The sequence below is a fragment of the Ailuropoda melanoleuca genome, chromosome 7 (assembly GCF_002007445.2).
Source record: "Ailuropoda melanoleuca isolate Jingjing chromosome 7, ASM200744v2, whole genome shotgun sequence".
NCBI classification, from domain to species: domain Eukaryota; kingdom Metazoa; phylum Chordata; class Mammalia; order Carnivora; family Ursidae; genus Ailuropoda; species Ailuropoda melanoleuca.
This window is the reverse complement of record NC_048224.1, coordinates 62,878,855-62,946,536: the sequence shown is the minus strand read 5'-3', so window position 1 is coordinate 62,946,536 and position 67,682 is coordinate 62,878,855. Positions and strand designations below refer to the sequence as shown.

General features: G+C 39.7%; 3 protein-coding genes across 11 annotated transcripts; 1 reads left to right on the top strand and 2 right to left on the bottom strand.

Annotated features, from left to right (window-relative positions):
- Positions 1-7,346: 7,346 nt before the first annotated feature.
- MRPL57 (mitochondrial ribosomal protein L57) lies at positions 7,347-8,503 on the bottom strand. Of its 2 annotated transcripts, none has more exons than XM_002925265.4 (2): positions 8,364-8,503; positions 7,347-8,154 (listed from the first exon to the last, which is right to left on the bottom strand). In XM_002925265.4, the coding sequence occupies exon 2, from the start codon at positions 8,144-8,146 to the stop codon at positions 7,838-7,840; it is 309 nt and encodes a 102-aa protein (XP_002925311.1). In that variant the 5' UTR covers positions 8,147-8,154; positions 8,364-8,503; the 3' UTR covers positions 7,347-7,837. The 2 variants fall into 2 exon arrangements, with proteins under 2 accessions (XP_002925311.1, XP_019661547.1); XM_019805988.2 differs by having other exon boundaries at positions 7,347-8,151; positions 8,364-8,458.
- A 71-nt stretch (positions 8,504-8,574) lies between these two features.
- Positions 8,575-31,005, top strand: SKA3 (spindle and kinetochore associated complex subunit 3). Of its 6 annotated transcripts, none has more exons than XM_019805984.2 (10): positions 8,575-8,710; positions 11,641-11,702; positions 11,814-11,979; positions 14,896-15,307; positions 18,513-18,592; positions 20,942-21,043; positions 23,146-23,231; positions 24,611-24,814; positions 26,140-26,270; positions 29,042-31,005. In XM_019805984.2, exons 1-9 carry the CDS (start codon positions 8,608-8,610, stop codon positions 26,266-26,268), a joined length of 1,344 nt encoding a protein of 447 aa, XP_019661543.1. In that variant the 5' UTR covers positions 8,575-8,607; the 3' UTR covers positions 26,269-26,270; positions 29,042-31,005. The 6 variants fall into 6 exon arrangements, with proteins under 6 accessions (XP_019661543.1, XP_019661544.1, XP_034520856.1 ...); XM_019805985.2 differs by lacking the exon at positions 29,042-31,005 and adding an exon at positions 26,831-28,132; XM_034664965.1 differs by lacking the exon at positions 29,042-31,005 and adding an exon at positions 26,584-26,626.
- Positions 31,006-31,535: 530 nt separating this feature from the next.
- On the bottom strand, positions 31,536-40,663 carry SAP18 (Sin3A associated protein 18). 3 transcript variants are annotated; one of them, XM_034664968.1, is made up of 4 exons: positions 40,403-40,663; positions 40,130-40,239; positions 34,144-34,266; positions 31,536-33,897 (listed from the first exon to the last, which is right to left on the bottom strand). In XM_034664968.1, the coding sequence occupies exons 1-4, from the start codon at positions 40,646-40,648 to the stop codon at positions 33,741-33,743; spliced, it is 636 nt and encodes a 211-aa protein (XP_034520859.1). In that variant the 5' UTR covers positions 40,649-40,663; the 3' UTR covers positions 31,536-33,740. The 3 variants fall into 3 exon arrangements, with proteins under 3 accessions (XP_034520859.1, XP_034520860.1, XP_002925313.1); XM_034664969.1 differs by having other exon boundaries at positions 40,409-40,663; XM_002925267.4 differs by having other exon boundaries at positions 40,428-40,585.
- Between the last annotated feature and the right edge of the window lie 27,019 nt (positions 40,664-67,682).

Here is a 67,682-nt window from a genome sequence, read left to right as displayed (position 1 = left end):
GGGCAATTCTTGATCTCAGGGCTGTGAGGTCAAGCCCCACATTGGGTGTAGAGCCTACCTAAAAATAAAATCGAGGTTCGGTGGGGTGGAGTCCGGAGCCCGGAGCCGACGACCAAGAAAGAATTCTTGAGGCATCTTTGGTGCAAATTCACGGGGACAGGACCCATGGGCAGAAAGAGCTGCTGCCAGGAAGTTTCCTTCTAATCATAATTTTCTGAGAGTTTTTATCAGGATTGGATGTTTTGTCAAATGCTTTTGTCTATATATAAACATGATAATGTGTGTATGTTAATATGAATATGATAAATTAGAGTTATTTGCAAATGCTAAACCAACCTCACATTCAAGAGATAACTTCACTTGGTCATAATGTATTAATGTTTTCACACCCATAGGGTTTGATTTATTAAAATTTTGTTTGGAGGGGTTTTTTTTTTTGAATCTGTGTACATAGGGGATATTTCTGTTGATTTCTTAACTTATAAAGTCTTTATGGTTTTGATATCAGGGTAATTCTGGCTTCATACAGTGAGTCAAGAAGTATTCCCTCATTTGCAATTTCTTTATAAGTTTGTGTAGAATTGTATTTCTTCCAGAGATGTTTGGTAAAATTTACCAATGAAATTATCTGGGTCTGGATATTTCTTTGTGGGAAGGTTTTTCCCTACAAATTCAATGATCTAACAGATATAAGGCCATTAATGTTATCTCTTTCTTTGTGAGCTTGATAGTTTGCATCTTTTAAAGATTTGTACATTTTATCATTTGTACATTTTATCATTTTATCATTTGTACATTTATTAGCCCAGTTTGTTGGCTTAAAGTTGTTCATAATTATTTCCTTATTATCTTTTTAAAATCTGTAGAAACTCTACTGATGTCATCTTACTAATTTCTGATGATAGTAATTTGTGTTTTCTCTCTTTTTTCCTGATCAGTCTGGACAGAGTTTTATCAATTTTATTGGTTTTTATAAAAGATCCATATTCTCCACCATTTTTGTTTTCTATATCATTGGTTTTTGCTTACTTTAGGGCTGACAGCTTTTTATTTTTAAAGTTTCAGTACATTAAAAGTGACATTTCACTCTTTTCTAGATTGCATTGCTTCCAATGAGAAATCTGCTGTATTCTTTTTTTTTTTTTTTTTTTTTTTTTTTTTTTGTTAAGGAGATAGAAGTTTATTGAATGCCTTGCAAAGGACCAGCAGGCAGGACAGCAGAGGAGAAACTGTCTGCTCATGTCTGCTGTATTCTTTAATTCTCCATACATTTTCCTTTTTTCTGGATCCTTTTCAGATTTCCTCTTTGTGATTGATTTTAACCAATTTGATTAATGATGTGTTTAGCGTAGCTTTCTTCATGTTTCTTGAGTTTGTTGTATGTGTTTTATAGAATTCATCACATTTTTTTTACTATTATTTCTACAAATATTTTTTGTGTACCCTCTTCTTTCTCTCTTCCTCTGGGGTCTCCAATTAAATGTATAATAGGCCACTTGAAATTGTCCCACAGATCACTCATTCACTTTATTAATTTTCTAGTCTTTCTTTTTTCATTGTTTCACTTTTCATCTTGGTTAGTTTCTGATCCTGTGTCTTCAAGTTCACTACTCTTTTCTTCTATTGATTTTATGTAGTGTATTTTTCATCTCACACATTACCATTTTCATTTTTAAGCGTTCAACATATATTTGACAAAAGACTTGTAGCCATAATATATAAAGAACTTTTATCACTCAATAACAAAAAGACAAATGATCAAATATAGAGTGGGTAAAAGACTCTGACACTTGAGAAAAAATACAGAAATGGGGAATAAACATCTGAAAACATGCTCAACATCGATAGTTATCAGGGAAATGCAAATTAAAACAACAATCAAATACTATAACACAATCTTTTGAATGGCTCACCTTCAGGCAACAGACTGACAAAATATAAGTATTGGAGGGGAACGAAATTCTTTATATATTCTGGATACATTTTTGGTGGGAATGTAAAAAGGATAATACTTCTTTGGAAAACAGTTTGACAATTTCTTAAAAAGTAAAATATCCATTTACTTTACAATCCAGAAATTGAATTCCTGGGCTTTTACCAGAAACAAAACAAAACAAAACAAAAAACTGAATGCTTTATTCATAATAACAAAAAAGTGAAAGCAATCCAAATGTCCATCAATAGGACATTGTTAGATAGATTGTGGCTTATCCGTACATTGGATGACATCTTGGGAAAAAATTTTAAAAAAATAACTACTATACATAGAAGATGGGTGAATCTCAAAAATACTATACTGAGAAAAGCCAGATACAAAAATACATATATCTTATTATCCAATTTATATGAAAATCCAAAAATGACTACTTGGTAATGTATAGTGCCAGAAGGCAAATCAACGGTTGTTTAGGACCAAGACCAAGGGTTTTGTGTGTGTGTGTGTGTGTGTGTGTGTGTGTGTGTGTGTGTGTATTTTTCAAGAGTGGAATGGTGAGGTTGGGAAGAGATTGACTAAGACAAAGGCAAAAGGAACCTTCTTAAGTAATGGATATATTCTATACTTGGACTGTGGTAGTGGTTACATATAATATCATTAAACTACAATATTATAAGTGGATCTGATGACATATAAATTGTAGGTCAATAAAAAAGGTTGATTTAAAAAAATCAATAGATTTTTAGTTGTTTTCAGTAAGTAGGAATTGTCACCATTTCGGAAATGGAGTATCAGTTTTTCTTCATTTCTTTTACTATGTATGATACTATTTCCTGATTTAGCTATTTCAAACCTTATTTATGAATCTTACACCACAGTGAATGCTCCCATACAGCCAATCCCTTTACTTACCCTTCTTTATCTCAACATAACTACAATTTAAAAAATGAAATAAATTCCATTTACACTATTTATGACCATGCAAATACTGTTAAATGCTACAAAATAGTGTATTATAATCACCATTTCTTTATTACACAGTGTTTTTCCTTCTGTTAATTGCCTTTCACTTTCATTAGCCTGGCTTTCCATGTATCTAAGATTTTTTTTCCCTAAAAGCTCTATTATTTCTGCCACTTGTCTATCAATGATATTCTCCATAAAGTCAAATACATCATTTCTTGTACTTTCTGGAGACTACCCTTCCTGAATCTTCCAAACTCCTGCTCCAATCTGGACCGATTGACTTCTAGACAACTTCAAAGCAGTTATGTTGGTACTTCCCCTCCCGTCTCTCCTGTTCAATTCCATGCCTTTTTCATTTTTGTTTTATTCTCTAGTTTTGCTGGAGTTCATCATCCAGCTGCCTCCCACTTGAGTTTCTTGGGAGGCTATTTGTCTCTCTTCTACAGGTGTTTAGATTACAACTTTCTTCCCTTTGTTATGTCAACATCCCAGACATCCTTCTTATTTCTTCCAAAATATTCATTGAAATAGCTTGTCTATTGTTTTCTCTCCCTTTCTTCTCAAGGGTTAATAATTTTAAAAATGTCTTTACTGTCACCTCACCAAGGTTTTGGGAGAGAAGAGAGAAACCTATGTGTTTAATTAATCATCACAAAATTGGAACCCTGGCACTCCATTTGAAATAAGGGATATATCCTTGATTTTAACAAAGGAGAGAAAATTAGTATATATAGTCGATTTAGTGGTGTGAAGATGAAGGGATTCACATCCATGGGCTTTAGATTTATCAGTAAAATATGAGCCTAGGTCCCCAGCAGAGAGTGATGATGGAGGAAGGCCTGTAGGTAGAAGGTTATGAAGAGAAGAAAAGTTATCACACTCAGTAGGAATTACAGCAAACAGAGAAACATGTTACAGGCTTATCTGTGACCCCCGAATACAAATGTTGGAGTCCTAACACCAAGTACCTCAGAATGTTATCATATTTGGAGATGAGGTCTTTAAAACAGGTGATTAAAATTAGGCTATGAAGGTGGGCCCTAATCTAATATGGCTGTGTCCTTATATGAAGAGGAAATATAGACACACAGGCTGATACCAGACACGTGTAAGCACAGAGAGACAAATGTGAAGACACAGCGAGGCAGCCATTTGCAAGCAAAGGAAAGAGGGCTGAAACAGATCCTTCCGATGGCCTCAGAGAAAACCAACTTGCCAACACCTTGCTCTCAGACATCCAGCTTCCAAGTACTGTGAAAAAATTAATGTTCAAGCCACTGTGAATTTTGTTCTGGCAGCTCTAACAAACTAATACACGTGGTAAGGTTGCTGGGCGGTGTTGGGTTCCAGTACAGGGTTTGTGGTCATTCAAGCAGAACTTAGAGAGTTTTATAAACAGAAACTAATAATCCTAATTAAGTGATTTTATCCTGCTATTTTCAGCAGTTAAGTGGGTTCCCAACAAAGGCAAATGGTTGGGTTAATCTGGGGGATTCTCCAGGGAATACACTGGCGAGGCAAAGACGCTGAACGGGTATGGATTATCCTAATTAAATAATAAAGTACCCTCCACTTAGGGACCCAAGGCAGCAAATTACGGGTTGTACTAATGGTCACAAACTTCCGTTAATTCTCTTTACCTCTTTCCACTTCCACCATCCAAATTTCAATATGTAACTGGATTATTTTAATAGCCACCAGATCTTTCTATTCCTAGTCATTTCTTCTTTCAAGCTACTCTCCACAGTGCTTGCCATTATTTAACTAAACACTTTTGATGGCTCCCCATTACTTACAGGATAAAAGCCAAACTACTTGAAGTGTCATACGAGAACTTTCATGTTCTGGTCCCTGCTTACATCTTTAGCCTCATTGTCTATCACCTCTCTTCCCCACTCACAAATACCCTATATTGCAACTAAGCTACGGGCAATTCCATGACTAATCATTAGACTGTTACTTCTGCCTTTAGTTTCTGCCAGGAAAACTAAGAATTTGTTCAAAGATCTTTTTTTTTTTTTTAAGATTTTTATTTATTTATTTGACAGAGACAGCCAGCCAGCAAGAGAGGGAACACAAGCAGAGGGAGTGAGAGAGGAAGAAGCAGGCTCCCAGCGGAGGAGACTGATACGGGGCTCGATCCCAGAACACCAGGATCACGCCCTGAGCCGAAGGCAGATGTTTAACCACTGTGCCACCCAGGCACCCCCCAAAGATCACCTCCTCTGAAGTTTTTCCTGACTCTTCAGGTAAGGTTGACAAATGGCCCTTTCCCTGGACTCTTATTATACCTTATACTTATAGCCATGAAGTCAATCATCGTGCTGTATTACTTACACTGCACATTTTATCCAGTGGGATAGTAAAAACTCCTTGAGCTTAATGATCAATAGCACCAGGACGAGTCATCATAGATCTTCCACAAATATTTGCAAAGTGAACAATTAGATGACACACAGAGCCGAGGGGTTGTATTATAGATAGGAGTGACTGTTCATAATGCACAGATTGGCAGATATATTTTATTACAATGTAATTATAATCAGCAATGAACTCTGTTGACAAAAAAGATTAACTTTATGATGGCTACGGTGGTAACAGTTGTGGAGTTTCAAGGAGAAAAGCCAACTGTTTCAACAGTATTGCTTTGGCGAGAAAGTGATTAAAACAAAGCTACAATCTTTGATTTATAGCAGCTAGTGTACTATATTAAAATGAAAATGGTCTTTAGATAAACGTAGTCCTGAATTCTACCTTTGTTGTTTGCTAGCTGTGTGAACATGGGAATGTTGCTACCATTTCTGAGCTTCTTTCCAACCTGCATAGTGGGGATAAATACCTCTCTTCTCATGAACTGCCTTCTGTATGTTCAGAGTCAAGATTTTAGCATCTTTTCCTTCTCCAAGATTCAAGTTAACCATTACTTTTTCAAACTCCAAAGTCAAAGGAAGTATCTGAGTTACATGAAGATCAAAGCAACATGGTCATGGTTTTAAGCAGGTCCCAAGTCCCCTTCCTTCACCTTTCTTTTTTTTTTTAAAGACTTTATTTGACAAAGAGAGAGAGACAGCCAGCGAGAGAGGGAGGGGGGAGTGGGAGAGGAAGAAGCAGTCTTCTCAGCAGAGCAGGGAGCCTGATGCGGGGTTTGATCCCAGGACCCCGGGATCACGCCCTGAGCCGAAGGCAGATGCTTAGGGACTGAGCCATCCAGGAGCCCCACTTCACCTTTCTCCTAAACAGCATCAGCTGTCACCTGTTCCAGGTATGACAATAAAAGGTCAGAGGTATTAAACTGCTCATATGAATCACAGACAGTTCTGTAAATTATAAAAAGCATTCAACAAGTATTTACACACCATCAAGAATATGACACACTAATAACAGTTCAGCTTGGTTAAGCATTTCACTATCATGTGGCAGGCACTTTTCAGGTGCAATGAATCAAAAAAAAATTAATATGTGCACCTAAGCCTATACATCCCAATGGCAGATATTTAAATGTAAATCACGAATCATTTATTAATGAAGATAACAGTCAATGTTGGCAAATGAGACTGGCACTCTCATACATTGACCTTGCTGTTTTACAATCTTTCTGGAAAGCCACTGGCAATATGCATTACAATCTTTAAGCGTTAAGAGGGTTTTTTTTGTTTTTTTGGTTTTTTTGACAGAGACAGCCAGTGAGAGAGGGAACACAAGCAGGGGGAGTGGGAGAGGAAGAAGCAGGCTCCTAGCGGAGAAGCCTGATGTGGGGCTCGATACCAGAACGCTGGGATCACGCCCTGGGCCCAAGGCAGACGCTTAATGACTGTGCCACCCAGGCACCCCGCGTTACGAGTTTTTAGCTCTAAATTCTGTTTATCCATATAGACTCAATACATGTTTCATCTCTGGGTAATGTGATTGAATTATTTTTCTTCTATGTGATTTGAAAATATTCTATTAAATATATACATAGCAGTTACAATTTCTAGATTATACAGAAACTGAAATCCAAATCATTCATTATTAGGTATGATTTTGGAAAAGTTTCTTAAATATTTCCTCACGTGTAAAAAGCCCCAGGTGATAGGATTACTATTTGGTAACATCTGTAAAGCACTTGACTATTATATTCTGAAAAAGGTAATTTGAAAAAACAAACATCAACTGGTGGACTGTAAGGTTCATTAATTACATCCCAGAAAGGTTTTTATTTTTTGAAGTTTTTTTTGTTTTTAAAGATTTATTTATTTGAGGTGGGGGGAGGGGCAGAGGGACAGAGAATCTTAAGCAGAGTCCCACCTCCCCCACCTCGCCCCCAGCATGGAGCCCTGTGCAGGGCTGGATCTCACCACCCTGACATCACCACCTCAGGGGAAACCAAGAGTTAGACGCGTTAACAGACTGTGCCACCCAGGTACCTCAAAAGACGTTTTTAAAATACAACTTCATGTAGCAGTTCTGATGAATACCTTTACTTCACTTAAATGTCTTTTAGTTGCAATCCCTGAAGAAAACGCTATTTTTAGGCGTATGTTTAACCGAAAAAACTCAATTTTCACTTATGTTTAGGCAATTATTCTTTTGACAAAAGGTAAGCCCCCATCACGTATCTCATACTTAAGGACAGATTCCAAGCCATACTTTGTAGCTTTTTTTGAAGCTTTCATCCAAAATACATTTTATATCCTCTGTGACCTAGGAAATCTCTTGTACCTTCCCAACAGGGTAACAGAACAGGAAACAATATGGCAGAGACTGGACTATTAAGTATTAAAGAGTTTGGAGCCCCAAATATTCTATATGCAGGCCACTACACTCATGTTTGCTGTTCAATAAGATTGATCCAAAGGCTCATTTTTTCCCAGAGGTCACAGGTTTTCGGTTCCAGAATCGGGTCGAGAGGTAGCAGCCCTGTGATCCGTCCAGCAGAAAGGTGGTGGCTCCGGGTTAGGACCACTTCTTGGTGACATTGAGATGGTCGAGCTGGTCTACCACGAATCTGTTGGGGGGGAACTTGGACATGCTGGCCGCCTTGATGGCCTCGAAGGCCGCCGCCCTGCGCTCCGCCGCGTGGCCGTACTCTTGCTCCGCGGTGAGGTAAGGCATACTCAGCCAGTAATGGTTCTCTGCCTCTGTCTCCAGGCGGCGGATCATGTTCTGCTTCGCGTGGAAAGAAACTGTCCGCGGCCGCCGGTGCTTCCCGATCCACTGCCTGCCGGGAAGGCGATTGCGGCGGAGGAGGGCAGTCAGGAACATGGTACCTGCTGAGACAGGGCAGAAGACCGCAAGAACTGGCAACGCGTTCGGGCGCGGGAAGCAGCGACGCGCGCCTACGCGCGCGACACCGCCTCTTTCGCCACTCGGCCACCCACGAGAACTCACGCCGCACCCCAAATGAAGCGGGGAGCCCAATTAGCCGCGACAGGGAAAAGAAGGAGATTCGTGAAACAACGAAATAAGCCAATCAACTCACCGACCGCGTCCCGGAGAAGACCCCAGGCCCTCGGCCCGCCAGCGGACACAACCCCGGAAGTGCGCCCGTCACTCGGGAACCTCCTTGCCCCTTCGCGTGAGACTTCAGTTCTCGCGAGAGAGGACTTTTACGACGCCGCGGAGCCAGGGACGCTTCCGGTTCAAAGAGATTCAAACTACTGGCGGGCGTTACCGGAGCGGTGGACTCTCCTTGCGTCTAGTGTACTGCCGAGGAGTGCTTACCCATGGATCTGATCCGAAGCTTCCACGCGAAGCTACGGTCTCTGGCCATCACCCTAGACAGCGAGACGGCTCGGCTGCAGCGAGCGCTGAACGGAGAGGAGAGTGGTGAGTGAAGCGGACGGGCGTTTGGGGGGATCGTGGCTACTACTACGACCCGCACTGCCGCCCGCGGCCAGCCAGGAGTGCGGCATGTCAGAAGGGCCTTAAGTAAAAACACACACACCTGCAGAAAGGTTATTTATCTACAGCGGTGAAGAGTACTTCGAAAGAGATGCGGAATGGGGGTGATACACCCATCAAAATGCTCGGTGTTTGTCGTTAGCAGAGTCCCGAGGTGATAAGTGCCACCTTTTCGTTTATTCTTATGCCCCCTCAAGTATGTTGTGGCTGTTTTCAGTTCTTTGTACGACCACGTTTGCTCTCCTCAGATAATGAAATAGCGCTATTACTGTGTTGAGGAGAGAAACAGCGTAGAATAAGAGTGTAAATTGACAGATTGAGCTCATAATGCATACAATTTATACATAATATGCTTTCAAGTCACATCATGGGTATTTATCAATAAAATACAATATAATTAAAATTAAACAAAGTGCAGTTATTTAGCAGGGTTCTTTACATGCGTAGTAACTTTGTCTCACCCAACTGGTCCACAGTTGCAGGAAATGCCTTTGTTTTTCCCAGCAAAATGTGTTGCCGGCACAGACATTAGTACTCAGTGCTGCTTTTTTTTCTCTCCCCTCCCGTCCCATCTTCTTTTCTTTTTTCTTTTCTTTCTAAAGTAATCTCTACACCCAGTGTGGGGCTCAAACTCACGATCCAGAGATCGAGAGTCGCATGCTCTTGCCACTAAGCCAGCCAGGCACCCCAGCATACTGCTCTTTAAAAAAATAAACATAGCAGAATTCTTCACCACTAATCTTTAGATTAGAAAATTTTTAAAACATTAAGAGTAGTTCAGATTTTGAGATTATTTTATAAATGTCTTAATTGTAATTTGCCTTAAAATATTGTGCCCTGTAGACACAGACTCCTTTTACTTTAGTTATATTATGAGTTGTGTCCGAGCCACTTAAAAATGTTTATTCTTTTGACTGTAGAACAGTACATGTTGTAACTGGCAAAAATTTGAGATGTGGAAAAGTAAAAAGAGGAAAATAAATATTTCCTGTAACTCAACCAAAGACACCACTGTTAGTATTTTATTATTTTCTGTTTTCTCTCTCTCTTTTTTTTTTTTTTTTGTTTTTTGTTTTTTGTGAGCTCTACACCTAATGTGGGGCTTGAATTCATGACCCTGAGGTCAAGAGGGTCTGAGCCAGCTAGGTGCCTCTTTGGACACTTGATATGTAGCTGAATTGACAAAGCTTGTGCTAATTTGCCTTCTTACCAGCATATTAACTGTGTACACAAATTTTGCATTTTCTTCTGGTTTTATAAGTAAAAGTTGAAATAACTTTTCTATTTGCAGCCAATATGTATTACAGAAAATATGGAATTGTGGTAGAGAAAATGATCACCAAAAAATCTCATCAGCAGGGAGTTTGCTGGGGATTCTCTTTCTCCCTCTGCCCCTTCCCCCTGCATGCACTCTTTCTCTCTCTCTTTCTCTCACATAAATAAATAAATCTTTATAAAAATAAAGGATTCAATTCAATGGTTTTTGATATAGTCACAGAGTTGTGCGACCATTATCGTAAATTTAGATTTTCATCACCCTCAAAAGAAATCCTTGTGACTGTTAGTATCCATTCCCCATAATCCCACTCCCATCTACCACACTAGCCTTATGCAACCACTAATCTATTTTCTGTCTGAATAAATTTGCCTATTCTGCGTATTTCAGATAAAAGGAATCATACAATTAGTAGGCCTTTGTGATTGACTTATTTTAGCATAATGTTGCAAGGTTCATTCATGTCATAAGCATGTATCAGTACTTCATTCCATTTTATTGCTGAATGATATTCCATTGTACGTATATACCACATTGTGTTTATTCATCAGTTGGTGAACATTTGGGTTGTTTCCACTTTTTAGCTATTATAAATGTATGTAAACATCTGTGGGTGAGTTTTGGGTGAACATAATGTTTTCAGTTCTCTTTAGCTTGCGCTTACAAGTAGAATGATATGATATGATATGATAACTCCATGTTTAACTTTTGAAGAGCTGCCAAATTGTTTTCTAAAGTGGATGTACCATTGTACATTTCCACCAGCAATGAATGAAGGTTGCAGTTGGTCCACATCCTCATCATTTATTATTTGTCTTTTTGAATATAGTCATTCTAGTGGGTATGAAGTATCACTGTTGTGATGACTTGCACTTCCTAAATGAAAATGGTCAGCTTTTAACAGGTGAAAGGACATCTTCAAAGGATGCATGTTTCAGAAAGAAAAAATATAATTATTTAAAAAAGTGCTTTTACACGATGTATATTAGACATATTGCAACTGATTAATAAGAAAGTTGACAGTACAGTGGGTGAAGGATGTCTTTTCAATAAATGGTGCCAGGTCAGTTGGACGCTCATATGGAAAATAAGAATGGATCTTGACCCTTACTTCTTACTGTATTAAAAAAAAAAAAATCAATTCCAGGTAGATTGTAGCTCTAAATGCAAAAGGCAAACAATAAAGCACTTAGAAGATAATGTAAGTGTTGTCATTGACAAAGATTTTAAAACTAGGAACCAGAAGGTGCTCACCATAAAAAAAATTGTTAAGTCAGATTACATTTTCTCCTCTCCCTCCCTTCTTCCCTTCTTGATCTGAGTACTGATTATGTACAGTATGTTTACTTTCAAAGTTCATGAAGCTATATACTTAGGACTTTTGTACTTTCCTGTGTGTATAATTTCATAAATTTTAAAAGAAAGTCCTTCACACTTTGTTTTTGTAATTGGCAAGAAATAAATTATGAACAAATAGACAAGGATTTCATAATTCTAAGAAAGAATACTAAATTATATTTTCTATTCTTTTTCCTCCTTTTCCTTATTGCACTTTTTCCTTTCTCTATTCATATTGAAGACTGTGAAGATTACCCAATGAGAATTTTATATGACCTTCATTCAGAAGTCCAGACTCTAAAGGTATCACTTCTACAGTATTAATGTACCATCTTTGTGTCATAATTTTTAAAACCTAAGTAGACTTAGTCAAAAGATAGAGAAATTTTAATGTATTTTTTTTCCTTATAAAAGGATGATGTCAGTATTCTTCTTGATCAAGCAAGTTTGGAAAGTCAAGAAAGCATTGGTTTCATAAAGGCAACAAAAGTACTGATGAAAAAAAATTCAGTGGATATCATGAAAATAAGAGAGTTTTTCCAGAAGTATGGATATAATCCACGTGCCAAGAAGGATTCAGGTGTGGACAACTTGTATTTTACAGTATTTGTTTTAGTATTAAAGAAGGAAGGCAGCATGATTAAATATGACTGCTCTGGGCTTGGCCATGGTTTCTGGTTTTGGCTCTGCCGTTACGTGACTGTCACGTGTGATCATTATTCATCAAACACTGTGCTGGATGCAGTGCTGATTGGTGGTCTAAAACAAAGACAGTCCTTGCTCTCCTTTCCAAAATGCTAGGTAAAAGAAGAGTACAAGATATAAATCTTCAAGATTTTAGGATAGTTGGTTTCTTTTTTTTAATTTTTATTTTTATTTTTGGGATAGTTGGTTTCTAGTCAGCTCTGCCAATAAATAGCTGAGAGACTAATCTTAATGCATGCTATTTCCTTTTTCTTGTTCTCAATTTTCTCTTCTGTAGAATGAGAAATCTGGGGCATTATACACTGATAAAAGCCTTTTTAAATTCTCCAGTTTTAATGAAGGTTAGTATGTCATGGCGGTTTAGAATTTAGAGCCAAATTATCTGAATGCAAATCTCTAATTCCACCATTTATTAGCTGTATTATCTTTGACCAGTTACTTAACGGTCTACCTCTGAGGTTGTAGAAGGATTGAATGAGATAAAATTTGTTTAGAACAGCACCTGGCATGTTAATCACCCAGTGTTAACTACTGTTAGGCCCATACCTGTGAGTGGCTAATTTCAGTATGCTTCATTGTCTTTGTTTCTGTGAAGAGAATGATCTTTGTACATAAGTAAACCATTAATTAAATTCAACAAATGTATCTTGAGGATACGTGTGGAGGATAAATTAAACAGTCTGCATGGTACAACGGAAAGCATTCAGTTGACTTTAGTGTGAACAAGCTTTGGATTCAAGTGTGTGACCTTGGATAATTTCTCTGAATTGCTTTTTTCCTCACTTGCAAAATAGGAATGATAATACCGCTGTATGAGGCAGTGATATGGTGATGATTTTATTAATCTCTTTAGTGATAGCCTTGTGATAAATAAAAGAATAGGTTTTTGGTAGCCTTTATAACATTTCTCCAAATTAACAGAAAGCACAATGCCTAAACAAAACTCTGAATCAGCAGCTCTTCCAAGGGCCAAAAGCCTTGAAACCAAAGTCTGTAACTTTTTTTTTTTTATGTGGTACATACTCCATATTTAATACATCCTGGTTTATCATGCATGCAAAAATAGTACCCTATCCTAATTCATTTCCTGTTCCCAGTGAAAACAAAGAAAATACGGCCTTGAAAGAAAACAATGTGCTCCTCTTCACTTCCTCCAATCTGTTGGATCTCTTAGCTGGCCCGGGAAATGTACAGCTTAAATTTATCCCTTTCCTCTTCCTTTGGATCCAAAAGATTCTGGCAGGGATCTGTACCAGCGTCTCACCCCATTTTAACTATAGACCTTCCTTTAAAAGATGAAGTGAACAAAAAAGGTCATTATCATACTTACAAAAATATATTCCAATTCATAACAAGAAAAGTACAAATATTTTCTTCTTAAAAAGAATGCAAGAAACAAATTTTGGAGAAACTTTTTCCCATTTCTTTCAATATGTGCAATTGTTTACAATTCATATTTCCGATTTGGCAACCAAATGGTACCTATTCAAGGTCATCTAAAACAGATCTTTGCATTAACTCCCTCCCTCCTTATTCTTAAACAAATGGTAGTGTTTGGAATCAAAGGATGTGGGTTCAAGTCTTGCCTCTTTAAATTTTAATCAGCTGAGTGTTTTCCAAAATATTGTTTGGTACCTTTATCTATAAAGATGAGGACAAAATATCCTAAGATATTTCATGCTTGAAACAGTTAATACGAAAATTAAATGGAGTGAAACATTCAAATGCTTGTCCCAGGGGGAATTCTAAACACATTTTCATTTGTCTTCCTTCATCTCACCATCTCCATTTTCTCTTCCTTTCCGGGACCCTTTCTAGTTACTGGTTCATTTTTCTTCTCCACAGCATGCTACACATTTTACATCTGTCCTCCTGCATTTTCTTACACCCATTCCATTCTCCATACCTTGTTATCTCACTGAAGCCCTGTGACTTATTAAGTTAATCTCTGCCTAGTTCCTGGCCAAATCCACTTATCTTCTTTCTGGTTATCTTCTTTGACTTTCTGTTGTCTTACACTAAAATCTAGTATTTCTCCTTCTTAAACTCTTTCTTGGCATCATAGTACTATCCCGGACCTTTTAACTGCAACTTGGGTCTCACATCAAATTCATTAACCATTAATGTATGCAGGAAATGGCAAAGGATGTGGGGAAGAGCATAGTTGTTACTCAATTATTTAGTCTGAGATCCTCAGTGTGGTGGTTAGGCATGCAGGGTCTGGAGCCAGATATAACCTACTAGGGTTGAGAAACTATATGTCTTTCTAATGCTCTCCTGTTATTTTCCTCAACCAGGCTTTTAATACAGGTGTTCCAGACTGAGGATAAAAATTTATCTTGGTATAACAGTCTTTCCTTTTTACTTAAACATCTGTAAATGAAAAACCTAAAATAATATTATACTTTGTGTTAAATCTAGATCATAGTTAATTCTGCCCTGTACTTAAAGTCATAAAATGGTAAAATGGTTCTACAATCTATTAAGAGAGATGGGTAAATCAAAGTAACTGAAGAAGTAAGGATATTGGACTTTCATTTGCACTGATTTTTCATCTTTTAACATTTTAGTTCTTAAATGTGTCATCGAAAATGGGATATGGCTACACAAGAGACATGTCAGGAATTTCCTGAAGGGACAATTGAAATAAAACTTTAGATACTAAGGAGGGAATCAGGACTTTTGCCGATTTGGGACATTTCACATGGAGCTGTTTTGTATGGTTTTAGTACATGGAATTTTGTGGTTTGACGTTTGACCAAAATATGACCTCCTTGGTTCTTCCTCACAGTGGATGAACAAGAAATCATTGACTCTGAATCAGAGTCCACTAAGCATGAAGATTTTCACATACCTGATGTGAAGGACAACCTGTCTGATCCTGCTGTTCCGAGCACTTCTGGTTCTGAGAAGTCTCCACGGAGTCCACAGCTTTCCGATTTTGGACTTGAGCGGTACATGGTATCCCAAGTTCCACCAAAGGCTCCACAGGCAGTAAATGACCATGAGGAAGAGCCAAAAAATTTAACTCCGTCTTCTAAACAGTCAGTAGTTAAAGTACTAAAAACTCCAAAATGTGCTCTAAAGATGGATGATTTTGAATGTGTAACTCCTAAATTAGAACACTTTGGTATCTCTGACTATAGTGCATGTTTAAATGAAGGTTACACGATGGGACTTAAAAATATAAAGGAGAATAAAAGGTAAGCCACGTTCATAAAAGACACATTTTATCTAATTTTCTAAATCTTTTGTATTTATTGATTTTTCCTAGAAGAGATATGATATTTCAGATAGTAACTTTCCTTCGAATGGATTTCAGATATTTCACATTTCAAACTTCCCTGAATCACGAATTCCATGGGTAAAGTGTGAGCTCTTGGATTTCCAGTTAAATGCTGTAGGAGTAATATAGGCCTGATGGAGTTTGGTGTTTGGCGGGATAGAGAAGGGGTAGAATCAGTAAGAACCTGTGAATGATTTTGCACGGAGATGTGGGAGGAGAAGACTTGGGGAGCCAGGATAAATCAAAGACTTCTGTTTTGTTACCTGTTATGCTTGGGAAAACAAGACAGGAAAACCCACAGCTTGGGCTAAAGGTGGATGCATTTCCGTGTTGATTTAGAGGTCCCAGTAGAAGTGCTCTTGCGTGTAGGTATTTTAAAACATTCAGGTTTTTTGGTTTTTTTTAAAACATTTTATATTTACTTATTTGACAGAGAGAGAGACAGCCAGTGAGAGAGGGAACACAGGCAGGGAGAGTGGGAGAGGAAGAAGCAGGTTCCCAGTGGAGGAGCCTGATGTGGGGCTCGATCCCAGGACCCTGGGATCACGCCCTGAGCCGAAGGCTGACGCTTAATGACTGAGCCACTCAGGTGCCCCACGTGTAGGTATTTTAATATGAATTGGAAGCTCAGTGACCAGTTTTTGTCCTGGACTAAAGAGATTGGGAGTGAATAGTGTGGAAGTGGTACTTAAGGAGTTACAATGAAAATGAAAATACCCTGTATTAAAGCAGCTAAGCAAGAGCTAAAGGTAAATCCATATCTTTAAGAACTGTAATTATTAAATAAGGAGAATAAACATTCAACTTAAGGAGTCAAGTAAAAACCCCACAATTGTGGGGCAAAGAGAAGAGAGTAAACACCAAAGATAGAGTAAAATGTCATTACAAAAGATCTTTAGAAGAGTAGAGTTGATAAATCTAAGAACTGGTTCTTAGATAAACGTAAATGCAGATGACAAAATTAGGAACGAAGGGCTATAATTATTAAGCTATGAGAAATACTATAGGGCATAGTATTGGGAAATTTGGAAAGTTCAGATAAATGAAAAGTTTTTGAAAATAGTACACAATTATCAAAATCAGCTCGAAGTAGAAAACCTGTATAGGCCAGAAGTCAGAGAAGAAAACCGAAAAAGCTATCAGAGAACTAACTCCAAAAAGCTCTGAGCACAGATGGTTTTCTGGATGAATCCTTTCGTAATTTCATAGAATATATATATTTCATCTTTTATAAAAAGTTATTTTTCTGAGAAGGGGAAATACATTCTATCGTGGGTCCCAGCACCTCACCTGGACTCTTCAGACTCATAAAACGTCTGCTTTCCATTTCCTCACTAGTAAAATGTATATAACCATATCCATCCTGCTTACCACACAGAGTCACTGGAGTGTAATGGATAACAAAGTTATAAATTGCCTTAAGAATGAGATACTATGAAAATAATGATCTTTAAAAAGAACTGTCATTATCAGAGGTCTACAAACTACTGCCACAGGCCAAATCCAGCCTGCTGCCTATTTTTGGTAAAGGTTTATTGGAGCACGGACGAAAAAAAAGTTCTTTTTCTAAAAGCAAAATAAGACAGAGAAACACTGCAGTTGAGTTTATGAGATTGACATACCCTTGATACAAGTACTGACAAAGCATGCAAAAGGAAACTATAGCCGATCTAATTTATGAACATGGATGTAAAATCCCAGTTAAAAAACTCACAAACTGAGAGGTGCCTGGGTGGCTCAGTCGGTTAAACTGCCTTCGGCTCAGGTCATGATCCCGGGGTCCTGGGATTGAGCCCTGCATTGGGCTCCCTGCTTGGTAGGGAGCCTGCTTCTCCCTCTCTCCTTCTGCCTGCTGCTCCCCCTACTTGTGCTCTCTCTCAAATAAATAAAATCTTTAAAAAATAAATGAATGAAATGATTTCTAAAAGTGGAAAAAAGCATTCATATTTGCAACGAAAAAGTAAAATGCCAACATCAGTCGTAGGTAAAAGGTCTATGTGATAAACACCATAAAACATTTCTGAATTACATAAAGGGGAAATTAGAGAATGTAATGTTTTTCTTTATCCAGATAGATAGACTGAATATTGCTAAGATGTTTAATCACAACAAATTAATTTACAGATGTCATGCATTTACAACAAAGTCTCAATAGAATTTTTTCCATGGTGGAGAAAGGGATATTTGTAAAATGATCCTAAAATTTATTTGGAATAGAAATAGAAAGCAGGAGTGGCTAAAAAAAATGAAAAATAACAGTAATGAGGGAATTTGACCTACTAATATTAAAATATATAAAGCTACAATAAGTAAAACAGTATAAAACTGTCCCAGAATAGATTTATAACTGAAACAGAATAGCCCAGAAACCAACTCTTATTTATATAATTTATATAAGAAGGTGTTTTTGAAGTAAGAATGTTCAGTAAATTATGCTAGGACAGGAACGCCTGGGTGGCTCAGTTAAGTGTCTGCCTTCAGCTCAGGCCCTGGGTCCTGGGATTGAGCCCCGTGTCGGGCTCCTTACTCCGCGGGGAGCCTGCTTCTGCCTCTGCCTGCTACTCCCCCTGCTTATTCTGTCTCTCTCTGACAAATAAATAAAACCTTTAAAAAAAATTATGCTAGGACAATTGGTTAATTGAGCCAGCTTGTAGTTATTTGATGACACTCCTCTTTATAACTATATTTCAGACATCTGGGTAATTGGCTAGAATACCCTCAGTAACTAGATAATAGGATCAGTCTTTTTAGTCCAAAAAAATGACAAGTTCTCAATCTCTATCTGTAAACTGGTTGCAAATTCCACTTGATGGTTTTGAAACCATGAGATATATAATTTCTATATTTGAACTAACGAGTTAAACTTATGGCTTACCCTTAAGTCAGAGCTTCTTAACTTGCGTCTAAGTCACATCTGTCAATACAAAATGGTGTATAGCCTTTTTTGAGCCATGGGTATACATTAAAAAAAAAAAAAAAGATTAGTTCCATGAGACTTCTGTTCTATAAAACAGAACTGAATGTTTGTCTAGACTTCATGATATATAGTAAGATTGAATTTTTTCCCAGAGGTTCAATATTAACTTCTTAAAATCTTATAATTTCCTTATGAATCACACCAGTGAAGAGGCCATAGAACCAGAACCAGTGACCAGTGATAATTTCTTTGCCGCTCCTGGCCTCCAGCAGTTGAAAAAAAATGGTAAGTGTAATAATCACATTACTTCTCGGCTATCCTCTTTCTAGATTATTTTTGTACAAAAATGGTTCTGTCATCTTAGACATTCTCACAGCCCCTCTGCATCTTTTCAGTTCATAACACTGAATTATATAAAGTACCATCCCATTCAGGTGCAGCATGATTTCATACTAGAGAAGGACATAATTCTCTGGTATGTTTTCCTACTTTTCATGATTATAGTCCTTATCTGTCAGCTTGTTTTTTTTAATATTTTAACATATATATATATATATATATATATATATATATATATATATATATACACACACAAAATTATATATATATATTCAGTCACCAAATTTTGATACAGAGCCAATAGTACCTTTTTTTTTTCCCCAAGATTTATTTATTTATTTATTTTAGAGGGTGAGGAGCAACTAGAGAGGGAGAGAGAAACTTAAGCAGACTCCGCGCAGAGTTCAGAGCCAGATTCAGGGCCTGATCTCACAGCCCTGAGATCATGACCCCGAGATTACGACCTAAGCCAAAACCAAGAGTCTGATGCTTAACTGACTGCGCCACCCAGGCGCCCCCAATAGTACCTTTTTAAAATTTAGCTTTAGCCTATTGATTAGAATTCTACATTATTTTTCTTACATAAACCACACTCAGAGTACATTAGCTACCATTTCAAATTCTGTTTTTTTAGAATACTGCAAGAACTTAAAGAAAATTTTCATGTAGTGTTTTCATGTTTCTCCCACCAAACATGAAAACATTAGTTTTCACAAAAATATAAACAATTCTAGAGTTTGTGATTTTTTTTTGATTATTTATAATTGTCTAATCTATATCAAATCTATTGGCATATTTTTTTAAAGTAACTTGTCTATCAGGTGTTTCCAAATTTATGAACATATTTTCAGAAAAATTCTTTTGTACTAATTTCACTGACATGTATTATTAAATTATGTCATTAGATTATCAAGCTGCTTCTGGCATAAATAGAAGTGAAAAAATAAAGATGACTTCTGGTAAACTTAGAGCTCAGCTTGTAGGAAAGAGCCTGTCTGTGCCAAAGAGTGGGAGAGAGTGGACCACCACATCTTACATACCCAGAGTTAATTCCCAGGGGAGCATAAACTTTTTAGAAAACGATGAAGGTGGAGAATATCTATATATATAACTTCTGAACTGGGATGAATTTTTTAAAGAAGAGCTTTCTGACTTAAAGCCTTCAGTAGACATCACAGGCCGTGTATTTTATGAAAGGAATGGCATGCTCAGGTTTATCCACTAGTACTTTTGTCAAGTGGGGGCTTGTTAAGAGAGTTCCTATTGTATTTTAGCTTGACCCTATTCTTATGCCACCGAACTACCATCATTATAGTCCATACTTAGGAAAATTTAGTAACTTGTTTACCATTTTCTTTATTTACTGTTGCTTCTTCTATCCTACTCATTCTTTCTGGGTTTAGTTTTCTTCTTGTTAAAGCACATTCTTTAGCAGTTCTTTCAGAGATGTTATTTCTAGTCTGCGAGAAGTGCTCTCTGGTTTTGTGTCTGAAGACGTCTTTTTTTCTTTCTCATTTATTCATTTTTGAACAATAATTCAACTGGATATAGACAATAGGTTGATAAATGACTTTCTTCAATATTTTATAAAGAAATTATTTCATTGTCTTCTGGTGTCCATTGCTGATGAGCAGAATGCTATGGGTCTGATTTGCTTTCCTTTGTAGATTTTTGGTCTTTAAGATTTTTGTTATTATCTTTAATATTCTACATTTCTCTGTAATTTTAAAATATGTTTGTTTTTATTTATTATGTTTAGAATTTGGTATGATTTTCAAACTAAGGACCCATGTCATCAATTTTGGAAAATACTCTGAGATTATCTCTTTAATAAAATTACCTTCCCTAATTCCTCAAGTTTTGTCTCCTGGAATTCCTGTAAGCTATATTTTGGGATGTTATCCTTCAGTCTCCTTGGTTAACTTCCCTTTGATATTTTCCTTCCTTTTCTCTATGCTACCTCATGCTTTAGTTAGAACTTTCTTCCACTTTGCTATTATTCTCTTACGTTGAGTCTAAATTATTATTTTAATCTATTAAATTTTTACTCCAGTGACTACATTTTCTGTTTTATGCATTTTTCTTTCAAATGTGACTGTTCCTTTTTTCCCTTCCATAATACTGTTCTCTTGCCTCATGATTTCTGTGCCTGCCTTTATCTCTTTGAACGTTTTAAACATATGTGTCTGGAAGACTGGTTAAGGTGTTGATACTTTTGTTTATTGCTCTGATTCTCTTTCTTGGAGTTATGTCTCCTCACAGGCTTTTAATTTTTAACTGTGAACTCTTCTTCAGATGACGCTGTTTTCAGTGGAAGTTCTGGAAACCACGGGTTGTCCCGTAGAGCTGTTTCATGCTCACCCCAGCCAAGGCCCCATGGTTTACCAGTACACACAGGTATTTAGTGAACTGCTTGACTCAGGATGCCTACACTGGGCTCATAGGGTGAACTCAGAACCCCCAGCGCTGCACCGTGTGGAGTTGATACTCTGATTTTCAGTTTTTTCCGAAGACCTAACCTTTAGCCTAGCTGACTAGGAGCCGTTCCCCTGGAGCCGGCGCCAGTGGGCAGGTGTTTTCCAGTTTCTGCTTCACACGCCTCACTGCTCTTGCAGGCTCTCGGCTTGATGCACTGCGCTCTGTTTCAGTGCCTCCTAGGTTGGAGCCTGTGCCCTTAACTTCTGTCTGTGCTTGTCCTAGAATCCCAGGTGTTTGGGTGTATACATGGAAATTTCATATTAAGTACATGTTAGCATCTTACTGAATGTGCTCCAGATCTTTCTCTTCATGTTATACATAAATCTAAATCCCCACTGTTAACTCTTTTTCCCTTCCTCCCCTAAAGTGATGATTATTCTAGAGTTGTGTTGTTTGAAAATTTCATTTAAGTTGCAACGTACAATTTGTATTCTTCTGCCACTTGCTTTTTTCACTCAATCCATGTAAATCCAGTTCATCCATTTTAATTGTTAAGCATTGTATGAATAAGCCATATTTTATTTACTCACTTGCTTATTAAGGAGTAGCTGTTTTTTACTATTACAGGCAGTGCTCTGATGAAATTGTCCCTTGTACACATGTTACTCACATCTAGGAGTGGAGTTTCTAGATCAGCGGGGATGCACATCTTCCAGTATTCTAGAAAATGCTAACTTGCCACCCAAGAGTGGCTGTCCTGATTCTCTCCAGCAGTGTTTACATTCCTGTTTCTCCATCTTTCCCAGCACTTGATGATTTTTGACTTCATAAAATTTTGCCAGTCTGATCATTTTTCTAACGTTTGTTTTTTCTCCTTCATTTTTTTAAAGGTTTATTCATTTATTTTAAAGAGAGTGTGAGTAGGGGGAGGGGCAGAGGGAGAGAATCTCAAGCAGACTACCCACACTGAGTTCAGAGTCCGATATGGGGCTTGATCTCAAGACCATGAGATCATGACCTGAGCCAAAACCAAGGGTCAGCTGCTTAACCGACTGAGCCACCCAGCTGCCCCTCTTTGATTTTTTTTTTTTTTTTAAAGATTTTATTTATTTATTTGACAGAGATAGAGACAGCCAGCGAGAGAGGGAACACAAGCAGGGGGAGTGGGAGAGGAAGAAGCNCAGGCTCATAGCAGAAGAGCCTGATGTGGGGCTCGGATCCCACAACGCCAGGATCACGCCCTGAGCCGAAGGCAGACGCTTAACCGCTGTGCCACCCAGGCGCCCCTGATTTTTTTTTTTTAAGATTGCTTTCATGATACTATGTGTTAGAGGTATTAAATGACTGTATACCAGTGATTCTGTTTCTGGGATCTCTTTCTAAAAGTTCTGATAGTCAATTATGGCTTTAGAATAAATCCTAATGTCTTAGAAGGCAGGTGACCTCCTTGCCTTCTTCCTCCTCCTCCTCCTTCTTCAGAAATTTTATTTTCTCCATAAAGATCGTACAGATTTTAATAGATTGACATGTTGGTGTCGTGTCTTCTTTGTTGCTGTTGTAAAAACATATATCTTTTTTTTTTTTTTAAGATTTCATTTATTTATTAGAGAGTGAGAGTGAGCACACAAGCAGGGGGAGGGGCAGAGGGAGACAGAGAAGCAAGCTCTCCACTGAGCAGGGAGCCCGATATGGGGCTTGATCCCAGGACCCAGGAATCCTGGGATCATGACCTGAGCTGAAGGCAGATGCTTAACTGACTGAGCCACCCAGTTGCCCCCAAAAATATCTTTTCTCAAATTATACTTTTAATTGTTTGTGCCCTTCTGCCAGAACTATTCATTTTTATATATTGCTCTTACACCTTGCAGCCTTGGTGAGCTTTTATTAGTGCCAATGAGACTAGATAAGCAAATGTGAAGTTTTGTTTCTTCCTGTCTGGTCAAGCACACACGATAGCTATTTCTTAAGTTATTAAAGATAAAGTGCACAAATCATATTGACTATGATTATAACCTAAAAGTTGAAACATTTCAACTTTATTTTCAAATGTATATTTTCATGTCATTGTTTGTGTCTTTTAGATGCCAACTGTACAGATTCTCCCTTGGCACCTACATTTTGCACTCCTGGTTTGAAAATTCCTTCTACAAAGAACAGTACAGCTTTGGTACGTTTCCATAACATCGAAAGCTCTAATCTTTTTCCTGATGACTCATATACACTATTTCTAGACTCAAACATTCTGTTTTAAAAACTTATACTATTGTATGTTAACTATACTTCAGTTAAAAAAACCACTTAGATTAATGCAGCCTTTAAGAGTATTTTTACATATTTCTGGAGGGAAATTTAGCAGCATATAGCAAAAGCTTTAAAATTTTTTCATACCTTTAACCATATCTCAGGATTTATTCTAAGGCACATTAGCACAAAGAATTATAACAAGGAAGTTATAGAAGAAGAAACAGCATCATTTATAAGAGGAAAGAATGGGAAAAATCTGAATGTCAAGTGGTAGCAGAGAAGTGAAATACACTGAAGTATATGCTTTAAAGAACAGATAAGAACATAAAAAGAATGTTTTCAAGAAATATTTAATGATGGAAAATGACACACGTGTATGGATATACAGACACACACAATATACTTTTTTCAAGGAAAAAGAGTAAAAGAATGGATAGGAACACACCAAAATGTGATTATCTCCAGGTGATAGATTTAAGGGTGATTTTTTAGTCTTTTTCCAAATATTTCTCAATGAACAAATTTACTATAAGCATACATCATCCCTTCTTTAAAGTTGCTATGAACACTTAAGACAACCAATGCAGAAACTGGGCTGTCCATAAAATGTGATTAGTACATCTAAGGAGCTAACATTTTATTTTTAAAAATATGAATTTAAAATTCAGTAGCCCCATGTGGCTTGTTGCTACTGTATTGGACAGCGTAGCTGTAGACCAACAAAGTGCGATTGGTGTCAGTTGGAGAATCTCTCAGGTTATTGGCTGCTAGGACTTGCCTCTTAAAATTAATCCACTCCTTGTGCGCCAGTGTGGAAGGCACTGTACTGATGTGACTCTCCCTCTCTATTAACTCTGACCCTAGGGAGATGAGGGCATTTGCTGGATTGGTGAGTTTAGCACGAATTGCATGCTGAGCTTACGTCAGACGGGCTTTCCTGGTCTTGAGAGTGCGGGCGTGCGGTAACACTTGTGCTTGTCCGTGCTGTTACTCTCACGAGGCTCAGCTCAGTGGTGCCTGAAACTGGATGGGTGAATCCATCTAAATCTGGTTCAGTCAAGTCCGTTTAGTTTTCATATTAAGCTGTAGCTCAGCCATCATTAGTAATGAAGGATGGTATTTTGTCCTCCCTATGCCATTTCTTTGTTTTCTTAATTTTCTTTAGTGATCGGTCAAGGAAGAACAGGTCATTTTTGTGCTACTTCTCGGTTGGTTATGTGCAACAGAACTAAAATTGACTAATAATTTTTGTTCACTGTATTTTATACCATCATAATTTAATTATTTATTTTTGTTCAATAGGGATCCACAAATTATCCATTATCAAAAACAAATAGTTCATCAAAAGATTTGGAAATGAAAGACTGTACATCGTTAGTTTTAAATTCAGACAAGTGTTTTGAGAGTTTTGCGGATCCCTCTTCTCCTGTAATTTCTTCTTATGAGAATCTGCTGAGAACACCCACACCTCCAGAAGTAACTACCATTCCAGAAGACATTCTCCAGGTTGTTTTTCCAGGCTATTTCTTTCTCTGATACATTCTTTTCAAAATTAGATATTTATATTAAAGACCTGAAACTGTAAATAAACTGTCCTGTTTCTCACCACGCTAATGTGCTGGTTCGTGTACCGAGAAAATCTAAATTCTGTGCTCATGGGCCCTTCTGAGAGCACCTGGCCAAGGTCTTCTGAGCTGAGTACAAACTCATGACTTCATCATACTTTTATGCCCTCGTGCTGCATTTTCTCTTTACCTTTAACTTCATGTTCTGAAATGTATTCTTAGAATATTTTGTAATAATTGTTCAACTGCAGTTGCCATGTTGACCATTGTTTCCATTGGAGGTATGGCTGGCAAAATCAGAAATGTCATTTACCCTACAGTTCTCCAGGGCAGGGCAGCATAAATAAGCTTAGATCAGTGTTTCTTGAACCTGAGACATCTTGGACCTTGGTCGGAGAAACATTGATTTAAATGTTAGAATACTCAAGCAAGGCCACCCTGATTTTTTAGTACCTCATCATTTACCCCTGGTCTACTCCTGATCTACATACCGACTGCCAGCTCTACTAAATAACCACCAGTCACCCTCCCCCACCCCCCCGCAATGGAAGAGTGCTCGGTGGAATGGCTTAGGCAACTGGAATTAAGAACCGTTCTAGCAACTGACCTAGCTTGTGGAGAGCTGTGCGAAGGATGAAACTACTTGGAAGAATACCTAAATGCCATTAGAGCAGACTCATCCTGTGATAATCAAGAAAGTATTTGTTACCCTTTTTTGTCTTGTTTTCCTGGGCATTATAAGAAGTGGAGTGAGCATCTTCTGTCTTTTGTAGGGGTTATCTAGAGTTTCTACTTTGCTGTGGTTGATCCTTCTCTTTTCGTTTCTACATGAAAGAGGGGAAACCTTGTATTTAATGTATCCCCTATATATGAAAAAAATCATAACTGATATTTCAGACTCTTCTTTTTATAATCTTTAATAGGTGATGATCCCTTTTGAGCATGTGTCTTGCCTCTTTCCTATATACATTTTCCCTAACAATTTTGTAAAGGCTTCATTTGCTCTCAGGGATGTGTTGCTGCTTACTCCCATTCATCTTAGAGTACATTTTAGAAGGCTTTAGAAATCAAGCCTCCAAATTCAATTTCTAGTAACTCCATCTTTTCTTTGCTGTTGAATGTTTGTCTGTGCTGCTGAAAAATTATTACTGTTTCAAATAATTCATATCTTTAAATTTTCCTTGGCTTTTCTTGAATGTTTTGTAAGACCTTCCAAATTTGTTGTGTTGTTCCAATGACTTGATAAAAAGGAATGTTTTGTTTCAGATTTTATCAAAATACAACTCAAACCTAGCAACTCCAGTAGCAGTGAAAGCCGTGCCACCCAGCAAAGGGTTCCTCACTAAATACGAAGGACTAAACATCCGAGGTGTTGGCAACAAAGAAAACTGGTGAAGGTATGTTACATTTCTAAAGAAATTACCTGTGTTATTTTAGGAGAACATTTAAAAATTAACATTCATACGGTAGTAAAAAAAATTTTTAATTTTTTGGGGGGGAGGTAGTAAAAAATTAATTGACATTTGCCAGCTTAGGTTAACAGCCTCTCTCTCTTTTGATATAGAGCTTGTTATCCCTGGAATTCAGACTCCCACACGAGCAAGTTGAATGACATCGTTGGGAATCTATACCCCATTATTTTATGATTGTAAAAATATATAGCCACAATGTATATATATTTTTTTAAGATTTTATTTATTTATTTGACAGAGAGAGAGACAGCCAGCGAGAGAGGGAACACAAGCCGGGGGAGAGGGAGAGGAAGAAGCAGGCTCCCAGCGGAGGAGCCTTATGTGGGGCTTGATCCCAGAACACCGGGATCACGCCCTGAGCCGAAGGCAGACGCTTAACGACTGCGCCACCCAGGCACCCCTATAGCCACAATATTTTGTCATTTGTTTTGTTGGTGTTTATTAATTATGCATTATTTTTAAAAAAATTTTTTATCTTTTTGCAGAAATTCTAGTGGATCCATCCATTGTAGAAACTGAACAGAAAGATGAAAGCAGAGTTGAACTTACTTTGTTATTCACATTGCCCTGCATCTTCCCCTTTTTAAAAACCAACCCATATTAAAGATAAACACGGACACAAGTCACAACATAGTTTTTTTTTGTTTGTTTTTTTTTTTAAAGTATGCTCCATGCCCATTGTGGGGCTTGAGCTCACGACCCTGAGAACAAGAGCGGCATGCTCTACTGACTGAGCCAGCCAGGTGCCCCTGTCATAATATGCTTTTTATTAAGATTTGATTTCATTTAACCTCAGTCTTAATCAGTTATTTAGTTTTTAAAGACCATTACTATTTCACCAATTTCAAATTTACCGTGCGGAATCTAACAGAATGGCTGAGTTTAGGAAAGGGGGTAAATAATTTAAAATGTTTAAATGTTTGTTACTCAAGTTAAGGCCACCCTGATCTTATGGTAAGGTGGCGTTGCTGTCGGCTGGAGCTGGGCTTCTCCCCTGATTCTGGCTCTGCCCTTGTCCTGTCTCCTCTCACAACTGTCCCAGAGCCTTTCACACCGTTTATGTCAGCAGTGCTTTTAAGACTCTTGTTGTCTACAAACGACAGCTTAAATAACTTGAGGAAAAGGGAAGAATCTGCAGGTCGGGGTAGCTGTACAGCAGAAGGTCTCAGACAGTTGGAAACAGGACTCACCTGTCAGGGTGTGTGTTTTTCTTGCTTTTACTCCCAGCTTTTTACTTCGTGTCAGTTTTATCCTCTCAGATCAGCTCTTTCCACCCCATGGCTGCTGACCTCTCCAAGTGTCCTCTCCAGCATGGCCATCCAACAGACCCAGGGCCTCTATCTGGAAGGTTCTGATGCCTCTTCCTGGGTCCGGTGCCCTTCTGTGGGCTGTCACCTGAGAGCCCAGGAGGCAGGAGACCCTTGCCTCTTGAGCCCTCTGATAGCTTCAGGCTGCTCTGTCCATCGAGCCCAGGATCCTTCCCATTTAAGTATAAGTGCGAAGTAGTTCTACATTCATGCGAGTATTGTTGGGGAACTCCAGGTTACAGCCAAAGGGAAAATAAGGACCCAGCCTATTGCAGAGAGACCGGTTACAAATTTGAAAAGAAACCGTTTGCAAGTATCATGACAAGGTGCTTCCAAGGCTTAGGTTTGGGAAATCTGATGCAGTAAAGACTCCCCTCTTTTATGCTAGCGCCTTATAAGTCCAGTGTGAAGACCTGTCACGTTGTGCTCTTTTCATCTTGTCAGAAAATCATCACTAAAACAAAACTCTTCTTCTACGAATTACTGTGTGGTAAAATATTTGTTAAGTATGGTATAAAATTATTTTCAAGGTAAAGCTCTGGTCAACTTTATATACAGCGACTCCCAAATTGCTGTCAAACTCTTGTTGGCTGTTTTCCACAGCTACACACACAGAGATCCACAGAGTGGATGAGACGGCGTGAGGAGGGAGGGGTAGATTCAAAGCGAATTTGGGACTGAACCCTAGAGTTCTCCTAACTTTGGAAGACGGAAAGAGGCAGAGCAGTGTAGCAAAGGAGGTTGAGAAGAGGCCAGTGAAGCAGGAAGAAAGTATGTCACAGAGAGTGATTGATTCTGTCAGTATTGCTGAGAATCTAAGTGGAAAGAGAACAGACCACTGGACTTGGTGAAATTGATGGTATTGACAGCACTGATTAATTTTGAAGGGGGCCTAGGAACAGAGCTCTGCAGTGGACTGAAGAGAAGAGAGGTGGCGTGAGGAGCAAAGGGTGTTGTAAGATGGGAAATAAAGACTGTTGTAGTAAACATTTCTGGTTGTCTGCTTGTATCCCCAACTTGTTTTGTGATGGCCCCCCAAAACTTTCTTTCCCTGACCCTTCCCGCTTTTCTACTATGATCCTAGTTTTTGTGACTTAGAACTATATGCTTCCAGCTTATCAAGCTTCAAGTGTTAGCATCTTGCAAGCCTGTTCCTTGCTTAAAACTCTCTTAGTGTCTCCACATTGCTCTCAAAATGAAATCCGAGATCCTTAATATGACCTACAAGACCCTATGTAGTCTGACATTTAGGTTACTCTCCCTGTTCTCTTGCAGCTCGTGTTCAGCCACACAGGCCAACTTTCCTTTTCTTCTTTCCTGCCGCAGGGCCTCACACTCTTTCCCCTACCCGCTCTGCTTAGCTAACACCCTCTCATCCATCTGCCCTAGATGCCTGATGTTTGCGCACCACCACTGGCCCTTTAAAGGAGAGCAATATTCTGATTTTCCTGGAAGAACTCACAGTCCAGCTCCAGCTTCAACCAAGCAATATCACAATCCCTGACCGGCGTGGTCAGTGATAGGCATACAACCTGTGAAGTCAGAGAGAGCCAATTCTAGGACTTGGGGAACCGCTGGGAAACACCACTTCTTTTCTGGATGTGCAGAGACGCACACCTGGAGCTCCTGGCCACCATCTTCTCACCGTGACAGGAAGGGAGCCCGAGCAAGAGAGCGGAGGTGTGACAACTTGGAACCTCACCATCTAGCTGGGCCCGCAGCCAGCTCGCTCTAGCCTGGGACTTTTCTGTTAAATGCTTCATAAACTCCTGTGCTATGCTGGCTGGAGTTTCCTTGTTATTTGAGTTTCGGTTGATCTGTTTCAGGTCTCAGGTTAAATGTCACTTTACCTTCCCAGTCCCAAAGGTCCTCCTGTAGTTCTGAGCACCCTATTGTCATCCTTCACAGTACTTGGTAATTTGTAAGAAAATATTTGAGTGTAGATTTAATTTTTATATCTACTATTGGACCATAAACTGAAAGGCAAGGATCTGGTTTGCTTTTGTTCGTTACGCAGATACTTAGCAACTTAAGTTCCTGAATGAATTTGTGATAACAAACACTGAGATCTCACTCTGCTCGGCACAGTTCTAAATACATTTGTGAACCAATTCTTAGATCAACTCTTATGAAGTAGGTACTATGATCCTGACTTTTCACATGAGTACACTGTGGCTTTGATGACTTTCCTTCTCCCTGCCCCATTTCCCACCCCAGATCTTAATGGCCTAAGATCTCTGGGACTTGTCCCCTCCCCCGTCCCCTCTGCCACTTACTGCAGTTCTCACCTAGATTAGTGCAGCAGCATCGGACACTCCTTTTTAACCTGAACTCCAGTCAACAGTACTTCAGTGCTCTATTGACTGTTCTTCCTTTATCATGTTCGTGCCTTTGTTCATGCTAGATCCAGTTATCTGGAGAACTCCAACCCAACCTGAGGTGTTGGACAACCTTAAATGCCATCTTCAGTAGCGACTGTCTTTGTCAGGACACTTTTCCCTCCACCTTTCATCGTATTTACACTTCCGTAACTAGACTGTAAGACCTTCCGAGAAGGATCGTATCTGGGTCAGATTTATCTGTGTACCACCAGGCTCACAGCAGCTACTATCAGGTAGGCACTTTCAAAATGTATCATCTCCTGGCACAGTACTGGAAAGTGAGAGGAGTTAAAGTAATCCGGGATACTACCAATTCTGACAGCTCCCAGTAGTCACTCTGCAGATTCTGGAAATGCCTCAGGAGGCTCACCTCATTCACAATGGAAATTGCTTTAATCTCATCAACTCCTCTCTGAAATTTTCTTAGGAACTGCTAGCCTGGACAGGAAGTTCTGACAGCCGAAGGCACAAAGCAAGGGGACAACAAACCCCTTTTCTTCTTCGAAAATGGCGAATGGCACTTCGCTGAATATTCACCATCAGGCACACTCAGCACCATTTCATCGGCTCCTCCCAACAAGCTTTCCAGGCTGGTGGTAGTGAGAACACCTTTCTACAGTTATGATTTTTGCTTAGCGAAATTATCTTTTAGTATTTAATGTTAAAATTGCTCTTTAGACTTTAGCTTATTCTCTTCCTATAGGGGTAAGAAAACCCATGAATAAACATACTTCCTTAAGGCTTGTTCCACTGTAGACTCCCACGAAATTACAGTTGTCGACAAAACCACCTGTATCCAAGCAATAGAACACAAGTCCTTGTCCGGCTGCTCAGACCCCCTAAATGGAAGCTGGGACTGTACCATTTAAGATAGGCTTTCTGGTTTGTATAAAACTGAAACCGGGGGGGGGGGCACCTGGGTGGCTCAGTCAGTTAAGCGTCTTCCTTCAGCTCAGGTCATGATCCCAGGGTCCTGGGATGGAGCCCCACACTGGGCTCCCTGCTCAGCCAGGAGCCTGCTTCTCCCCCTCCCCCTGCTTGTGCACACTTGCTCTCTGTAGAATAAATAAAATCTTAAAAAAACAAACCTGAAACCAGTCCATACTCTAGACTATACCACCTTGGCAGAAATCAGTTGCAGAGGAATAACTTCCCTGAACAAACAGTAATCCAGTGGTGTGGCGGGAAGCCAAGGTGCAGAGTTGAGGATAAAGTAAACCTGAAAGAACACTATTTTCGGAAATGTATATTTCAACATGTTTGGTCCCTAGGTTCAGGTGACCCACTTGCAACCCGTTAGTTAAAGTAAGCTTCAATATCATCTCTAAATGGGAACTAGTCTCTGCAGCTCGGTTGGGAAGGTTCAATGAGGAGATACACGGTCAAGTTCTCATAGCCAGCACAGCCCGGCACTATTGTAATTTTGATAAGCTGTTTTAGGGTGTGGCTTTCTTAGAGTCTAAGAAGTACTCAGGTCTAGAATTTGAATAGAAAGAGGCAGGTGAGTTCAGGTCTTTATTGAAGAATAACAGTTTAAGTTTTAGAATTTTAAACCTAAGCTAACAGTGTAATAGCTCTCTCCCCCTCACATGCATACCCGCACTTGCGCACACGTGCACACACCACCGTTATCTCAAACATCACCTGAGCCAGTGATTACTGTGGGTGTAATGGTCCCAGTCACGTTTTGTAAAATCTAAACATAAATGTAACCAAGACTCCCTATTGAAAATTTGGTAAATAACTCAAAATACCAAGTTCACGTACACGGTGAGGAAACTCAAAAGATAGGCAAATTATAGGCAACTCATGAGCTAGAACACATATTCCAAAGGGAAAATTTCAACTCCAGAAATACTTAGGAGCAAGTGAGGCAGTCAGGATACTAAGCATTGAGCATGGTGCTGTCATGGTGACCATTTATTTCTATTTTATATTTGAGGAAACAGCTCAGTTACTTACCCATAAGCCATACTTACCAAAGCCAGAGGTAAATAAGGACTAAGTACAAGTCGTCTGAGTCTTAGCATTATAGTCAGTAATAAATCCATCAGGTAGTCTTTAACTGTACTTTTGGTTCAAGGCTAAAATCTTTAAAGGAAAAATGCCATGTTGGAGCCAAGCAACCTGGAACCAACCAGTAGCTTTAAAACTACTGAGAGAATAACCTGGAACTACAGGAGAGCCCTCATCGTAGTTCACACCATATGAAAAACTGGCTTTTGAAGGTCCCGTATTTAGTTCCTGCCGCCTTCTCCGCATAGTAAATCAGTTTCTTCCCCACAAACAGGAAGGTAACCATGGCTTCTCTTCTCAAAAAAAAAAAAAAGGGTTTAAATTACTTTTATGACTGGCAGAACTCAAGTCTATCTAGTCTGAAATAAAAAAAAATCTAAGGGTTTGGGGTAAACTTCAGAGAAGAGGCACTAGATCTAGGTTCTGGGCTGGTCTCTGCTGCCTGGTGATGGGCTTTGCAACAGGGACACCAATTCCACAGAACCATTACATTTAACAGGCTGCTTCTGTATGTACAAGATAAAATAACTGTAATCTGACTGAAAATCACTGCTAGCATCTATTTTTTCATTTTGAAATACATTTTCCATTTCCTACTGTAACAGACTATGGTAATTTAGGCTCACTACACACTGGCCACACTCTAGAAACTTCAAACTGGGAACGTAATGGAGCCACAGAAGATATGGCTCCAGCTTTGACTACTTTATGGCTAATAGCTAGTATTTACTGTTTCTTATAGGTCAGGCCTCTGGAAATACTTAATCACCACAATCCCATGGGCTGTCCTCTCCACTTTACAAATGAAAACAAACAGATTCAAGTAACTTGCCCAAGATTGCAGAGCTCCTGGTGCAAAACTGTTTAGCCCAGCTGGTCTTAACCATGACGCTCACAACTCTCCAGATACTCAGACACGAGCCAGTCCCCGGCACTGGTAACACTGTGTGCCAACAGCCTCTATTTCCTCAACTTCACCTCAACTCTGGCTCTGCTCCTGGGTCTTAAAATTCCTCTTTCGTCCTTCCATTTTCAGACTTTCAAGGTAAACCTTTCCACTTTTACCCTAAGTGCTAACCCTTGTTTCCTCTACACTTCAAAATGCCCTATTCTCCCCATTTTTCGAACATAAAAAGCCCTCACCGTGACACCCAAACTTTTTACGTCACGGTAACTTGCTTTAGGCAGGCCCGTCTCCTCCAGCACACATGACTTCTTCAGCTTGCCTCAGCTCATGCTATTCCCAAATGCCACCTCATCCTTGTTCTAACCGCAGGCAACAGTCCAGGCCACAAACTCACCCTCTATTTAACCCCAGGGCTTTCTCACTCTGCTCCATTTTGGCTTAAATATGCCATCCTCCACTATTCAGCATAAACCCCAAATACTACATTAAACCCTGTTCCCATGCCTTCATGAATTTCCACACTCCAGTTGATTGCACACATATATTTAACAATACAGTTTTACAAAAGATGCTAAGAGCACTTTTCTTCATATTTTACAGAATGACCAGAAACATGGACCTTCTATTAATATCCATAACATAGCACAGCCAAATCAAATTCCTAAATAGACACATTACAATTTGTTTAGACTTTATAAAGGCTTAATGGCAAAGATGAGGGGAGGAAAAAGAATTTATTTTACATAACTGAATGAAAAATAAGTCAAGAAATAGTAAATAAAATTTAATATGGTCTCATGCGCCCTGAAGTAGGTGGTGCCCGATTTGGAGGTGTGATTGCTATGTCCAGATAGTCTCCTATTTGGAACTTCTGCGACTGCAGGGTCATGGAGTCATCAGTCCCCTTCCTCCCAGACATGGTGCTGCCAATCTCCTTTACTCTGCAGAAAAGGAGGCCCAACTGTTAACAGATCACAAGTCAATGAAACTAAATATGCACTGCAAAGTAAACACAGGACTGGATTTGCTCCATTAACTTACGGCACAGTTAAAAACTACATTAAGCTAAACCAGACACTAACGAAATTTATATTCCCCTCCACCAAAGAGGTTCATTAAAAGGGGTTATCCCTATTAATTAAAACATATAAAAACCAAAGAGATTATAGGAATTAAAAGTTACCTACCGATAGCCAGGCCTTTTAGGATCTGTAAAAACAATTGCAAAATTGAAGTGTGTGCCCTTTTTTCTAGCTTCTGGGTAGACTTCTTTTACTAAACTAGTCAGTTCTTTCAAAGTTGCATCCATCCTGAATTTTTTTAAAAGAAAACATTACATTTGATTAATCAACGGTATAGCGGTAATATAACAAGAATACTGACATATAATGGGTTAATTATGTTTATCTGAATTGTGACCTGTTAATGACTGTGGCTCTCAAGGTCTTAATACTTGAGTTAATTTTATTTATTTATTTATTTATTTTAAGAGTTTATTTTAAACTAATCCAACACACAACATGGGGCTCATACAACACTAAGGTCAAGTCGCATGCTCTACCTAAGCCGGCCAGGCACCCCATATTTGATTTTAAAGCAGCTAATAATCCTATTTGCCCCCATAAACTCCCGTTACCAGCCTCAATGATTGAAATGTTGATGAATTAAAGTCAGGCTATTATTAGTGTTAAAAGGGACTTCAGGGATGGGAATGCAAGCTGGTGCAGCCACTCTGGAAAACAGTATGGAGCTTGAAAGTTAAAAATAGAGCTACCCTATGACCCAGCAATTGCACTACTGGGTATTTACCCCAAAGATACAGATGTAGTGATCTGAAGGGGCGACTGCACCCAAAGTTTACAGCAGCAATGTCCACAATAGCCAAACTATGGAAAGAGCCCAGATGTCCACTGACAGATGAATGGATAAAGATGTCGTATATATACACAATGGAATATCATGCAGCCATCAAAAAGGGGGAAATCTTGCCATCTGCAACAACGTGGATGGCCTAGAGGGTATTATGCCACGCAAAATAAGTCAATCAGAGAAAAACAATTATCGTATGAAATCACTGATATGCAGAATTTAAGAAACAAGGCAGAGGATCATAGGGGAAGAGAGGAAAAAATGAAACAATGAAACCAGAGAGGGAGACAAACTATAAGAGACTGTAAATATTAGGAAACAAAGTGAGGGTTGCTGTGGGGGGAGGGTTGGGGGATGGAGTAGCTGGGTAACTGGGCCGGGTATGTACTGTGGTGAGTGCTGTGTGTTGTATAAGACTGATGAATCACAGACCTGTACCCCTGAAACAAATAATATATTATATGTCAATAATTTAAAAAAATAAAAAGAAAAAAGAAATACACCAATCCAAAAAAAAAAGGGGGGGGAGGACTTCAGGGATTACATCTGCTCTCTTTTGTTGCTATGTAACATCTTATTGGCCTAGTGATTTACTTCTTTAAGAGTAACTAGCCCAAATTAATCAAAACAATTAAAATAATTGTATTTCCTTATTTCTAAAGCATGTACTTTTCCACATTTCATCATGTCTAAAGTTGGAATGCATCTTAGAATCAATGACAGGAAAGCATTTTCATAAAGATGTAGTATTTTTTTCTTTCTAAGGTGGAATCTTAAGAGTTTTACAGTAGATATAGCCATAAAACCAATGAAACACGAAATTTTCTTCAGGACTAAGCATGGTTCCTTTCACAATACATATTCTTGCCCTGCAAATATTTATGTGAACTCAGAACTTGAAACAGTCCTTTGAGTTACTATGGCACAATCTGGAAAAATCTTTCAAAATATTAGCATCTTGGAAACAGTAACAAACTATAACAGTATAAATTTTTATACTTTTCTTTCATTACACAGGAAGAATGAAATGGATGATGAGGAACTGAATCAACTTTGCCTACAGGGGGCTATAAAATTAAAACAAGGGACACCAGATACTCTTGATCTTGAAGAGGATTCCCCCCAAAACATGCCCTGGCTCTCTCCTAGTATGACCAAAACTGCCATCACTGGGGCGTCTGGGTGCCTCAGTCAGTTGAGCATCTGACTCTTGATCTCAGGGTCTTGAGAAATTTAACAAAAAAAACCCTACCGTCACCCACTTCATTGCTCAGGCCATAAACCTGAAAGCACTGTTAAGTTCTTCCCATCTCCATCTGTTGTTTCTATCTCCTAAATATACATCATATGGTTTTCTCTATTCCCCACCATTACTGATTTCTACCTCATTTAACTGCCTTTGACTCATCTCCATCTCAGTTTTTAAAAGTTTCTGTATAAAACTTTTGTCACACAAGCGACTCCTGTTCCCACCACCAGGGTAGGAGACCAACCACCGGGAAAATAGCAAAGAGCACAATGCTTTTCCACCAGGAGCAGCAATCCCAGGATATCAACCTACTGCATTAGTTTGCAGGTGCTGGGGTTGCCAAGACAGACACAACTCAGAGGGAACAATGCTTTACTAGCACTGAGAAAAGAGCACAAGATCTGCTCCATGAAAGTGTGGGACCCCCACGGCCAGCAGGTGCCACCCTATAGCTGATGCCCAGATAGTCTGCATGCACCCTTCTTGTGCTGCAGGTAAAAGACCCCTGAGAACAGACACTGCAGGTCAGGTGCCATACAGTGGCACACAGGCAGAACAAAGAACACATCAAACCCAGAACAGGGAAAGATATTGCCAAACACAATGGCCCATCACAGGCTGCAAGGGCTATCTCTTTGCAAAAAAAACCCAAACCCAACCAAAAAAACCCTTCCAGGCCCCAGGTCACTCTTATGTGGTCATGCAAGGAAGGGGTGAGAAGCTATACATGACTGCCTTTCTCCACCTGACACATGTTCATGTTATTTAAAGAGGCGTAAAAGCCATATGCAAAAATGTAATAAATTATATCTCAAATCTCAACAACCAGAAATAACCAGTGATGTTAACATCATTGTAGGCATCTTTTTTTACTATATACACGATGCTACAGAAAAAAATATCTTAAGATTATCAAGCATATTATACATACTGAGGTTATAACACAAAACTGTAATTCATGCTTCAAATTATATGTATTTTTAATAAAACTCACGTTTATTTGAGTTTAACAGAAGAAAAAACAAGATTGAAGGAATTATAAAATTTCAAATAAAGATTCAGTTACCCTTATCACCTCCTAATTTTGTAACTTTGTATTTACTCTGTCAGAGTCCTATTCTATTCTGCAACACTTCCCTGGCTGTTTTAACTCTGTCCGCATGAAGTCTGAGGCAACACTGATTTTTTTTTAACCTGATCTTCTGATGTTAATTATTCTGTATCAGTTATTCCCTGGTACACCTTACATACTTACGATGTGTACAAGAAAGGGTTCTTTCTTCCTTTCTAAAAACACTTCCCATATTGTCATCTTGTTCCTAACCAACTTACTGAATTTGGTTTACATCTATTATCAGTTCTGACAATGAATCTCCTACAAGTTTCCAACCTGAGGATCTCCCTAGACCAACAGTTGGGAATGCCAAGTGTTACTATCTGACCACTAGTCCAAAACTTGAGTACATGGATGAGGAACGCCAAGAGCTGTCTTGCGGCTGAAGTCTTTGCTGTTTGACTGTGAGGCTGTTTTGTGTGTCAGTTTGGCAAAGCTACAAACTCAGTTATTCGATCACACTAACGAAGGTGTTACCAGAAGGTACTTTGTGTATGTGGTCAAAGTCTATAACCCATTAACTTTAAATTATCCCAGATAATCTGAGAAAGCCTCATACAATCCATTTGAGTAGGCCTGATTCAATTAGTTGAAAAGGCCTTACAAGCGAAGCGGAGGCTTCCCTGAAGAAGAAATTCAGGCTGCTGTGGGCAGTCTTAGCTCTTGCTTAAGAATTCCAGCCTGGCCCTTCCTTAGAGCTCGCCCCGTAGACTAGGGACTTAAAGGTGTCAAGGCAGCCCTCAGAATTATGTAAGCCAATTCTCTGCCATCCATCTCTTCATATAGATCTACTGGTTCCGTTTTTCCAGCTGAACCCTGATACAGCTACCTAGGTACTTCTCTTTCAATAACCTGTTTAATGACCACTCAAGCACAGGAGACTGACCACTCCTGTGGTGTCTGGCTTGTTCCCCCAACTCCACACAGTGCCCTAAACTTTGGCAAACTCAACTTGTTTCTGCTATGGTCCTCTGGACTTCACTCCTTTTTCTGACTTATCTTAGGGCTGCCTATTTAGTCCCTCAGTCTACTTATACAAACAGAAAATTCCCAAGATTTGTTGACTAATCTTCCTTCAATACTGCTTCTGGAAAAGGGGGCAGGGCTCTGTGCTGTCACACCAACCACTCAGTCTTTTAGAATCTTTGTCTTTGGCCATCATTTTGAGGTATAATATAAGGTTGTCTTTCCTTATTTGGTTGTAGTTTAGGGATAGGACAATTTAGGGCAGAATTTTTCTGCAATTTTTTTTCTGGATTAGGAGTAGAGTATCTGTGGAACAACCTCACTCTGCCATCTTCACCCTAAAGTCTTACCTAATTAGTATTTATTCATCTGCTTTCTCCATTAGACTGAGCTTACTGCAGTACCTTTTTTACTTCATACCCTCAGAATCTAAGCACAGCACCTGGCAAATAGGAACTCTTACTGCTGGAAGAAGTATACATTTTAATCTCCAAACAGAGGTTTTCATCAATACATTAGTAACAGTTCTTCCCCGTAAGTTAAATCGACCTTCCTGGAACTTTATCCTGGAATGATACTGAACTAAAATCATACTACAGAAATTTAACAAGTACCTACAAAAGACAAATAAGGTCCCAAACTTTAAAGAATCGAGTTCTATTATGCTGGGCTCACAGTTTAAAATTACACACCTTTCTGGGACTGTAAAATGGTGCAGCTACTGTGAAAACCAGTTTGGCAGTTCCTCAAAAAGTTAAACATATAATAACGATACGATCCAGCAATCCCATTTCTAGGCATATACCCAAAAGAACTGAAATCAAGGATTCAAAACAGATAACTTGTATACCCAGGTTCATAGCAGCATTATTCACAAAGCCCAAAAAACGGAAACTCAAGTACCTATCAACAGAAAAGTGGACAAAATGTGGTATATTGGGTACACTGAAAATTCAGCCATAAAAAAGAATGAAGTTGTGTTACATGCTACAACATGGATGAACCTTGTAAATATTATACTAAGTGAAATAAGCCAGACACAACAAATATTGTAATGAGTCCACTACACAAGTGGACACAAATATCTAGAATAGGCAAATTCATATAGAGATAAACTAGATTAGAGTCTATCGGGGGAAGAAAAGAATGGGGAGTTATTGCTTATTGGGTACAGAACTTTTGCGGGCAGGGGGGTAGTTTTGGTAATAGGTAATGGTTGCACAATGTGAATATAATTGATGCGACTGAATCACAGACTTAAGAAATCACAATAGCAAATGTAACATTTTATATATCTTTACCACAAGACATATTCTTAAAACTTATTAACCCTTCACTGCTACTAAACAGCCATTGTGATGTCAAACTAAGGAAATGTATGCAGCTCTAAAGATATAATTGCACTATGTAATGGCCCTAGACAGACTTGGGGGTATACAAGATACACGTTAAGAGATAAACATTCAGGAGCAGTCTTCATGAAACACACATCAAAAGCTTTTCCATTAAGCACCAGATCAGAAATCAATTGGTTTTTGTTGATTTTTTAATATTTTAGCACCCAAAGCTTAATATTACACAGAAATGCTCTTGAGGATAAATATCCCATGATTCCCCTTTACTACGTTATTCTCGTACCATTTATTTGACAATGAGCCCCTTAATGGCACCTACTACATTATATATATATATAATTTTTGTACCGAGCCGCCACAACAGTGATAGCAATCCTGGGTGTGTCAATTCTTCACAACCCAAAACTTTGAACGTTAAAACTAACAGGATTACAAGATGGGCGAATCCCTTTTTACCTAACAACTAAAACCTCTAACTTTCTGAGACCTGGGCCCAAAGACCCCGAGAGAAAGCAAAACCAAGGAGGATATGTCTACCTTGGGAGAGGGAATTACTTAATGTTAAGGCCTGACACCCCCACTCCCGACTGACCCGCCCCCGCGGCCCCCTGCTCTCTCACCAAGTGTAGATCTGCAGCTCGCTGGACGGTACGTTTCCGCGGGAAAACTCGTCCATTCGGTGGTGGCGGCCGTTATTGGTGGTGAAAACACGCAGCAGCAGTGGGCACGTCTGGGAGCGAGAGGAGGAAAAGGAAGGGCAGAAGTTAAAGAAAGCGGCTGCGAGTCCAGTGCTCGCTTCCCCTCCGGAGACGCCGCGGCCTCCGAACCGCCCGGGAAGCAAAATACCGCCGCCTTTCGCACACATGGCGCGCTCTCCGCCCCGCTGGGCCCACCTCCACCTCTTTCCGGACCCCATACTTTCTCCCGATCGATCGGTTTCTCCGGTTCCTTCTTAATTTCCTCCTGGGTAACGCGCGACTCCACCGCCATCTTCCTCCTATGGCCCGCAAGACGCTCGCTCTGACCTCCGACCCCTGCAGCAAGCATGAGAACGAAGTCTCTCGCGAGGAGAAGCTCGAGGCTTTATAGAAGACCGGAGGGTGAGGGGCGGGGCGTTTTCTGGCGCAGGCGCACTTCATTGTGCGGGCGCGTGAGCCCGGGCCCGGCCGCGTCTGCGTGTTGCGTCCCCAGAAAAAGGCGGGCGTTGGCGTCCGCGGGGCGGAGCTTCTGAGGGATGCTCTCTTTGGTGGGTCTTTGGTGGCCTAAGAAATGATGGCCTGAAATGTTCACAGACCAAATGAGCTTGTTGTGGCATTTTTTCCCACGTACTGAATAAGTTAACCACTCTTAAGAGTGGTACAGGAGGTAAGTGAGTAAGCAAAAACATGACTTTATTAGCAAAGTATCAAACTCTTTAATAAAGGAATAACAAGTATGTGGGCCCCTGAGTGAAGACAGAAGAGGCTCTGCAAAGCTGAGGGGAAGATAGAATGCCTTGGAGTAAGTGCTCAGGAAATAATTAGTGATCTGTACTGGGGAAAAGTGAATTGGGCTCTTACCACATCACAGTGGAGCAAAGACCTAAATGTGAACAGCAAAACTAGAACTTTGTGGATATAACATTATAAACGATCTTCATGATCAATGGATTGGAGCACCAAGAAAAAATAAATAAATAAAAAGCAAATCCCAGGATTAAAAAAAAAAAAGGAATACATGATATAAAAAGCCCTAACCAGAAAAGATTAATAAATTTGACTAGATTTAAAAAAAAATAACAAAAATACAAAACCTGACCTTCAAAATACATCATAAAGAAACACATAAACCACGAGTGGGAAAAAATATCTATGATGTATGTGACTGACAAAAGCTAGTGTCCAGTATATATAAAGAAAAGGAAAGATATCCCAATCAAAAACGGGTAAAATAATCAAATAAGTGCATCTAAAATGAAGAAATCCAAATGACCAATAAACATATAAAGTGCTCAAACTCATTACTAATCAGGGAATGCATTAAAACCATAGTGATTGGCTTTAATTGATTGGTTTGTAACAAACTATACTCACTAGCTTAGCAAAAATTAGAAACTGACAACATTTGTTGGTAGACTAATGAGAATTTTCTAATACTCGTGGTGAATGCATAAACTGTTATACCCACTTTGGAAAGTAGTTTAGGATTATTTAGTAAAGTTGAAGATATGTATACTTCAGATCTAACAATCCCACTGCTCGGTAAATACCCTAGAGAAGATCTTGCTCAAGTGTATCCAGAGACATCACAAGAATGTTCTTAGCAGTATTGTCTGTAAGAACAAAAACCTTGGAACAACCCTAATTATCCATCACAAGGACAAGAGTTCGGTGAATTGTGGTGTATTATACAGAAACGAAGGTACCAAACAGCAATGGAATACTATACAGCAACAAAAATGAACAAATCACAGCTACATGAATCTACAACTATGTGAAACAACATGAATATTATATGTGAATCCATTTTTATAACATTCAAAAGCAGGCAATACTAAACGATACTGTTCAGGATGCATTCCCAGGTGATAAGACTATTAAAAAAAAGTAATGAAGTAATTGCCACAGAAGTAAGACTGGTAATTACCTCTGAGAAAAGAAGACCATGATGAGAGTGAGGGAGCACAGAGGAGGTGTTTCTGGAGTGTTGGCAACATTCTTTTACCTCTGTGGTGGTTTCACAGTTTTATTTTAAATCATCCTTTAAGCAGTATGTTTATGTTTTATACTCTTCTGTATGAATGCTATATCTTGCTATTAAAAAAATGCCCTCCCTAAGAATGTCTATCAATTGATAAAAAAAAAATACAAACAATCCAATAGAAAAGTGGGCACAAGTCATGATAGGCATTTCATAGAAGAGAAAGCACAAATTATGTATAAACATATGAAAAGACGCCCAATCACATGAATAATCATAGAAATGCACATTTAAGCCACAACAAGGTAACATGTCACTCAGATTGGCCAAAATGTAAAAATCTAACAAGTATGGGCAAGGGTACGGAAAAAATGGAATTCCTATAGACCATTCTTATCCACTGTGGAAATATTGGCGTTACCTAGAGAGACTGGCTGTGTGCACACCTTAGGACCCAGCTATTCCACTCATATTTGTACACCCAGAGAAACTATTACACGTGAGCACCAGGAACATGTTGAACAATGTTCAAATATTTATTCTTAATAACTAGAAAAAATCTGAATGTCTACCAAGAGTATATTCATAAAATGAAATTCCATAAAGATCTGAAAATATGAATCTATATGCTTTTTTAAAAGGTAGACTAAGGGGCGCCTGGGTGGCTCAGTCGTTAAGCATCTGCCTTCGCCTCAGGGCGTGATCCCAGAGTCCTGGGATCGAGCCCCACATCAGGCTCCTCTGCTGGGAGCCTGCTTCTTCCTCTCCCACTCCCCCTGCCTGAGTTCCCTCTCTCACTGGCTGTCTCTCTGTCAAATAAATAAATAAAATTTAAAAAAAATAAGAAATAAAAAAAATAAAAGGTAGACTTAAAAAAAGCAAGTCACAGAATACATACAATAGGATTCAATTTATGGAAAGTTAAAAAATAAGAACCTTCTCTCCCCCTTCCCCCAAATACTGTTTAGGGAAACAAACACTAAGTGGTAAAAATATAAAGAGAAGCATGGCAATGGTTAACACTATATTCAGGATAGTGTTACCTCTGAGAGTAAGCTGGGGTAATGCAATTTATGAAGGGCGTCCAGGGATCTTCTAAGGGACTAGTAAGTACTCTTTACTTAAGTAAAGAGATGGTGTGGTTTTTCATTGGCTACATTGTAGCTATATATTATAAATACTGTTGTGTATGTGATTTAGATCTTTGTTAAAAAAGACTTTTTTAACTGCTTAGAGATGGGTCCTTGCATGTAGTCAATATTCAGTTTTTTAAATTTCCTCCCCACTTCTATGATTCTTTTTTAAATTAAATTAAAATTTTTTAAAATTTAAGCTTTTATTTTAATTCCAGTTAACATACAGTGTAATATTAGTTTCCGGTGTACAATATAGAGACTCAACACTTTCATACATCACCTGGTGCTCATCACAAGTGCCCTCCTTACACCCACCACCTATTTCCCCTATCCTCACCCTCTACGATTGTAATATTGAATCTTTCTCAAAACTTCCATAGCATAAAAATACAGACACACGAGGGCACTCTAATCAATCAATTAAAGGGACAACATTGAAACTGGGAAAATGAAGAACCCCACAATGTGATATTGCTATTTTTGGGGAGGTTTCGTTTTGTACACATAAGCTCTCCTTTGGACCTTCCCAAATGACAAACCTTCATGAAAACGGAAGTTCCCAACACCTTGAGGCAGTGGAACTGCAGATGTAGTTAGGGTAGCTCTTCAGCATTCCTTGGTCCATCTATTTGGGCTTCTAGGTCCAGCCCTGAACACAAATCATAATATTTAAGTATATGCATCCTTTCTTTTTCTCTTTAGAATTTACACACGACTATTACACTTCTAGGTATATGCCCCAAAGGATTGAAAGCAGGAACTCCAACAGGTATTTGAACACTAATGTTCGTAACAGCATTAGTCACAATAGTCAAAAAGCGAAAACCCCCAAATGTCTCTCAACCAGTGAATTGATACACATATAATGAAATATTATTCAGCCTTAAGAAAGAATGCAGTACTGATACATGCCAACAAGGATAGACCTTGAAAACATTATGCCAAGTGAAATAAGCCAGATACAACAGAGCAAACATAGTATGATTCTGCTTATGTGAAGTACTTATAATAGGCAAATTCAGAGAGAGAAAGTAAGTAGGATAGAGGTAACGTGGGCCTGGGGGAAAGAGAGGAATGGGGAATTTTTCTTTAATGATATGGAGTTCCTATTTGCGATAATGAAAAAATTCTGGAACTGAATAATGATGATTGCACAACATTGTGAGTATACTTAATGCCACTGAATTGTTCACTTAAAAGTGGTTTAAATGATAAATTTCATGTTGTATGTATTTTACCACAATAAACATTTTTTATTTATTTTTATTTTTATTTTTTAAAAGATATTTCATATTCATTTATTTGAGGGAGAGAGAGAGCAAAAGAGAGCACAAGTGGGGGCAGGGGGAGGGAGAAGCAGGCTCCCCGCTGAGCAGGCAGCCTGATGCGGGGCTCCATCCCAGGGCCCTGGGATCATGACCTGAGCCGAAGGCAGATGCTTAACTGACTGAGCCACCCAGGTGTCCCCACAATAAACATTTTTTAAATGAATGAACATTTACGGTATGTGAACTATGAAAATAAGTCATCAAACTTTCTCCACCTGTGCTTTTCTCTCTCTTTCTTTAACATGTTCTGGCATTTTGCATCAGGGGAAAGTAGATTGCCCTAATTAAAAAATCACAAATATGTAATGTGAAGTTTTACAGAATGTGCCTCAGTTAGTCACTACAAGTCCATGGTTTTTTCTGCTGAGATTCAGAAGGACAGCTTTTTTTTTTTTTAAAGATTTTTTATTTATTTGACAGAGATAGAGACAGCCAGCTAGAGAGGGAACACAAGCAGGTCCGGGAGTGGGAGAGGAAGAAGCAGGCTCCCAGCGGAGGAGCCTGATGTGGGGCTCCATCCCAGAACGCCGGTATCACGCCCTAAGCTGAAGGCAAACGCTTAACCACTGTGCCACCCAGGCGCCCCAGAAGGACAGCTTTCTGATGGCAAGAAACCATATTCATGAACATGTACAAATTGCGTTTCTGGGAGAGATTAATTGGAATATATTTTTCATAGAATTTTATGACTCCTTTTACAAAAGTTGTGGGTTGTAAATTTGTATATTTTGGTGGGGGGGTTATTAAACCTTTTCAAATTCCTTCAGGTGCATCTGTGGGCGACTAGGTGTATGGCATTTATAACACAATATTTATGGGTTCTTTTTTCAGAAAGAAGTGTATGTAAATGCTCTCAGTAAAAGCATCTGCTTATTACCAAGAGTAGAAAAAGGTGAATTTCCATAACCATTCCTAGAAAAATTAAGCCTAAGGGCAATATAATTACTACTTAGAAGATACATTGCTTTATGTTACCCTAAAAACTGTATTTTTTCAAATGAGCATACATGCCTGTTTGGCATTAGCACTGAAAGCAATGCTGCCATGAACCAATCCTGATGTTCCCAACTGGTCTCTTTGTGTTACCCTTTCAGCTGTTCCTCACACTACACCCAGAGAAGTGGTGTTTTTAAAGGCCGTTCCTACTAAAATGTGGTCTAAGGTATGGGTTTTGAGAATCCACTTTTTTTTTTAAAGGTTTTTTTTAGATAATCTCTACAAAGATCAAGAGTTGCGTGTTCCACCGACTGAGCCAGCCATGTGCCCCAGGAATTCACTTTTTTTTTTTTAAAGATTTTATTTATTTATTTGACAGAGAGAGAGGCAGCAAGAGAGGGAACACAAGCAGGGGGAGTGGGAGAGAAAGAAACAGGCTTCCCGCTGAGCAGGGAGCCCGATATGGGGCTCCATCCCAGGACCCTGGGATCATGACCTGAGCTGAAGGCAGACGCTTAACTACTGAGCCACCCAGGCTCCCCAGGAATCCACTTTTTAAAAAAATTTTTTATGGGGAGCCTGGGTGGCACAGCGGTTAAGCGTCTGCCTTCGGCTCAGGGCGTGATCCTGGCGTTCTGGGATCGAGCCCCACATCAGGCTCCTCCGCTATGAGCCTGCCTCTTCCTCTCCCACTCCCCCTGCTTGTGTTCCCTCTTTCGCTGGCTGTCTCTATCTCTGTCAAATAAATAAATAAAATCTTAAAAAAAAATTTTTTTTATTATGTTATGTTAGTCACCATACAGTACATCCTTAGTTTTTGATGTAGTGTTCCATGATTCATTGTTTGCGTATAACACCCAGTGCTCCATGCAATACATGCCCTCCTTAATACCCATTGCCAGACTTTCCCAATCCCCCACCCCTCTCCCCTCTGAAGCCCTCAGTTTGTTTCCCAGAGTCCATAGTCTCTTGTGGTTCATTCCCCTTTCTGTTTACCCCCCTTTCATTCTTCCCTTCCTTTTCCTACTTATCTCACTGCTATTTCTTATGTTCCATAAATGAGTGAAACCACATGATAATTGTCTTTCTCTGCTTGACTTATTTCACTTAGCATAATCTCCTCCAGTCCCGTCCATGTTGCTGCAAATGTCGGGTAATTGTTCTTTCTGACGGCTGAGTAATATTCCATCATATATATATATACCACATCTTCTTTATCCATTTGTCTGTTGAAGGGCATCTTGGCTCCTTCCACAATTTAGCTATTGTGGACAATGCTGCTATGAACATTGCGGTGCATATGACCCTTCTCTTCGCTACGTCTGTATCTTTGGGGTAAATACCCAGTAGTGCAATTGCTGGGTCATAGGGTAGCTCTATTTTTAACTTTTTGAGGGACCTCCACACTGTTTTCCAAAGTGGCTGTACCAACTTGCATTCCCACCAACAGTGTAAGAAGGTTCCCCTTTCTCCACATTCTTTCCAACATTTGTTGTTTCTTGCCTTGTTAATTTTTGCCACTCTAACTGGTGTAAGGTGGTATCTCAGTGTGGTTTTGATTTGAATTTCCCTGATGGCTAATGATTTTGAACATTTTTTCATGTGTCTGTTAGCCATTTGTATGTCTTCATTGGAAAAGTGTCTGTTCATATCTTCTGCCCATTTTTTGATTTATTTGTCTCTCTTCACAGATGACATGATACTCTATATGGAAAACCCAAAAGACTCCACCCCCAAATTACTAGAACTTATAAACAATTCAGTAATGTGGCGGGATACAAAATAAATGCTCAGAAATCAGTTGCATTTCTATACACGAACAATGAGACTGAAGAAAGAGAAATTAGGGAATCCATCCCATTTACAATAACACCAAAANTTTTTTGATTTATTTGTCTCTCTTCACAGATGACATGATACTCTATATGGAAAACCCAAAAGACTCCACCCCCAAATTACTAGAACTTATAAACAATTCAGTAATGTGGCGGGATACAAAATAAATGCTCAGAAATCAGTTGCATTTCTATACACGAACAATGAGACTGAAGAAAGAGAAATTAGGGAATCCATTCCATTTACAATAGCACCAAAAATCATATGTTATCTCGGAATTAACTTAACCAGAGAGGTAAAGGATCTGTATTCTATTTTTTTATTTTTTTTAAAGATTTTATTTATTTTTTCGACAGAGATAGAGACAGCCAGCGAGAGAGGGAACACAAGCAGGAGGAGTGGGAGAGGAAGAAGCAGGCTCATAGCAGAAGAGACTGATGTGGGGCTCGATCCCATAACGCCGGGATCACACCCTGAGCCGAAGGCAGATGCTTAACCCCTGTGCCACCCAGGCGCCCCAAGGATCTATATTCTAGAAACTGCAGATCACTCTTGAAAGACATTGAAGAAGACACAAAAAGATGGAAAAACATTCCATGCTCATGGATCAGAAGAATAAACATAGTTAAAATGTCTATGCTACCCAGAGCAATCTACACTTTCAATGCCATCCCAATCAAAATACCAATGATATTTTTCAAAGAGCTGGAACAAACAGCCCTTAAATTTGTGTGGAAACAGAAAAGGCCCCAAATTGCCAAGGAAATGTTGAAAAGGAAAAACAAAGCTAGGGGCATCACGTTGCCAAATTTCAAGCTATACTATAAAGCTGTGATCACCAAGACAGTATGGTCCTGGCACAAAAACAGACACATAGACCAATGAAACAGAATAGAGACTCCAGAACTGGACCCTCGGCTCTATGGGCAACTAATCTTTGATAAAGCAGGAAAAAACATCCGGTGGAAAAAAGACAGTCTCTTTAATAAATGGTGCTGGGAACATTGGACAGCTATATGTAAAAGAATGAAACTTGACCACTTTCTCACACCACACACAAAGATAAACTCCAAATGGATGAAAGAACCTTGATGTGAGACAGGAATCCATCAAAGTCATAGAGAACATAGGCTGTAACCTCTTTGACATCGGCCACAGCAACTTCTTTCACGACACATCTCCAAAGGCAAGAGAAACAAAAGAAAAAAATGAGCTTGTGGGACTTCATCAAGATAAAAAGCCTCTACACAGCCAAGGAAACAGTCAAAAAAACCAAGAGGCAGCCCACGGAATGGGAGAATATATTTGCAAATGACACTACAGATAAAGAATGGTATCCAAGATCTATAAAGAACTTCTCAAACTCAATACACGAGAAGGAATCCACTTTTTAACCAGCTTCTCCAGTTGTTCTGCTTATCATCTCATTTACGGTACATTTTAAGCCATTGGAACAGAATAAGAGCACATTGGCTTTTCAGAGTTGAAATATATTTCACTTTAACCCCTATATTAATTTGAATGATTAGATTGATAAAGGTTTTTAAACAGACATCCTCTTCCTCAAGAGTCTGCAGTGTCAACAACATATTCCCCAGAAGCAAGTTGTAGAGGGCAACTAAAACCTTAATTAATGGTTGAAATATCTTAGACTTTGAATTTAGATACATCTTAAATTTAAACTTCAGCTTAGTCACTTGCTAGCTGGTTAATCTTAAATCACTTAACTGTTCTGAGACAGTTAAGATTCCTGATCCATAAGTTAGGATAATAAAATACCAAACAGCCCCTTATGAGGAATAAACGCACCTAAATTGGTTGGCACAGTGTCTGCTGTATACTAAACACACAACAAATGTGAGCCATTTTAATCATCATCACGTAGACTGCACCTCCATCTGCGAGGAGGCAAGGGAGAAAATTAAGAGGCTAATTCCTTGTCAATTCCCTCTATTGTTGAAGAATAGCTGATTCCTTGAAAATTTCAGTAAAAAAATATCATTGTTGTCATAGTTACTTAATTATAAATTTTTGCCAACTCATCATGTACATTCAAATAGATATGTACTAATCTTCGATTGCTGCAAAATACTGAGAGCATATTTATTCACCTGGGGAAAAAAAGCAGCTATGGAAGGTATTTGGCTTAGGTATTTAACTATCAAATCTGGAAGGAGTAGTATTTTTGGGTGACTTGGGGTGGCTCTTCTCGCCCTGATTCCAAGGTTGCACATGAAGAAGGATCTTCAATAACTTACTAGTTCTTTGGCATTAGGAAATGCATTCAATAGATGTCTTTGTGGTATTGATACCATCATAACATCAATAAAATTTAAGGCCCTCCTTTATATATATCGAACATTAAAAATGTATGAAATGATTAAATACATTGTAAAGTGCGTAGGTAACTATCTCAGTATCATATTCTCACCTTTTAGATTCAGAAGGTAATAATATCAGTTCATATTTATTGATCACTGTGTGTTATCTTTTTAGTGCCATGTAACAACCAGCTGAAAACAAAGAAGCTTAAGACATCAGCCCTTTTATTTGGGCTGCGCTCAACTGGGCAGTTTCTTGGGTCTCACCTGGCTTCCTTCAAGCAACTGTAGTTATCTGATCACTCGACTTGGAGGTAAGAGATTAAGATGCTCTAAGAGGACCTCACCTCCTCTGTAGGTGATGGTGCTGGCTGTTGGCTGGGTCATGTGTCTTTACCAGGCTAAAGACCTTTAGCAAGCTAGATTAGAGGGGAACTTCTGAATTTGATAAAGAACATCTACAAAAAACTTACAGCTCATATTATACTTAATGTGAGAAAATAAAATCTTTTCTACTAAGATCAGGAATAAGCCAAGCTTGTCCCCTCTCACCACTCTTATTCAATTTCATACTGGAAGTCCTAGCTAATGCAGCAAGACAAGAAAAGGAAGTTATAGAAGTGCAGATGGGGATGGAAGAAATAGAACTGTTTTAGTTCATAGATGACATAATTGATTATGTAGATAAATCCAAAATTTTGACAATACCGTATGCTGACAAGGATGTGGAGCAAAGAGAATTCTCATTCCTGCTGGTGGGAATGCAAAATGGTATAGCCACTTTGAAAGACAGTTTGGAAGTTTCTTACAAAATGAAGCATATTCTTTCCATAGGATCCAGCAATCATGCTCCTTACCAAAGGAGTTGAGAACTTATGTCCACACACAAACCTACTCATGGATGTTTATAGCAGTTTTATTCATAATCGCCAAAACTTGGAAACAACCATGATATCCTTCAGTAGATGAATGGGTAAATCCAGATGATGAATTATTATTCAGTGCTAAAAAAGAAAAAAAAGAGCTATCAAGCCATGAAAAGCCATGGAGGAAACTTAAATGCATATTACAAAGTGAAAGAAGCCAATCTGGCAAAGCTACATATTATATGATGTCACCTATATGACATTCTAGAAAAGGCAAGACTAGGGAGACAGAAAAAAGTCAATGGTTGGCAGGGCTTGGGAGGGGAAGTGATAAATAGGCAGATCACGAAGATATTTAGGGCAACGAGACTATTTTGTACGATGCTATAGTGGTGGATATATTCTATTATAAATTTGTCTGAACCCATAGAATGTACAACACCCAAGACTGAACCCTCATGTAACCTATAAACTTTGGGTGAAAATGTTATGTCAATGTAGTTTCATCGGTTGTAACAAACGTACCACTCTGGTGGGAGCTGTTGACAGTGGAGGAGGTTATGCAAAGGTGGGGATGGGGGAAATATGGAAACTGTATTTTCTGCTCAATTTTGCAGTGAATCTAAAACTGCTCTAAAAAATAAGGTCTACTAAAAATATTTAGTGAGGTTTTCAAAGTCATGAATCTCATCGTTGGGTGAAAAGTTAGTATTTACATTATTCCCTTGAAGTTTTATTTTCATTTATATGTCCATCATCGTGTGTATCTGATAATTTTCATATCTCAATATTTTTCCCATTTTTCACCATTCTAATGTGGAACATCTCAGATCTTACCCTGATAATTTCACTAATGGTAAAGCAGCCTGCAAACTGGTGAGGACCACTTGTAGGAAATTATATTTTTGGTCATTAATTGTTTCTTAAATTAATATAGCTATTCCATTCAGATAAAGAGTTTTCAACTCCCCAGAAAAAAAGAAAATCGATTAACAAAAAATTGTAATTATTATTTTAAAAAAGTAAATCTCTAATTTTTAGTTTTATTTTGTTCTACTTTCAAACACCCTAAGTTAACTAATTTCTACTTGATGTCTGATCTAGATCCTGGTAATTAGTTAGATGTCTAGGCAAACATCTCAATGTTTCAGCCTTATACAGTTTACTAACTGGTTCCTAAATAGTCTCTGATAGCTTAAAGGAGTCATGGCACTAGCTGTCTTCTTCACTCATGGAAAACCTCATACAGAACCTCAAAGTCCACTAAAGGCAGATTCAATATCATACCTTAAAATCACATGATCAGGCAAACTAGTGAGTGACTGTTCCCAGTAGGCTGACAAACCAAGAATTACAAAGTTATAAACTTAAAAACGGTGGCCAGAGTTTGCAACTGGAATTCACTGATGTGGATTGTCATTTTCTCTATAAAAACACACCTGCTTGAGTGTTGCAGCTATTCTTAGGTAATCCATGGACAATTCTGAGATCAAAAGTCGCATACCAGGTGCCCCAAGGGCAGAAAATTTCTGAAATTTTTAATAAAGCATATAAAAAGTACTGAAAAAGAAACTGCTCGTTTTATATCTTTCCAAGCAGTTTCAGTCTTATAAGGGGTAAGAAATCATAAACATTCAGGTTATTCACCAGTATATGTTCTGAATCAAATTTCTTTACTAAATATTACATGAAGTACAATTTATATTGCGAATTTCATTAAATAATTGTGAAATTTAACTGCTAGTATGTATCACGATTCCATTTTTGGTTTTCAGACAAGAGTTGTACAGTAAGAAAGTCATGCATGTTTGCTGTGATTTACATGTATTTTTAAAATGTTGTAAGTATCTCAAAATTTATTTTCTCTCCTATATAATCATAATGCCAGTATCTGCATTTTATTAAATGACACTCAATCTAAAATGAAGTCAATACTACCACCACCATTAAAATCTGAAGTCATTAGGCAAAACTATTTCTTTGCTTTAATATAAAGCCTCCACTTACCTGTTTTTGCAAGTAAGCATTTGATATGAGATCTCTCCTACACTGCAAATATTAGGATCACAAGGGCAGATCTGAGAGTTTTGAAGGTCTTCCGATTTAAATACTGTCATGAAAAAAACAAACAAACAAAAACCAGGAGTCTGCCAAGTCATGATTCAGACCAGAGTCCCAAATTACTGCCAAGGAACAGTTACTAACTCTCCCTAGTTAGGATCGCCTGGATGCCTCTCTTTCATCTTCTGTATGCAACCTATCAGCAAGCCATGTTGGTCCTGCCCTTTGTTTTCAAATCCTATTACTTCTTTCCATATCTGCTGTCGTTATTTTAATCTAATGATCAGGCAGGTCCCAAAACATATGGCTTGTACAATTGGCATTGTTTTTATAGACATTGTGATGAGTGGATTTGGTACTTAGGTATTTTACTAAGAAGTTTGCATTTTGAAGGAAAGAGTAATATCTTTTCACTGGGTTTTTAAAATGTTTGTAAAGTATGGTATGGTGTAAAGAATATCAGATGTTTTCCATAAGGGTATTAAAAAGTGATGAAATCGCATAGGAGCAAATAGGAACCCAGTCGTCCCCGCTTTTAGTTGCTGATTGTTGCAAGGCTCATGGCCTCCCTGAACAGTGGATACACTAGGACACACATTTGCTTCACAGAATTATTGGGAAAATCAAATAAAACTAGTGTGACACTGGAAACCAATTCACTTATGTAAACAGCTATTTACTGAGCGCTCCCCACTTGACATGCTTACCACTCTCCTAGGTGCTGAGCATACAGTGGTGAAGAAGGACAACTTCCCTGCTTTCGTGAACAGGGAACTTAGGGTAGAGAAGACTGAAAATAAATGAATAACAACAGAGATGCCACACATTCACACGCGAGCACGCACACACACTCACACACACGCCTTCGCAGAGAAATACATAGGGCAATGTGTTCTGAAGTTCCACTGATTGAGGCAAAGGGAGCAGCCAGATGAAGGTCTGGAAAATGGGGTTCCAGGCAGATGAGCTCTGGGATGGGGCAGAGACCGAAAAGAAGTGAGGATGGCTGGAGCAGGGAGGACAGAGCAAAGAAAGGAATCAGATGAGGCCAAGGAGATAGGCAGGAGCTGAGTCACCTGTTGGAGGCCACCACAAGAGTTTGAATTTATTTTAATTGGAATGGGAAACCATAGTGGTTGGGAGTCTTATGCAACTAAAAAAAAAAGACTCCAGCCAGCTGAAGAAAAGGAATTGACTGAAAAGAAGTTGGAAATCTCACAGGACCACCAAGAAGCCTGATGAGTCAGGTTTGAAAAATGGGCAACTGCTCAGTGAGGCGGGCAGGTGGGCAGAATAGGCAGGACTATCTCCTAGAACCAGTGCGGAGGACCATGGCTGCTGCCACCACAGTGGGCCCAGCAGGCCTGCCTCCACACCACCTGCAGCCCCAGACTGGTGCCCAGGGCAGTGCCTCTAATGGGTCCTGGTAGCCTGTGATGGAGGGAAATATAGAAAGAGGCTCCAAACATAGGGTTGCCAAAAATGTAGTGTCTGTACGAATGAACCCCTGGGGCATTTTAAGCGTTGACAACAACTGCACTAGGCCAGGCATTACTCACTGACCACCTGAGTTAATTATCCACTTCGTATTCCTTCTTCTGAACAAGAAAGAAAACAGCTTTGGGTGTTCTTGTTCATACCCACATCACAAATATCACACTGATGGTTATAACATTGTCTTATTCCAGGACTAAATGTTATGACGTACTATAAAGTATGAGATGTCACGGGATTGAGGCATAACATTCAAAATAGAAGCATTTGCTTACCTATTGCAATGGTAATGTTTTTGTTAAAGGAAGTCACTGTGAAGGAGGAAAATTTTCCCTGCTGAGAATCTTCCTCATGGCGGGTGTGACTCACATTCTTGACAACCAATTCAAGTTTCTGAGAATATATATTTTACTTTCTTTCAAAATCCTAAGTTCTGAGCAAGGAAAAGAGAGAAAAAGCAAAGGGGTAAGCTTATCTTGTATGCAGAAGGTATTTCAAAATGACTGGCCAAGAGAGAAGACAGGAAGGATTGTGCACACACGGGTTTGTCCAGGGCAAGTCACTGCCTTTCAGGACCAAGGATCAGCCATAATCCCAGGCTTCCGAAAGGAGGCAAACGGGGAGTCGGTGACAGGCCAGGTGAAGACAACTTTCACTGGCATCCGTCCAGGGCAATACCATTGCAGGACCGGAAATAGCAGAAAGTTCCTGGCCGTGCTTTAATGGTGGAGTTGTAACATGAAAACAATTGAGACTCCCTATCATTGCAACAGTGGTGACAGGCATGTGACATGTAGGTGGTATTTTTTTAAACCTCTAAACCGGAAGTTTCCAATCCTGGCTACACATTAGAATCACTTTGGAAACTTAAAACAAAACAAAAAAACAAAAAGCCCAACACACACACACACACACACACACACACACACACCCCGAAATCACAATCTCCAGGGAAAGTCCTGAGCCTCAGTACCTCTACCACCTCCCCAGGGGATTGCGATGTGCAGCCAGGATTGGGAATCACTACTCAAGCTTCACGCTTCTTGGAAGACTTGGAAAGCACAAGCTCTGAAGTTCAAGAGGCTGGGGAATTTCTGTGCAAGGCCACCAGCGTCTCAGGTCCTCTTCGTTATGTATACAGTTCTAAATTCAAAGAACTTTTAAGGCATAGTCCCAGATACAATTTTTGCTCCATCTACATTGGTGGACAAGATAACTTGCCTCTGTTTTTGTTGTTGTTGTTCTTTATAGACTTAAATTTTTGCCTGTGCTTAAAAGAAAAAATGGTTAAATCTTGAGTATGTATAATGATATATTTGTCTTCATATCCATCATCTTTAGAATTTTAATATCCATCTGGTTTATAATTCAGCATAATTTTATTCTCTGCTAAGGTATAAAGGTAAGGAGCTATAAATTTATCATTTCTGCTGAGGATGTGGGTTGGGTGTGATTGGGTAGCAATTGGAACGCTACAGTGGACTACTTGTTATTTTTCAGGACAAAGGGAACTTCCTGTTTTGTGCTCAGACACACACCCTGGGGCTTAGGGGTAGGCTGGGCCAGCCTAGGATGCCTCCAGTGGGTGGACTGTCCCCACCTGCTTCTGACAACACAAGCTGCCACTCTGGACAGAGCCTGTGCCCACTCTGGGTAAGGAGAGTGCTCTTGGGACCTGGATGGACACATGGTCGGTGAGTTCTGAGGCTTTCTCTCCCTCTTTTTATCTTTAACCCAGTTTATTGCCACTGCCTTCCATGGAAGCCTGGGAACCGTATTTCCCAGAAACCTTGGCCTTCTGGGTTCTAGGATTTACATTCTCCCCACAATAGGCACACATGCATTATTTGAAAGGCAAAGGGACCCAGAAGCAGTGGGCTGATGTGTGGACCATGGAACAGCCAAGGTGCTGCACAGATACCAGGCTCCTTTGCGAGGTCCCCTCCTGCTGCTAGGTGTCCAACCTCGCCTTCGGTGGAGTTTCCTAATCAGGAACAAATAGCGACAGATTCCCAAGTCTCTGCCCCACAGCTGGCATGATGAGTCTGGAAACGAATGTCTGTTTCCCTTGACTTTTGCCCTTTTAGAACTTCCATCAGTTTTTTTAGTATCTGATTCCATAAATTAAATCCCTTTCTGCTTAGAATGTCTGGAATGGGGGCACCTGGGTGGCTCATTCGGTTAAGCACCTGACTCTTGATTTCCGCTCAGGTCGTGATCTCAGGGCTGTGTGATGGAACTCCGCATTGGACTGCATGCTCAGTGGGGGGTCTGCTTGAGATTCTCTCCCTCTGCGTCTCCTTCTGCCCCTCCCCCACCCACTCATGTATGCTTGTGTGCTCTCCCTCTCTCTCTCAAATAAATAACTCTTTCAAAAAATATCTGAAATAGTTCTGTTTTTCGATAGGACACTGGCTGATGAAGTATTTGGTGCCAGAGGTGGTTCCAGGAAATGACCCTCAAAGGTGGGGATCTGGGATTCATTGTCCAAGCTAGGTGAGTTGGAAGGCAGTGACAGCCTCATTTCATCGGTCACGGGTGCTCTGCACCTGCAGGGGGTATTTCAGTCAGTAAACACAGGTGTCAGGAATGAAGGTGATGGTTTGAGTGCCAGTGGCCACCGCGAGAGGCACAGTGATGGGAATGGTGCTTACAAGGACTGCAGAGTGGCTTCATGGAATGCTTATAAAAAGAAAACTTCAGGGGTGCCTGGGTGGCTCAGTCGGTTAAGCAACTGACTCTTGACTTCAGCTCAGGTCATGGGATTGAGCCCGGAGTTGGGTTCTGTGCTCGGGGGAGTCTGCTTAAGACTCACTCTCTCTCGAAAGACAATTATCATATGGTTTCTCTCATCTATGGAACATAAGAACTAGGATGATCGGTAGGGGAAGAAAGGGATAAAGAAAGGGAGGGGTAATCAGAAGGGGGAATGAAACATGAGAGACTATGGACTCTGAGAAACAAAGTGAGGGCTCCAGAGGGGAGGGGGTGGGGGAATGGGATAGACTGGTGATGGGTAGTAAGGAGGGCACGTATTGCATGGTGCACTGGGTGTTATACGCAACTAATGAATCATCGAACTTTACATCGGAATCCGGGGATGTACTGTATGGTGACTAACATAATATCATAAAAAAAAAAAAGACTCTCTCTCTCTCTCCCTCTACCCTCTACCTCTCCCCACCCAACCTTTCTCTCTCTCTCTCTTTTTCTCAAATAAATAAATAAACCTTCAAACTTCATGTTTAGGACTTATGTTTTCAACTGAAGACACAGTTAGAAAACCAGAGATTTTCAATAACTGCTCTAAAAGAAACTCTTGTTTTTTATGGCTGCAGGGCTAGTAAACTGCCCCCAAAAGGCCCAAAGGTCAAACCTGTGGATTGCAGAATTACAACACACATTGAATCCACAGCCTTGCTAGATGGTCTATAAATTTGGGGGACTTGATGGGAAAAGGGAGGTATCCCGTGCATTGTAATGAGGGCATTTGGGTGCATTTGGATGGCTGTGAATGCTCTGAACCTCTCAACCCCACTGATTATTTCTTGCCAGGACAAGCAGCCTTCCTTATATGTCTGCGGAGACTCACCTCACCTTGCTTGAAGCTCTGAATAATCTCTTCTCAAGCTAATACATTTTAAGGGAATGTTGATTCTCGTCAAGATCTAACCCATCTCCTCATTTTCTCCAGACTGTAATAAAGGTCCGCAGCCTCCACGGATCAGGTTCAAATCTGACCCAGGGAGGGAGAGAGATCTATTCACTGAGGGGACAACATGATGGTGGTGGGAACCTGGTACCATTTACAATCTCCCAAGTCCTTCCAGAGAAGGTCTCCAGCACTCTCGTAAGCAGGTCTGCTTGGCCAAGCATCACCAATGCCCCTGACCACCTGTAGGCCAAGGTGTAGGAAGGTTCCAGGCCAAGGTGCAGCCTGCCCCCCGCCCCCCAGATGTCACACCATAGTATAAGGGAATCCAGTCCCTCTTGTGTGCCAGTCGTTTCCTTGTACTTGGAATGCTTCCTTCATTTTAACTTCTTAGTCCCCATCCCCTGCTCAATCATTAAAAATGATTCCAGGGGGGCGCCTGGGTGGCTCAGTCATTAAGCGTCTGCCTTCGGGTCAGGGCATGATCCCAGAGTCCTGGGATTGAGACGCACATCAGGCTCCTCCGCTGGGAGCCTGATTCTTCCTCTCCCACTCCCCCTGCCTGTGTTCCCTCTCTTGCTGGCTGTCTCTCTGTCAAATAAATAAATAAATAAAATATTTTAAAAAAATAAAATAAAAATGATTCCAGGGGCACTGAGCTAAGAGACAGCTGGGAGGGAGGGGTGAACTGCTTGCCCTGGTGTCAATTTCACTCTCCTTAGGCGACCCAGACTTCCTTTTGTATTTTGTCAAACCTAAGACTCACCCGGTATGAGGAACATTGTTATTCTATGTGTCACTAAAAGGGAGAAAACATTGCCAACTGTAATTGTAAGATGTCAGCAATTATAAGATACATCCTGATCCAGAGTGTTAAAATGAAAGAAAAGATACATGTCATAGAATGGGTGGAAAATAGTAAATCAAGCTCCTTGGACCTGGCTCCTCTATGCAGAATTCCTTGCTTTGTTTTGTTTTGAAGTTGTATTTATTTAAACAATCTCTATGCCCAACGTCGGGCTCAAACTCACAACCCTGAGATCAAGAGTTGCACACTCTACCAACTGAGCCAGCCAGGCGCCCCCAGAATTCCTTGTTTCCTGGGAAGTTCCCATTCTCTCATACATATCTTCCAGCACATTCTTCTGGGTCACAAGACACGCCCAGACATAGCAGATTTCTGCTTCTATCAACTGGGAGCCCTGATTTCAAAGGATCTTTTAAAGATATGGGAAAACGTCTATGGTAATGATTAGCTAGAAAAGTCTATAATATAGTGTGCAAAATATATTATCAATAGTTTAAGAAAATGCATAAAGAAAACTGGAGACAAATATTCTAAGAAAATATTTATAGCATATTGACAAAGGGTTAATATCTTAACTATGTGAAGAATTCATAAGAAAATTCTGGGGGCGCCTGGGTGGCACAGCGGTTGGGCATCTGCCTTCGGCTCAGGGCGTGATCCCGGCGTTATGGGATCGAGCCCCACATCTGGCTCTTCTGCTGTGAGCCTGCTTCTTCCTCTCCCACTCCCCCTGCTTGTGTTCCCTCTCTCGTTGGCTGTCTCTATCTCTGTTGAATAAATAAATAAAATCTTTTAAAAAAATCCTGAATGAAAACAAAAATTAAGTTCATCTATTCAATAAACATTAATGAACATTTACTGTGTTTCAGGCTCTGTATAGACTGATAGTGTTCAATAAACCAGGAAAAAAAAATCTGTCCCAGTGAAGCTTATGGTCTTTTGAAGGAAGAAATGGCGACAAACAAGTAAATATAGAGGCAGACATCAGAGACATAGGTTCAGTTCCAGACCACTGCAATAAAGCAAATACCACAGTAAATTGGGTCAAATGTTTGGTGTTTTTTGGTTTCCCAGTGCATATAAGTTATGTTTATACTATATTGTAGTCTGTTAAGTGTGCAATAGCATTGTGTCTAAAACACAATGTATGTACCTTAATTTTAAAATACTGTATTGTTAAATGCTAAGTATCATAGGAGTTTTCTGCAAGCTGACATCTTTTTGCTGATGGAGGGTCCAGCCTCCCTGTCTCTGTGTCGTTGGCTACTGACTGAGCAGGGTGGTGGCTCTGAAGGCTGGGGTGGCTGCGCCAGTTTCTTGTGGTAAGAGAACAATGAAGTTTGCCACACCGAGTGACTCTTCCTTTCATGAACGATTTCTCTGTACCGTGCGATGCTGTTTGATAGCATTTTACCCACGGTAGAACGTCTTTCAAAACTGGTGTCAGTCCTCTCAAACCCTGCTGCCGCTTTATCAGCTAAGTTGATGTAAGATTCTAAATCCTTTGTGATCATTGCAATAATCCTCACGGCATCTTCACCAGAAGCGGATTCCATCTCAAGAAACCACTTTCTTTGCTGATCCACGAGAAGCAGCTCCTCATCGTTCAAGTCTGATCACGAGATCGCAGCACTGAGGTCCCATCGTCTCGCCCCACTTCTAACCCCAGTTCTCCTGCTGTTTTCTCCACCCCTGCAGTGATTGCCTTTACTGATGCCCTGGAACCAATCTCTTCCAAACCTCTGTTAACACGAATCATTAACCACTCAAGAGATAAATAAATTTTTAAATAAACAAGCAAAACAAGGCTCACTGAGTAAACTGAGCTTTACTTGGGATTTAGCTCAATTGTTCATCATTCGTACTAATAGTCACCTCACACTTGAGAGGTACCTGTCTCTTGGAGGAAAGAACAGTATCTGAGCACATGGAGGAAGCACAAAGTTAGAAAAGAGAACCCACTGGGATGCCTGGTGGCTCAGTCAGTTAAGCGTCTGCCTTCAGCTCAGGCCCTGGGATTGAGCCCTGAGTCAGGCTCCCCGCTTAGTGGGGAGTCTGCTTCTCCTTCTGCCCTTCCCCCTGCTCATGCTTTCTCTCTCTCTCTCAAATAAATAAATAAAAATCTGAAAAAGAGAGAGAGAGAGAACCCATTGCTTACATTTGCAGGTACCAGCTGAATGCATCCATCTGAAGGACACTTCATCCCCCTTGCTCATGCGCTCGCAGAACCTTGAATGACCACTCTCCTAACCTTTCAAATTCTATTTTAATTATTTGTTATCACATCTGTCTTTCCGACTCATAACACAGAGTTGACTCACACTCATCCAGTGTTATTTCTTTTCTTTCTTTCTCCCAGACAGTAGGGTCTGTATTTTTTCCTTGTGTCCCAGAGCCCAGCTCGTGCCTGAGTTCTAACATTCAACATACATTGGTTGAAGCTATGTACATATGAATGAGTGAGGACAAATTGGCCGTATCTAATACATTTAAGAATACATGGGAAAGTAAATAGAAAGCAAAAGCAGTCCTTTTTGATACATCTTGAGTTAGTCTTGTACTTGGAGCAAAGTAGAAAATCCCCAAAACTTGGTCCACATCCCAAATTTCACATACACAGGACCTATCATTGCTTAGGCCATGATGTCATCAGAACCTTAGAAATAGAATGACCTCTAATGGGAATCTCCACGGAGTTCCACTTTAGGTTTGAATTTACTACAAAAGATATCCTAGTTTCTTGGACAAGCAGTAATTACAGATATTCAGTAGCATTCGACTCTGTCTTGACTTCAGTCCAGGTTGGCTCTGGGTGGCCTGCCATGTAGTTAAGGCAAGGCTGGAATTCCCTCACTGAAAATATGGGGAGGGCTCAGCCACCGAGGCGCAGTGGCCGGGTGCAGGGGACCCGCTTCCCAAACAGGAAGTTCAGCCAATAATCTCCATTTCCAAGGTGGGTGTTGGGTCCCAGCAGGTCAGGGCTGAGTTTAGTGACATGGCAGCGACAGGAAACGCTGAATGTGGCATTTTTCAGATCCTTAGTCTGTGAATAAATAGGATGCTGATTTCCCACAGTTCTGCCCTCCAAATCCAGGTAATACAAACACAAGATTCCCAGTCATTTTAATGTTGCTCCCATTCTTCCTTCTTTCAGCATCATTCGCATTGACTTATAAAAACTTGAAAAAATATATCTGCTTATGATCCCTATATAAGGATCATTATGTTCACTATGTAGGAATGAAAAGAAATTCAGCAATGAGTGAAGTGGAAAAAAGAAAGAAGTGATGATGGTTAAACAGCACCATGATTTCTGCATTCGCTGTGGACATCAGGTCCCACCCTCACCCCTTCTCACCAGGACGGGTCACGTGTGGAAGGCTTCGGTGTGGCGCTCAGCGGTCCATTCAACAGTCAACCGCAGCTTTGTCACTCACTGCTCGTGTAAATTTGGCCAATTACCTGCTCTCTTCGAAACTAATCTTTCCAGCCTGTATACTGCGATAATAAAAACTCACAAGGTTACTGGGAAGATGAAAAGGAGCGACACGGTTTGACAGGAGCTGTCACAGAGCATGTCTTTACTTGGGGGCTTAGGCTCCAGCACTCAACCCTGCCACATACTGAAAGAGAAAATCCAACCTGCACCTGGTGTTTGGGACCCCTGCACGGTTCCATCTTGGCTACCAGAGTTTGATGTTCATTGTGTCATTTTCATCTCATCTCAGGTTCTGAATGTGATGCTTCACCTCTGTCCCATGGTTTCAACCTTGGCTCTTGTTCACGATGATTTTGGCTGTTACACAGGTGACATTAGCTTCAGCCACTGTCTCCAACGCCTACACAAGCAGGCAATAGGCATTTTTGGAACAACTCAGTCAGCTGCTTCAGACTATGGCATGGGCTGATGGCTGCTATCCTATGAACACTGTTCCAGTTGTATTTGGACGATGACCCACCCTCCACCCAGTGCTGCCCAGGCAAATTGCTCAGAGTGTTCTCTGGATTGACTTTTCAGCCCAATGGTGCAGTGTGTTGTTCAGTTTTATGAACATCTCTACCTGGTGATATTTTTTCCCTTTTTCTTTTGGATAAAAGGAAGCATCCTAAAGTGGTTAAGAGCAGAGACTCTGGGGCATACTGCCTGGATTTCCTCGTGGTTCACTCACTTGCCGGCTCGGTGACCCTGGGGAAGTTGGTTAGGTTCTCCAAGCCTCAGAGTCCTCATCTGTAACAGAGAGGTAATCATACCAGCCTTGTGAGATTGCCAAGAGGACTAAATTTAATGACTTGATATTGGTAAAGCATGTATAACAGTGCTTGCCACTTAGTGAGTGCTTGTAAGTGATCTGTATTTGGTATGAAGGTAGTGGGAGATACAGTTTTTATACTTGCGTTGAGAGCAGCTTTGTGTGATATAGTTTTGGGAGCTTGGTTTTGATCTTTTATCGGCTTTCATACCGTGTTGTTGAATAGAAAGATCTGCTGACTTGTACGATGTCAGTCAGCCAAAATGGCAGGATTGGGGAGTTTCAGAAAGATTAACTGCAGAGTCAAAGCTCTGCATAGACAACATAAAACACCACTGCTGACAGTGGCACACACGCAGCTCTGCACCCCTCCTCTGATCTCCGTGCTCATCACAGTTGTCCTGTAGTAGTACAGTGACTGTGATGGTTTTCCTGCAGGGGGCGGTAGGGGATCTGGAGGAAAGCTCCCTTTTCCAGATTGAGTAAAGGCAATTGATTAGTGAGGAGCCTTAGCTGTTGGGCAGAATCTTCTGAAAGTATGGAGAAGGAGGGGTAACTCTGTAGCAGTGTGAGGGCTTCCCAGGCTGCTGGATGTGAGCGCACCCCAGTGCCTGACCACTTGACGGGATGGCCCTGGCTGCCCTAGCCAGCTACTCACATCTCTGCAGCCCGCCAGCCAGAGGTGATGTCCTGCTGTATACTTTGAATAAATCAGGAAGTTTACAAGTATTTCAGCTCTCATGTGATTTGTCACTCTGACTACTCACAGACTAGCCAATTACGGCCATTACTATACCCAAGTGTAATCTGAGGTCTGGTTGGTCTCAAATACTTGGGCCTCATTACCTTTATCAGCTTTCTTTTAACAAGGACCCTTTCTTTAGGAAACACGTTAAAATATATACTTCTCATGCTGCACCTTTACAGGTCTGAAGCAACTAGATCTGGGGTCTTTCACTTGTTTGCTTTTTGTAACATGTAACCAGAAGAAGTCATGCCTAAACATCACATTTCTTTATGTTCTAAATAAATTCGACACATCACATTTTATAATTTCTAAATCATACTAAAACATCACATTTCCTTATTTTCTAGTTAAAAATATACCTTGAGAAATGTCCAGGATTGTATTCAGAGAGAAATTTAGAGCCTTACTTGCATTTGTTAGTAAGCCTTTTGCTATACTTACCAAATTAGCAACAGAAGGAAGATTTCTTATTAATTTCATAAGTTACAGCTATCAGAAATATACAAAAACATCATACTTAATGGTAATAGTACAAAATTTTCATTAAAGTCAGAAACAAGATGAATATGCTTATTATAATTTCTTTATAGTACAATTTATTGGAAGTTCTAGATAGTGCAATAAAATAAGAAAACTAAATGAGGTATGCATATTGGAACAGAAGAGCCAAACTGTAATTATTTGCCAATGATATGATGATCTACGTAGAATATTTAAGAAAGTTGACTGATAAAATACTAGTATTTATAAGAGAGCTCAGCAAGATAAGTACCTCAATAGAAAAACAAATAAAAGATGTTGATAAACACTTTGCAGAAAAAGATGTAAGCACATGAAAAGATGCTCTACATCATTAGTCATCAGGAAAATGCAAATAAAAATAACCACACACACACATTAGAATGGCTAGAATTGAAAAGGCAATACCAAGTAATGGCAATGGTGTGGAGCGACTGTAATTTTAATACATTGCTAGTGGGAATGTAAAATGGTACAACCACTTTGGAAAGCACTTTGGCAATCTCTTACCAAGTTTGTTTATCAGAATTTCACTGCTAAGTATGTACCCAAGAGAAATGAAAACATTTGTCCACACAAAGACTTGTGTACAGATGTTCACAGCTCAAAATTAGAAAGACCCCAAATATTTACTAACAGGTGAGTGGATAAACAAATCGTGATATATTTATATAATGGAATATACTCAGATGCACAGAACATAGATGAATCTCAAAAATATTTTGCAGAATGGAAAAAAACAGAAACAAAAGACTACATAGCACTTGATTTTATTTCTAAGAATTTCTTTTTAAAAAAGGCGTTATTAATCTCTAATGATAGAAGCAGATCAGTGGTTGCCTAGACTTGAGGCTATGGAGAGGTTTCAGCAAAGGGGGTAATAAAGGACTTTTTGGTTTGATGGAAATGTTTCTTATTTTAATTGAACTGTACACTTAAATGGGTGCCTTTTGTTGCATGTAAATTATACCTCAATGAAGTTGATTTTTATTTTTACTTATAGATTTTTTAAATAGGCTCCGTGCCCAATGTGGAGCTTGAACTCATGACTCTGAGATCAAGAGTCACATGATCTACAGACTGAGCCAGCCAGTCACTCCTGAAGTTGATTTTTTTTTTAAAGTAGGCTCCACACCCAGGGTGGAACCCAACATGGGACCTGAACTCACCACCCTGAGGTCAAGACCTGAGCTGAGATCAAGAGCCAGGTGCTCAACTGACTGAGCCCCCCAGGTGCCCTTGAAGTTGATTTTGAAGTGTTAGCCCTTTATTTTGGATTTTTATGTCCTTTGCTTTTTTTCTTTGCTTTTTCTTTTACTTTGTTTTTACTTGTTGAATAAGACGAACTCTTTAAGGATGTTCATTGAATTGTAAGAGAGCTCAGACTGACCCTTATTGATTCACCTAACTAATCTAGGGACCTCCTTCCTGATTCTGCCCTGTTTTCTTTTCAGGTACCTCTAACCTTGAGTCTTGATTTCATCCCTTGTGTCAAGCACCCTATTACTTCTGGACTAGATGTTGTTTGCTCTTTCTGGGTCAACTCAGATCTCCCTTAACAAATTTATACACTTTAGGCTTTTCTCTGTTTGGCCTAGGTGGGTAGGATACCTTGTTCTCATCTGCACAGCCCTATTCCAGTTTGCTGACCCTAACAGGCTTAGCCAGTGGTCCTATAGGGAATAGGACGTCTATCAGGTAGGGTCGGTACTCTTCTTGGTGTGGTAGGAGGAAGGGAGTAGGCTAAGGAGGACTTCATAGTATGAGAAATGCTTTAAACATTGTACTCAAAAGGTATTGGCTATATTTCTACCATATGTCAGACTCAGTCTTTGTGCTCATTACCCCCACTTAATACCAACATGCCTGATAGCTGGTTAAAGATACATCCAGATTCTGAGTCTGCTCGTTTCTTTGCACTCTACTACACACTATCTCAACTTCCGGAGTTACTGCTCTCACCCCCTCTCTTTTCTCAGAGGACTGGAGGGTGAACAGTGAGGACTGACAATCCCAACCTCCTGGTGCCCTTAAAAGCACAGCAAGCAGGAAAACTGTGTCGGGGATGTCAGTGGGCGAGGTCAGAGAGGGTGAAATAGGAGGCGTCTTTGTTGCAGGGCTGTTAGTGACTCCTTTTGAAGTGGTTTGAGTCGTGGGAGGCAGACAAATAGCACGGACTTACATAGGAGCCTGAACAAGTAATTGGGGCCAGAGGGGGAGAGGTCCAATGCATCTCTGAATTAATTAAATCATAACATTTTAGAGCAGGAAAGGATCTTAAGAGATCACATAGTCCCAGCACTCCATTTTATAGATGAATCAATGTGGCCTAAGGAATTTAAAAGATTTCCCCAAAGTCTTGCTGGTTAATAATTGATTCAAAATGAAAATTCTAATCTCCTTGCCATGAGTTGAGTAATTATTGCTATCAGACCAGGCTGCTGATTTGTGTTCACTTTTATCCTTAGCTTCTTGACCGGTTTTAACTGACATATGTGTCTGATCTGACTTAACTACAAGCTGACCTCCCCAACTCTTTTTTAAATAAATTGTCAAGGAAATACATTTCTGTAAAATGCTTTATGTATTGTACTTAGCTAATAAAAGAAATTGGGAAGAAATGCATGCAAAGCAATACAATAAATTAAATATAGCCAGTCTCCCCAGAGAAAAGCATTTCCTGCTATTGAAGCATAATGTAAAACAATATGGTCTCCGAAATGTAGGAAGTCAATGTGTCACCTACTCAAGAAAGGACGCATATGTACAACTTCATCTTGTTCTTCCTATCCTTTCAGAGCATGATTCCCCCTCACCTATTTAAGTCTGGGACATCAAAACTGTTATTCATATATACGAAGAATCACTGGAGTATTTTGGTATGTTGGCAAACTGTCCTCCATCTCCTTCAGCAGAGCTAGATGTGCATGCATCCGAGTGACGCTAATTGAGGACAACTCTATAAAGCGAAAGTCTTGAAAAACTAAAAGAAAATTATATTTTAAAATCAAACCTGCTGAAATAGTAAATTTCACTCAAATTCATTATTTTGAATTTCTATGCTGCGTTTGATTGCTTAAAAAAACCACGAAGTTTGAGAGGTGAGTGGCTGACTCAGTCAGTAGAGCATTCAACTCTTGATCTCAGGGTTGTAAGTTTGAGCCCCATCTTGGGTGTGGAGATTATTTAAAAATAAAATCTGAGGGGTGCCTGGGTGGCTCAGTTGGTTAAGTGACCAATTCTCAGTATCCACTTGGGTCATGATCTTGGAGACCTGTGTTGGGCTCCACGCTCCGTGTTGAGTCCGCCTGGGATTTTCTTTCTCCCTCTTCCTCTGCACCCTAACCGATTGTGCATCTCTCTCTCTCTAAAATAAAATAAATGCATCTTTACAAAAATAAAATCTGGAAAAAAGTACAAAATTTGAGATTTCATATAAACACTTGAGAGAGAGATACAAATCATAAACAATGAGTGAAGCTAATATGTGTCTGAACTTCTCTCGCTGAGTGAACAATTGAAGAGTGCATTATGATGGT

Bases quoted from the DNA above. Each gene is read 5' to 3' on its own strand.
- SKA3 (XM_019805984.2), top strand. From the start codon at position 8,608: ATGGATCTGATCCGAAGCTTCCACGCGAAGCTACGGTCTCTGGCCATC. The intron at 15,308-18,512 runs GTAAGCCACGTT...GAATCACACCAG, and splicing joins AATATAAAGGAGAATAAAAG to TGAAGAGGCCATAGAACCAG. The intron at 24,815-26,139 runs GTTGTTTTTCCA...GTTTTGTTTCAG, and splicing joins TTCCAGAAGACATTCTCCAG to ATTTTATCAAAATACAACTC.
- MRPL57 (XM_002925265.4), bottom strand. From the start codon at position 8,146: ATGTTCCTGACTGCCCTCCTCCGCCGCAATCGCCTTCCCGGCAGGCAG.
- SAP18 (XM_034664968.1), bottom strand. From the start codon at position 40,648: ATGAAGTGCGCCTGCGCCAGAAAACGCCCCGCCCCTCACCCTCCGGTC. The intron at 40,240-40,402 runs GTGGGCCCAGCG...TCTCGCTCCCAG, and splicing joins GGGTCCGGAAAGAGGTGGAG to ACGTGCCCACTGCTGCTGCG. The intron at 33,898-34,143 runs GTAGGTAACTTT...CCTTTTCTGCAG, and splicing joins CCTAAAAGGCCTGGCTATCG to AGTAAAGGAGATTGGCAGCA.